Raw genomic sequence first — 72,089 nt, forward strand, 5'->3', positions numbered from 1 at the left:
GCCTGTGTTTTATGAATGTACTTTAATACAGGAAACAATACCTAATCCAACTTACTGTATCCATTTTAAAACGGGAATTTTCTTTGAAAAGAAATAGAACAGGAATTAAAATTGATCTCATCTTGATTTAATCTTCTGAGGCGTCAAAACGTATCAAATTATTATTAATGTAAGGCTATACTGAGTCCTGGTTCATTCCTTGCTTCAGGGGGAAAGAAGTCTGCTCTTGCTCTATATGAATAGGAGATTAGTTCTCCATACTGGCTGAGCTCTACTGGCCAGTGCATTGGGAGTCAAAGAGCTCTCCATTTGCATGGTATAGGAGAGAACTGTTCCCCCCCACCCATATTTAGACTAGCAATGCACATGTTCTACCTAATGGAATAGGGGATTAATATATTTCCCCATCAATCCCTTTTGAGGATGCAGAGGGTAAGTACTAACCTTGCTCATATTTAACTCTTATGTGGTCTACTGTAACTAGCAAGATTCTTTCATTATTGTTTCTCCTTACATTTCAGAGTGAAGATGTTTTTGCAATTTCCTAAGACTGATCAGCAAGTCTGCCACTGCTGGTCCAGACCATTTCTCTGCCAGAGATGACACTACTTTGGAACCTTCCAGGCACAATTGCCATAACATCATTTTTCTCAGAATGTCCTTGTCATGGACTCACCAAATATAAGGTGATATCTCTGACCTATGGATTTCCTGCTTCAGTTCTTTTGTGCTATCAAGGACAGCCAGAGATATATTTTAGATAAATAGGATTTATTAATCAGTCATGAAATAATGGATAGAAAGGGCAATTAGACATGGATCCCTTAGATCAGGGCTGGGCAAAATACAATCTAGCCCGCCAAGCCACCGGACCCAGCCCACAGACCCTCAGGCACATGCAGCTGCTGTGGTTTAAAACACAGTCCCTGGAAAGGGAGGGGAGGGCAGACGAGGGAAGAGGAGGTTTCGTGCGATCTCCCCACCCCCAGCCCAAGCTTCAGCTCCTATTGGCCAGAAATTACTGGCCAATAAGAACTCAGACAATCTCCCAGCTGGAAACAGCCAACCAATCGGAGCTGAGAGATTGACTTGAGAGACTGGGGCAGCCGGAGTTGAGAGCCACATGGAGGTAGCAGCCTGTATTTGCAAGCAGACTAGGGCTGGGACAGGCAAGGAGCTCAGCCTGCCTTGGTGGTGATACAGCCTGCTGGCCAGGAGACACTTAGGTAAACTCCTCCCAGCCAGCATCTGCCTCTGGCACCCCAACCCCTCCTGCATCCCAACTCTCTCCCCCCAGATCACCATCCAAACCCTCAGCACCCCCTGCTACAAGTGCAACTCCCTCCCAGATGCTGTACCGCCTCCTACACCCCTCCCCTAGATCAGAATCCTCTCCTGTACCCTCACTCCCTCTCTGACCCTACACCTCAATCCCCTGACCTAGGTCACAACCCGCTCCTTCACCCAAACATGGTCTCAGACCCTACGCTGTGTCCTGCACCTCACTCCCTTACCATGTGTGACCTTCAGCACCCAACCTCCAAACTAAACCCTGTACCCCCTCCTCAGAAAAGTGCAGCCCTTGACCACTTACCAAAATCTTGGAGTGGCCTCCTTACCAAAAATTATTGCCCACACCTGCCTTAGATCAAAGATCAAGAAGTGGCCAGCCCTGCGAGATGCTGAGTATATTAAATGGAGTGATGAGTGTCCTCATCTCCTATTGCAATCCAGGTGCTCATTATCTTTCAGACTTGAGCTCTTAGTCCCTAAAGAAATAGATAAGTTCATGAAGGATAGGTCTGTCAATGGTTACTAGCCAGGATGGGCAAGGAGGACATTCCCATATTTTGTTTGCCAGAAGCTGGGATTGGGTGACAGAGGATGGGTTACTTGACGATTACCTGTTCTGTTCATTTTCTGTTGGCCATTGCCAGAAGACAGCTTACTGGGCTAGACGGACCTTTGGTCTGATCCAGTATGTCCATTCTTATACAGGCAGTCCCCGAGTTATATGGATCCGACTTACGTCAGATCTGCAGTTATGAACGGGGTTTGCTCCGCATCTCCCTGGTCTGCTGGAGACCAGCAGACCAGGGAGACGGGGGACACCGGCAGCGGGACAGCCGCGGCGCATCTGGGCTGTCCCACTGCCCGCGTGCTCCGCGGCTTTGCTCCGCGTCTCCCTGGTCTGCTGGTCTTCAGCAGACCAGCAGACCAGGGAGACGGGGAGCAAAGCCTCTGAGGACGCTGGCAGCGGGACAGCCCAGACGCGCCGCGGCTGTCCCACTGCCGGTGTCCTCAGAGGCTTTGCTCCCCGGACTCCAGTTCCGACTTACATACAGATTCAACTTAAGAACAAACCTATAGTCCCTATCTTGTACGTAACCCGGGGACTGCCTGTATTCTTATATTGATTTGGAGTAAAAAAACCTAAATGGAACTCAAGTCTCATTCCTAAATTCCTTTTATAAATGGGACTTAAGCTCCTAAATTAATTAGGCACTTCTGAAAATTGTATCCTCAAGGCAAATCTACACTACAGTCCTTCATCAGTGAAGCTTCACTAATGAAGCTGTCCAGCTGTAGCACCTCTGGTGAAGACACACTGTGCCAATAGGAGAGTGCTCATCTATTGGCATAATTACTCCACCTCAGCTAGAAGCATCTCCTGACAACATAGCACTAATGTGCATAGTTGGGTGGGGGTGCTTGGGTGAGGGGTGCTCTTTTCACACCTTTGAGCATGGTAAGTTAGATCAAATTAATGAGTGGTGCTGTATTCCCCTTTGTCTTTTTACAGCATAATGTGAGACGTGTCTCCTTTTTCAGACTTTTTCTACTAATTAAAGGAGTTGGAATCCTTTAGCAATTAGTCTCTTGGCTACTATTCCTCTGATTCACAGATTTAAGGGACTATCATACAGCAATCATAGAATTTCACCAGAAAATTTTACATTAAGCCATAATTTCTGGTTAAAAGTTTACATAACTAACACTGGGAACTTAACTAAGGATCTCCAGTAATAAAAGGATCAATTCAGCCTATACAACTAAAGCTGAAAAGCCAGATTCTGATGATGGCCTTCTTTAAGAAACAATGAGGAGCTTTCTAGCACCTTAGGGAATGTCTACATTAGGAAATTATTTTGAAATAACTCCCGAAATAACTATTTTGAAAGAGCTCATCCATATTACAAGGCAAGATCGAAATAGCCTAGCCGCTTCCTGAGGCTAGATGAGACGTGCTTAAAAGGGCTCCTCTCTGCAGCCATGTCTCACACGCCACTTCCCCACTGTCTCCCCCCTCGTGGGACACCAAACTCATGCCATGTGCTCTGGTTGCTCTTGCGGATGCCACAGTACTGACATCATGGACCTGGAGCAGTACCAGGCTCACGGGCCTGGTGCTGCACTTCATGGCGCAGTTGATCCACACTGCCTGCATGGTGATCCAGGACCACAATGACCAGCTGGTACTGGGGGACCTCTTCAGCCAGGCCCTGGCACTCCTGATGCACCAAATAATCTATAATCCTCTGAACACTGTGGAACATCGCTTCTGGTGGAGGAAGACCAGTTCCGTGGGACAGCATCATCCTGCAGTGATGGGATGACCAGCAGTGACTCCAGAACGTCTGCACATGGAAGGCCACCTTCCTGGATCTCTGCAAGTGGCTTTCCCCTGCCCTTAGGCGATGGGACACCTGTATGTGATCCGCTATCCCCCTGTAGAAGAACATTGATATCGCCCTGTGGAAGCTCGCCATGCTGGACAGTTACTATTCCACATGGAACCAGTTTTGTATGGGGAAATCCATGGTCAAGGTCATACTCATGCAGGTAGCCAAGGCTATCAACACTATATTGCTGTGTAGAGTCATCCCGCTGGGTAACGCTGACCCAATCATCTCTGGCTCTGCTGCTATTGGCTTCCCCTACTGCACGGGAGCCATAGACAGCACCCAGATCCTGGCCTCTGACCCCCATGCCTTGGACTACATCAGTAGAAAAGGGTACTTTTCAATGGTGCTGCAGGCCATGGTGGACCTCAAGGGCCAATTCACAGACCTAAATGTTGGTTGGTCATGGAAGGTTCATGATGACCACATATTCTGAAACTTGAGCTTTTTCCAGAGGATGCACGCTGGCATTTTTTTCCCCTCAACCACACCATCAGGGTCAGAGACATGGACATGCCCATGTGCATCCTGGGCGATGCAGCTTATGCCTTGTTCCCCTGGCTGATGAAGCCTTATGCGGGCAGCCTAGACTCCACTAAAGAATACTTCAATACTAGGCTCAGCAGGTGCAGCATATTGGTTAGGTGTGGCTTCAGCTGCCTATAGGGGAGGTTCAGAAATCTCCTCACCTGCCTGGACCTCAGTGATTGGAATATCCCCTATGTGGTGGCAGCCTGCTGTGAGCTGAACAACATATATGAGAGGAAGGGGACACTTTCTGGCCAGCATGGGGGGCAGAGACTGACTGGCTGGCTAGGGCTTATGAGCAGCCAGACAACAGTGCCATTGGGCAAGCACATCCAGAAGGCCTTGAGGGAGAGTTTCAGCCAAGGCCACCAGTGAGACTATCCCCTGGGCCTCTCCACAAGGGGCCCCTTCATTGCCTCTGTGTGCCTTTCCTCCCCTACCCCTTCTTTTCCCTGCCCTTCCTTCTCCCCATTCCCTGAAGATCAAACAAATAAGTCTTTTTGTTTAGAAGAAAAGGACTCTGTTTTTTTACTGGGGGTTATACAACAGGGGAGGGACTGGGGAAAGAACCCAGAATGGGGGAGCAGGGGAGAGGAATGGGAAGGGGGCCTCAGGGACAGAGCTGGGACTGGCACCTGCCTCAGGTATCTTGGGAGATTTCGGCTACCTGTGAGGGGCTAGGAGGAGAAACCAGGGAGCGGGCGTGGGTGCAGGGGAGTTGGGCAAGTAGTTGGAGGAAGGTAGTTGGGCAGGGAGTTGGTGGGGAAGGGGCAGGAAGGTGTCTGGTGGCCCACTCCATAAAAGAGGTCATGACTGATGTTACTAAGGAGTACATAGCATCATGCTGGCATGACAGCTGCTCCCACATGTCCTTCCTCTTCTCCTGGTCAGCCTGGTGCTCCTTGTGGTCAGCAGCCCGCTCTCAGGGTATGTCTACACTAGAAAGTTAGTTCGAACTAACGGACGTTAGTTCGAACTAACTTTCCTATGCGCTACACTAGCGCTCCGTTAGTTCGAACTTAATTCGAACTAACGGAGCGCTTAGTTCGAACTAGGTAAACCTCATTTTACGAGGACTAACGCCTAGTTCGAACTAGCTAGTTCGAACTAAGGGCTGTGTAGCCCTTTAGTTCGAACTAGTGGGAGGCTAAGGCTTCCCAGGTTTCCCTGGTGGCCACTCTGGCCAACACCAGGGAAACTCTATTGCCCCCCTCCCGGCCCCGGAGCCCTTAAAGGGCCACGGGCTGGCTACTCACTTTGTGCCAGTTGCAAGGCTGCCAGCACCCGTGCCTGCACAGCCTGCACCTGCCACAGGATGAGCCAGCCATCCGAGGGCTCCCAGCCCTCCACTGCTCCCCACGACCAGCCTGGCGGCTCCCGGGAGCCTGCCCGGGGGCGCAAAAGGCGGGCGCCCGCCTGGTCAAGTGCGGAGATCGTGGACCTCATCGAGGTTTGGGGGGAAGCCTCAAATGTCCACGATCTCCGCACTAGCCACCGGAACGCGGCCGTCTATGGACGCATGGCTGCCAGCCTGGCCGCCAGGGGCCACCAGCGCAGCCGGGAGCAGGTGCGCTGCAAGATTAAAGACTTGCGGCAGTCCTACTCCCGGGCCTGCCTGCCAGGGGCTGACCCGGAGGCCTGCCCCCACTTCCATGCCCTGGACCGCATCCTGGGGCCTCATGCCGTCCCTGCCCCCCGGGACGTGATTGACCCCGGGGCAGAGGGACCGCTCCTGGACACCGAGGAGGAGGAAGAGGGCTCTGAGAGCCAGGAGCCTGCCGCCAGCCTTCCCAGGACCCGGGACCCCCGAGGCACCCCACAGAGCCGCTCGCCTGCATCATCAGAGGCCGGGGAGGCATCCACCTGTGAGTACCCTCGTGTTCCCCTTATGTGTACGGGGGGCTGGGGCGAGAGGGAGCCCCGGGACCGTGCGCCTGGGCCTTGCCCACTACGGAGCAGCAGCTGGGGATCCTGCAGGGGCCCTGGCCTTGCAGAGGGGAGCTGGGTTTCACACACCTGGGCCCCTGGGGTAATTGACCGCTGGTCTTCTTGCACCACAGCTGCAGCACCGGGGACTGCAGGGCGCACCACACCGCCTGCAGCAGCCGCCCGTGCCCGGGCAAGCAGGACAGCCAGGAACCAGGAGGACTACCAGAGGCGGCACCTCCGGTTCCTGGACCGACAGCTCCGTCTCCAGGACCACTGGGTCCAGGAGGACCTCAGGCTGCGCCAGAGGAGTCTGGAGGCCCTGGAGGAGCAGGGCCGTGCCCTGCGAGGCCACCTCCAGAGCCTGCTAGACCGCTTTCCATTTCCTCCTCCCCCTGCTCCCCCTCTTGCTCCCCCTCTTGCTCCCCCTGCTCCCCCTCTTGCTCCCCCTCTTGCTCCCCCTGCTCCCCCTGCTCCTCCTGCTCCTCCTGCTTCCGCTCCTGCTTCCTCCACACCCCCTGTCCTCTCTGCCCCCCCCTCCACAACCATTCCCCACCGACGCCCCCGGACCCGCAGTGTGGCGAGACGGGAGAGGCACCCAGACTCCCACCCCTGAGCTTTCCTTTCCCTTCCTCCCTTCCCTCCCCTCCCCTTCCAGCTCCCTCGTCCCAGGTTTCCCCCTCCCTTCTCCCACCTTCATTCCTCCCTCCCCCACCCCAGTTCTCTGAAATAAACAGACGTTTTTGTTTGAAAAACAGGTGTCTTTATTGTACAGTAGATAGGGAGGGGAAAGGGGAAGGGGGGGGTAGGGTGGAAGAAGGCCCCGGTGGGGCATGCAGGGAGAGTTCAGTCCTCCTCCTCCTCCACCTGGAAGCTCTCCCGCAGGGCTTCCCGGATCCGGATGGCCCCCCGCTGGGCTTCCCGGACGGCGGCGGTGCGGGGCTGACCGTAGTGTCCAGCCATGCGGTCAGCCTCAGCCATCCAGGCTGGCAAGAAAGCCTCCCCCTTCCGCTCACACAAATTGTGGAGCACACAACATGCCGCCACCACGGGAGGGATGTTGTGCTCGGCCAGGTCCAGACGGGTGAGGAGGCATCGAAAGCGGGCTTTCAGTCGCCCGAAGGCCCCCTCCACCACGATGCGGGCCCTGCTCAGCCTGTTATTGAAGGCCTGGCGGGAGGGATTGAGGTGTCCCGTGTAGGGCTTCATGAGCCAGGGCTGCAGTGGGTAGGCGGCATCCCCCACCAGGCAGACGGGCATGTCCACGTCCCCGACCCTGATGTGGCGGTCGGGGAAGAAGGTCCCGTCCTGCAGCCGCTGGCACACGGAGGAGTTCCGGTACACCCGGGCGTCGTGTGCTTTGCCGGACCAGCCCACATTTATGTCCGTCAACTGTCCCCGGTGGTCACATACGGCCTGCAGGATGACGGAGAAGTACCCCTTGCGGTTCACGTACCGGGACGCCTGGTGTTCCGGGACACGGATGGGGATGTGCGTCCCGTCGATGGCCCCCCCGCAGTTGGGGAAGCCGAGGGCGCCGAATCCCCGGATGACGGCATCCGGGTTGGCGAGGCGGACCACCCTGCGGAGCAGCACCCGGTTGATGGCCTTGACCACCTGCGGAGAGAGACACAGCAAAGCGTCAATCAGTGGGGCGCCCGGGTGGCTGGGAGCGTGCGTGCCCTGGCAGTGCCCCGCGCCCCACTCCCGGAAGCAACCCCCCTGGCGGCGTGTAGTACGGCCGGGACAGCCCGACCCCTCCGGTGCGGGGCGCCTTCGCCTCCTCCCGCCCCCCCCTTTGTCCCTGGGGCGGCCCATCCCCTCCTCGCAGCCCCCCTCCCCCCCGGCTCGGTGGCCGACGAGCGCCGTACCTGCATGAGCACTGCTCCGACAGTGGATCTCCCCACGCCGAACTGGTTCCCGACGGATCGGTAGCTGTCCGGCGTGGAGAGCTTCCAGAGGGCGATGGCCACCCGCTTCTGGAGGGGGATGGCGGGCCTCATGCGAGTGTCCCTTCTTTGCAGGGCAGGGGCGAGCCACTCGCAGAGCTCCAGGAAGGTGTCCCTCCTCATCCTAAAGTTCTGGGTCCACTGTCGGTCGTCCCAGTGCTCCAGGACGATGCGGTCCCACCAGTCGCTGCTGGTGTCCAGACGCCAGATGCGGCGGGGCACGCCGGTGCCGGGGCGCCGCCGCGGCTCCTCCACGGCCCCCAGGGCGGCCAGGCGGAGAGGCAGGGGGCTGACGTTCCCCAGGTGGTGCCAGGCAGCCTCGAGCCATTGCTGGCAGGCTTGCAGCAGCAAGTCCAGAACGTGCACCAGAAGGTGCAGGGCGAGCCGTGGCTCCATGTTGCCACCTGCGGCGGCCCCCCCGAAGGGAAGCACCGACACAGACGGGCACAGAGACCGACGCTTTGCTGTCCCTCGGCGAGGTTGGCAAGCAAGCAGGAAAAGCTGAGAACCGGCTGTCCAGGGGGGGTCCCTTTAAGCACGAGCCTCAGATAGCCTCAGACAGCAGCCACACAAAGCAACTGCTGACCTGATGCCCTGCCAGAACCGGTTTCAGCTGCCCTTAAATGCCCCCCTGCGTCCAATCAGTGTGGACGCGCTAGTTCGAACTAGCAAAACGCTAGTTCGAACTAGTTTTTAGTTCTAGATGCGCTAGTTCGAACTAGCTTAGTTCGAATTAACTAATTCGAACTAAGTTAGTTCGAACTAGCGCTGTAGTGTAGACGTACCCTCAGTACTCCATATCGAAACCCTGGATGAGGAACTGTTCCTCTGGTGGATCTCACAGCATCAGGAAGATGGTGGTGGACTTGCCACACTCATAGCTGGCCCAGCTGTGAAGAAAAGTGACAAGGGCAGTCATCCCAGGAGACACTATGCATGAATCCTAGCCCTAATCTCTGAGCCAACACCAAAGGCCTCGGTTTAGACAATGGCAATGTGCTTCTAGTAAGGCCATCTGTTGCCTACATAGTGGGCACTTTCCTGCAGGGGCACGGATGTCTCAGGGGAGCATCACTACCCCCACATTCCAAGGACAAGAAGGCACGGGCGGGATGGGGACTAGCAACTTGGCTTCCTTCTGAAGGGTGCGTGTGTGTTGGGGGAGGTGTGTGTGAGTAGCAGAAGCCACTTGACAGAGACACTACTACTGAGTTCCCCTCCTCTTTGTCCAGAGTCCTGGTGTGCCCTTTCTCTGCCAGTCTAGCAGCCATCTGGCCATAGACATCGGCATTGTTCTTCTTGGTGCAGAGATCCTGGACGTTGGCCTCCTCCCCAGCCCTCAATGAGATCCAGGATCACCGCACCAGCCCAGGCTTGTGCTCTCTTTCACCCCTAGCTGGGGGCATCAGAGGGTGCTGGCAGCCGAGGGGGGCAGAGAGCAAGTGCTGGAGTCACTCATGGCTCCACTCCAGGGTGCTGTGTGGCATGGGCTAGCAGGGCTCTCCTAGTGCCACAAGCCCTTTCCCTTCTCCTTGCAGCTTTAAAGTCTGCAGGAGAAGGGGAGCAGTAGAGTTGTCAGGTGTGTGGCCAGAGCAGCCACAAGTGCAGCTATGAGAGGCCTCTGGAGGCCAATTATTTTGAAATTGCAGCAGCTGATCATCCACACTTACGCTATTTTGAAATAACAGTTTTGGAATAAGCGTTATTCCTCATGACAAACAGGAGTTACTATTTTGAAATGACAAGCCCATTATTTCAAAATAATGGGCTTGGTACTGTGCACACTTCACTTGTTTTTTTTCGAAATAAGGGGGAGTTATCTCAAAATATTATAGACCAGGGCTTATTAGACCATGAGCTTTTGTGGGTAAACCCCACTTCATTAGATTCCACTAAATTAGATGAAGTGAAGTTTACCCACAAAAGCCCATGGCCTAAAATATTTGTTAATTTCTAAGGTGGACTACTTGTTGTTTTTAAAGATACAAACTAACACGCTTACCCCTCTGAGACTTCCTTAAGAAAGTTCATTTGACCCTTTTGACAGAGTGCAGCATACAGCTTCCCTTTCTGAAAGCACTGTATTGCAGCAGTTCTAATCATATGTAGAGCACCCAGGTATTCTAGGGAAAGATACTTTATATGTACTTGCTGTAAAGCTCATAATGACACCAAAGCTAAGTTTCAAACTCAAATACCTAAAGCTAATCAGGTTAATGGGTGGCAGGTTTAATAAGCCAGGGGATACTAAGCCTCCCCCAAAAGTTGTTGATCTTTGAGATCACAGATGCCTGGGCCATGACCCTGCCTGCTTTCTGTCCTGAGGCCCCCTCTCACTCTTCCCCCATAGCCTGCCCACGTTGCTCTTCCCCCTGTCTTTGTTCCACCCCTGCTCTGAGGCCCCCACCTCCTGGCATTCACCAAATCCACCCCACGTCCCACTGCCCTTTACTTCCTGAGTGCTGGCAGCAAGCGATGGGCAGGGGACTGGAGTGGAACAAGGGCCTCAAGGGAAGGGGCTGATGGGGGGGGGGGGGGTAGGCCTCAGGGTGGAGGAGGGGGGTACACAATGTGCGTAGTTTTTTCTGGAAGAACAGTGTAGTGTAGTGTAGACGTAGCCTGGGTGGAGATGTAAGAGATGCGAATGTGCTTGATCTGCTTGAGCTAGTGTACTAGAAACAGTATGGCCAGGGATAACATGAGTCAAAACAGCACTGCTTCCACAGTTCCAAGTTCTGCATGTCTGCACATCTTCCCAGGAGCAGAAGCCTGGCTTCCACATAATTAATGACAAAGGAAAAACATTTCTCTCTCATATAATTGGGGTATTCCTTTTATGTAATCCATGGAACACCACTGTAACACTAGATACTTTCATGTGTAACTGTAAAGCTCTTAATGGTGACAAGTATGACTGTTCTGTGTAAAAAGGAGCATTTCCATATGCAGGCCTGTCATTCCATCATGTTTTCTACAAATCAACCAGTTTTTGTTTGGATGATACCTTGATTTTTTTAAAAAAAACCAACATGCCTTTTTTCTTTTATATGAATCCAAATAAATAATAGAAGCTTTTGTTCATATGCAATTTGCAGTTACTCAGAATTCATGTAGTCATAATATGCACATGTAGAATTTGGAGAATTCATTGTAATTATTCTGAAAGCTTATTATTAAAGTGATTATACACACTCACACACATGCACACACTCAGGAAAAAAAAGATGACATCTCATTCTCCAAGTTAAAGGTGGAAAATCCCAGCAGAAATACAGACACACAAATCTTGTTTGAGTGTACAAGGAATTATATTGCCATCCACACAATTCTATTCAACTGTACTAGGGGTATAGTTACAACAATGAGGAGTCCTATTGCACCTGAAAGACTAACAGCTTTCATAGGTAAAAACCACTTAGTTACATTTACTTACCAGATCAGTGTCTGGGATATAAATCACCATTTTTTGGCATTAAAATATATTTGCTGCAGTGTTTCCAAACATTTAAATTCATTTAGAGAGTCTATCAATGCAACTTATAAAGAATGTGTTTTACAAGTGTGCAGATAGATTTCACTATACAGAATTATACAGATTTGATCATTTTGAAAAGTGTTTATTTTTAAATTTGAATTTTAAGTACATATCTGTTGTTTTGCATAGATCCAGTCTCTCACTTGTAGGAACATAGTGTATTGGAAAATGTGTGATTTTTTTTAAAGCAGAGAACAATAATTTTCTACTCAGTTACAATAATCACTTTGCATCCACCACATGCATCAAACAATGGGCGATGCACTAGACTAACATATGCAGGAGCTTGCTTGCATATATTCACATTGTTTTCTGCCTGAAAAGAGTTAAATAGAGCGTATAAGTGGCAGAAGCAGAGCATCTTGAACTATATAACAACTAAATTGGGTTAATTAGTGCGGAACATCATCTGAGGATAAGATTCAGCTGTAAATTTTATTTTTTTAAGCCTATTATGTATAATGACTGTATGCAGGATTTGGGATACACGCTGAAGTAAAATATGTTAATTTTCCAAGACAAATTAAATAAGAGATTTTATTGCTAATGTTAGAAATATTAATTATCTGTACAATAATTGAAATGTATGCACATTAAACTTACATTAGTGAGTGCATTTCTTCTTCATAATCATGCATAAGCACAAAATATAACTCACTTAGATCACATCTATACTACACAGAAGAGGGATGCTGCCGTGGTCGATCTTCCAAAGTTTGATTTAGTGAGTCTAGTGAAGACTCGCTAATTTGAACTTACAGAGCACCCCTGTCAGCATGGGTACTCCTGCTCCTCATGAGGAGTAAGAGAAGCTGACAAGAGTGTTTGCTCCCATCAACCTCCCAACGTGTGGATGGTGATTTAAGATACATCAGCTCCAGATATGTAATTAATTTAGCTGGAGTTGCATCTCTTAAGTCCACCTTTCACTCTAGTGTAGACTAGGCCCTAGAAAGTACAGATACTACCACATAGTTAATGGGAAAACCATGTAGTTATTTTCTCAGGCTGAGTGTGTTGATCCATTACATACTACAGGGTATGTCTAGACTACAGGGTTTTGTCGACAGAAGTTTTGTCGACAGATACTGTCGACAAAGCTTCTGTCGACAAAGAGCATCTAGACAACATCCAGTTCTGTCGACAAAGCAAGCCGCTTTGTCGACATAACAGTGTGGATGCAAAGGACAGTGTAGATGCAATAATGCCTTCTATCGACAGAACTCTGTTGACAAAAGGCGTTATTCCTCGTAGAATGAGGTTTACATACGTCGACAAAACTGCTGAGTTTTGTCGATGTTATGTCGACATAACTCAAAGGCAGTGTGGACGCAGGTATAGATTTGTCGACAAAAGTCCATTTTTGTCGACAAAACTCTGTAGTCTAGACGCACCCTTAGTGAATATCAGAAAACTGTCATTTTGACAAGAATATTTGAGCTGTTGAAATCTGCAAGCAAGACCATCAAGCACAACTGTGTATGGCAGGATCATTGTCAACATTAAGATCAGGGGAAAGGGTATTCTTACTTAATAGCATTACATCCTCTCCCTACTTGGTAAGTCTTGTCTGATATTTTTCAATTAAAATCGCCTCAGGCTAAGACTATAGCTAACTTGCACGTTTCTGTTCAGAATTGACCTCACTCATTTAACAAACAATATTAATTTTTAAATAAAGTCTCCAATAGGTACAAGCCTCATACTGGCTACTGAAAGTCTAGTTCTTTCCTCTGTTCAAGCAATGGAAAGAGTCCTTGGAGTCCAAGCGTCCCCCCCCCATCCCATTTCTGTTCTTCCCTCTTCTTCCCTCACCCTGTCCCCACTATTTTAAAGGAACTTCAGGGGGTAGCCGAGTTAGTCTGTACAGGATAAACTTAAAAAAAATAACAAATGGTGTGGTAGCACTTCATAGACTAACAAAATATGTAGATGGGTATCATGAGCTTTCGTGGGCACAGCCCACTTCCAAAATAGCTATTTCAGAAGAGGCATTATTCCTCGTGGAATGAGGCTTACAAATGCCAGAATAAGCGGCCCATTATTTTAAAATAACGGGCTAGCTCTGTAGATGCTTGCATAATTATTTTGGAATAACGGATGTTATCATGAAATAACGCTGCCTAAATGACTAGCTTAAGACTACACTGAGTGAGTCAGGATCAGGATGAGGATTAGAATGTAGGAGTTGCTGGCTGTCAGACCTGCACTTGGACAACTGAATAATGCCTTTCTAATGGGCAGGATGGAGCAGGAGATTGTATTTAAAACTAAAAGAAGACCCAAACCCTGCCCTTTTTAATCATTTCATTTCTTTAGTACCAATTAGAGAATGTTTTTATATCCATTAGTTAAAAATCAGCATGGCAAATGATCACTTAACAACAACACTAACCAGCACATAAGAAAAAGAGTGTGTTTAGTCCACTATTCTTTCACACAATGGGGAGTTAGCCATTGCCAGGTATCGTGGGTAGCTCCATATGCACCAGGTACAATCCAGGCCAATTCCTGTAATTTGGGCAGCGAGTCTGTAATCAGCACACTGGGAGAGCTATCTTCTCTCAGTCTTCATCTAGATTGCAGCGCTTTTCCGGGATACTGGAGGTATCCTGGAAAAGCAATGCCACATTCAAGGAAAGCGTTTCCTTTTTTGGAAAAATTTTCAGAAAAGTGGCACACTCTTTCGCCATCCCTGTAAACCTCATTTTTATGAAGAAAAAGGGATATGCTGAAAGAGGACTTTTTTCCAAAATGTGGCACCGTGTAGACATGCCAAATTTCAGAAAAGCCTCTTTTGACAGTAAAGCGGAAAAAGACACGCAATTTGTGTACCGCAAATTGCATTTCTTTTTCTGATTTATCTTTGCAGTGTAGATCTAGCCTCAGACTTGGTTTAATCTTTGCTAAGGTGTCAAATTATGTTTGGTAAAAAATGGTAACAGAACTCACCCGCCATATTTTCCATGATGCCAACATTTACTTTTTACTGGTTTCTTGTAAAATGACCAGTACCCTGCTGGTGTGTTGGTAATGGAACATAGGAGCAGCTAATCAGAGGTTGAAGACATAGGAGCTCCCCGCTATTAGTGTTTTTTGGGTCAGAATTGATGATGCATGAAGATTAGCAGCACATTATTTTCTGATCACAGCATGTTCCATAGGAACAATATAGAGGACAAGAGAAGAAAGGTATATAAAAAGGAATGGATGTCCCTCAAGCAAGCTCATAGACTCCCAAACAAAATGTGCCTGCTCAGATCTGTGTTATTTATGTGACTATCATTTTCACTTGGCCAGGGTGCAAAATCTTTAAAACAAAACAAAAAATACAGATGAGGGGATTCTCTTTCCCCTGGAAAATGTTTAAACTGCTAGTGCAATTTTCTACCATTCTACAATGCTAGAGGAGGAAGAGTTTGTGCCAAAATATAATTGGACCTGACATTTAACTAACTTGCTGGAGGCAAGTTATGTTCTATTACAATATCAACAAAAGTGCATCAAGCCACCAGAATCTGTGTTCCCCAGCATGTGAAGCCAGAAGAAATGATCCCCTCTTCTATTCTGCTGCTTCTTCACTCTGAAAGGGGGGGGGGGAAGGGGGAACGTTGTACTCCCCAAGCCAGGGACAGGCAGGGAAGCTTTTTAGCAGACAAAAGGGAATTTTGCAACCCAGCTTCCTCTTACTTTAACCCCTCACACACATTTCAGATACTAACCACTGAATACATAGGGGAAAATGCAGAGTAGGAGGGCCTAGTCCATCCATGTCAATGAATCTCCTGTTTACATCGGGTCTCACTGTGACCCAGGGTCTATGAGCATATTGCAACTTAGTTTATGCACTATGTCGGTATCCCATTGTTCCATGCATGTTATTTTTGTCCATGTGACATTATAGGAGATTTAAATGTCAAATTGCAGAAGGGAAAATCATGGGGGAAGTACAGATCCCTTACTCCTGTACAGGGGAGCTCTATTGATTGATGGGGAAACAAGAGGGCAGAAATGGAAAATTTGGACAGAACCTCATAAAACATTTCTGGCAAGTTGGGATGACTCCGTGGGCTCTTCTTTGTCCCCCACCCTCATGTTACTAGGGAGGGAGAAAAGCTATCTACAGAACCTAATTAGCAAAGATCATCCATCACAGCAACCTTTAATGTGCTTACCCTGACAACACCCCATGAGGCAGGGCAATGCTGTTATCCCCATTTTACTGATGGGAAATGGAGGCATTGAGGGGCTAAGAGACTTGCCCAAGGTTACATGGGAAGCCTGTGGTGGAGGAGGAACTTGAAGCCTTCTCTCCCAAAATCCTAGGCTAGTGCCAAAACCAGCAGGCCATCCTTCCTTCTATCTTGGGGCCAGATTGAGCCCTGGTCATCCTTGACTTACAGCCCTATACTAGAGCCATTGTTAAGATCTGGCATTTCAGGGCAAGGCAAGGAGGTCTTTCATCTCCTCTAGAATCTCCATTCCTAAGACATGGCAGCAGGGAAATGGAGGAACATATTCCACCTTCAGAATAGGGAAACGAGTGGGGTGGCAGCAGAATACTCCCACAGCCATTGCTGAGAAGGCAGTTTTTCCTTGGGATCTGACTAGTGACCTTTGAGTGCAGATTCCTGCTCAACTGCAGAACCGTGCCTGAACTTTGAGCCTACAAAGCAGCAAGGTCAGGATTCAGCTCACTGTGATTAGTGTTTGAACTGGTCAATACAGCGGCTGACACTATAAACTGACAAGAAATCCAGAGGTGCGTGAGACAAACCAGTAATCTGCCTTTTAGCCCTGCAAGTGCACAGAAGTGGAGATCTCCCCCATTAACACAGTAAACTCCCCAGAAGTCTATAATAAGTAAAATTACCCTACAGAGGCCAATTGCATATTACAGTGGCTAGTGGCTACCACTGTAGAGTTTAACATTAGGTTAAACACCAGAGAGGGTACATCTGTGAAACAACTCTCCTCCCAGAAAAAAGCCTTTAAACAACTCACTGGGCCTTGGGATGGGGCCTGGGCTCCAAGAACCCTCTTCCCTCTAGCCCGAGCTTGAATATCTACACTGCTATTTTTAGCCCTGCTGCGTGAATCCTGTTAGCCTAAGTCCGTTGGCTCAAGCTCGTTGACTCATTGCTTCCAGAGTTGTAGGGCTTAGCTGTGCAGCTTTTTCCTCTGTGTAGACATACCCAGAATGACCCTTGTCAAAGGTATGGCTATAACATGTTTGATTTCTAAATACATGTGGCTTAAAACCTAAGGGCATGAAAAACATCTGACTTTCTGAATGAATGGCTTCTGTATTTTTCTGTTTCCTAGCGCTGTCAGTGTGGCTGGCCAGCCACCAACTTCCTCTTTGCAGGGTGCCCTATGCCTGCAAAGAATTAGGTCAGGCTCTTAGCCACCATAATGCATGTAGAAAGGTCCTTTTCTCATGACAAACAACCACCGTTCTTTCCCCCTGCAGTCACTGAACCTGAACAAACAACTTAAGCTACAAACTGTCACAGACATGCTTGGCTGCCCCTGGCAGTTACCCACCAGACTTCTGCAAGGGGAATCCTGCCTCTGCACATGTTAAGGTTTTGTAGGATGAACATAGCCTTAGCACTATCCTACTCTAGGGTCCTCCATGCACATACTTGGAATGCAGACTCTCTGTCTAGCAACCTCTAATAAGAACGATGACCATGTGACTCAGCTGCCAGTGTTCACTTATTTCTCAGACTCTCCCCCTCTAGTTTATACTCCCCTATTCCTGATTCCCATTGAAGTGTGGATGTAGGTGAAGTGTTTTTTTTTTGTTGTTTTTGCCCCCCCTCCCTCCCCCCCGAAAAAAAGGCAGGGTGTTTTTTTGTTTGTTTGGCTGGTTTTTTTCGAAAAAACCATGTAGTCTAAACATACCCTAGGTTACCATTTAACTTTCTCAGCAGGCTAGTAGTAGATGTCATAGATAACACACTGATATTTTGCACAGAGTGCCATGCCATTGCCCCTTTTCTCAATCACATGAGAAATATATAGATCATTACAAAAATAACCCTTATGCTTTCCCTGCCTCAGTTTACTCACCACTCCAGAGCATCCCTTGTAGAGGGTCAGACTCCCTTGGGTTATCCAGAGTCCATCTTCCCAGTGCATGGCTTGCCCTGGAACATGGAGACTTCTTCCCTAGCTGGGCAAATTCCCTCCCTTTCCCCGCCCGCTTTCTCTCTCACTAAGAGACTTCTCATGACCCAAACAATCTGTTTTCTTTCTAAACTAGTATGACCATCACAAGCTACAGCCACAAAGCAGTTTACAGCTGTTCAAATGTACCTACGCACTGCTGCTAGTGCGGGCAATAAGCCAACAGGAGAGAGCTTGTTGCTCAAGGGTGTGAATAAAGCCACCCCTGAGTGATGTAAGCTACATCAACTGAAGGACCAGTGGTGACAGAGCCATGTCAGCAGGAGAGTGTCTCCTACCAACATCGCTACTGCTGCTTTCTGGGGGCTGGAATAATTAAGCCTTAGTGTCTTCGTTCTGTATCTGGATATTTTGCACTACTCCAAACACCTGGCCTCTGCACAGAAGGTGGATAAAACCAGTTTGCCTGAAGACAGTTACTCTTTTGATCTTCCCAGGTATGACATATTCAGGTGCTGCTAGTCCATAACAATCGCCTATTGTCCCAGGCCTAGCAGACATGCTTTTGTGGCTAGAAAAGCCATAGTGGATGAACAGATCTTCTACAGAGCCCCCACCCCATTATGCAAGTGCACTCAAAAATGTGACAACCGTACTTTAAGTAGCTGAAAGCTAGGCATCCCAAGTTCAGAGTGTATTTTCCATACCTCCTTAGGAAGCTCAGATATAATTCAAGGTCAGAGAGAGAACCCACAAGCGAAGACTTCATGCTTAGGTGAGGTCCTCTAATCAGGCCACTTTGGATAAAAGGTGCTATATAAAGTACAAAATTAACTAACCACACAGCATAGCCTAAGGTAAGTGTCCATCAAAAATATTTTGATTAGATATTGTGACCTGAAATGACCCATATTATTGAAAAATAATAGTGAATTCTTTTTAAAGCTTAGACGGCAGGGGAAGAGGCTTACAGCCTACAACCACACGATCATTATCAACTTAGATATCTGGTTTTCACCACAAACCTTTTATTCCATTACAATATTTTATCATTAAAAGAAACTGATTAACTACCAACAAAAATTGAATGGCATGTACGTCTTTTGATATAACAATGCAAGGATCGGTTAAATACCACCAAAATATGATTACAAATAAAAGGAAATGAGATGAAATGTTAGTAGCCATCCAGTACTAGTTCTGGAGTATACAGTAAGATGTATCTAATCAGTATTCTTGCAATATAAATTGAAACACTATGGGTGTATCTAGACTAAAAGGTTTTTTCCAAAAAAGTGGCTTTTTTCAAAAAAACTTCCCCTGCATCTAGACTGCTGCCGTGTTCTTTTGAAAGTAAATCAAAAGAATGCGGCAGTTTTTCTGACCACGGAAAACCTCATTTTACGAGGAATAATGCCTTTTTTAAAAAGTGCTCTTTTGAAAAAAGACGCTATATAATGCAAACTGTGCTTTTTCGAAAGAGAACATCCAGACTGCCTTGGTGCTCTCTTTTGAAAAAGCAGCTTACTTTTTCGAAAGTACTGGTTGTAGTCTAGACGCTCTTTTTTGAAAGAGACTTTTTTGAAAGTATCTTTAGAAAAAGGCTTGCAGTCTAGACATAGCCAATGTGTCCAGCCACATGTTCCTTAACTGCTTAACTATGCTCTCTGCATATGGAGGATATCGGCAGGAGAAGGCAATTTTTGGGAATGCCATATTTTATAGTCTGATGCAAATGAGAGAAGCATTTTAAGTGGAGATGGATATGTAGTATTTGGGAATTCATATGGTCAACTATAATTAAAAGTATAGCCTGATGATGTGTGTTTTAATAAAGAAAAGAATTATAAAATCGGTCTTTAGATAAATGTAGCTATTCTCAGTTTTTATACTTAGTCAAGATTATACTTAAACATAAACTACAAGTCTAATAAAACACAATATTAAAAAAACAAACCAAAAGCCTCTTGTGCAAAAACGGACCCTAATTAATTATGCACATGGAATGCGGCAATATGCTAATCCATGCTTCATTTGCATAGGCTTTTGCGCAAGAGAGGTGCAATGTAGACGTAGTTTGTGTCATGTTCCTATAACTTAAAATTGGATTAATACATTTTGCTTGTAACTTTAGTATACCTGTGTTGGCTCAAGGGAACCAGTCAAGAGTTCTAAGAACTGAATGCCCCTCAACTTATGGTATGATCTTTACATCAAAGACATGTTAGTCAGGATATAAGTTTGAGAAGCTGATTCATCGTATTTGCATTGCAAAAGTATTCACATGGCACCAACTAAGTTTTCAAAGTCCTATCCCAGAGTCAGTGTATAAAGTAGGATGGACTTTCTCAGAACAATCTTATCTAGCCAAAAGATCAACAGTGATGAGGAAATAAGAGTTGCAATAATATAAGGCCTACATTTTCAAATGTATTTAGAGGTTTTTTTTTCCCCTTAGTAGTGCAAGGTCCAAGTGACTTGGCTGGCTAAGATCGATTTTCAAAAATGATCTAAGCATTAAATCTCGCCACTTAAACATATTAACAAAACTGTGTCGAATATAATTTCTTGATTATAATAAAGCTCTTTGATTAGGGTTAGAAAATAGGTGACTGCTATTATCACGTTAGCCTTCCCCATGCTAAATTAGCACTGATGTAAGAGCCTTGACTGTTAGAAACAGCTTCTGCCTCTGGAACTCAAAGGATTTGCAAAATTTAAATACTGTTTTTGGCACAGAGGAATTCATCACACCAGAAGACATATTTTAAATGGATAAAGTAGGAGGTCAAACTGGGTCAGCTCATAGTAAGTGAGTATCATTTTGAGCTTTGAACCTAGGTTGCTATTAAAATGAATAAGCCCCTGGCAAATAGGATGAAAAATAACCTTCAAAATTTGAATATGTAAACCAATGCCAGGTACCTTTCCTGAGTTTGCAGACTGACTTGAGAAATAGTTCACATGACACAGAAGCTTTATGACAATTTAAATGTCAGTGCTAACTGTTTCACAGCATTAAAAGCATGGGAAAAAAGAATGAGGGGTGATCCTATTATAAAGCTGAGTATTTGCTGGAGTTGTATCTCATTTTGGCATCATTAGTGGAAATTGGGAGAATAACATGTTCCCCCCAATCTGATTGCAAGATAAAATACTGAGCAGGACACTCAAAACTTAAGCACTGAGTTCAGGTATATAGATCAGGTGGTACCAGCTCATATAATCAAAACAGTTAAAAAGATGCCAGAACAGAAAAGAATATAGTAGCATATGACAAGATAAAATGAAAACTCTCAAATGTGAGGTTAAAGTTTCACACATTGGGCTTTGATATCCCTTTGGAAGCCACACATGAAATGGATTCTTTACATATCAGTCTTACCCATTATTGCCACAAGGGTGAGGAAGAATCAGACACCATTTCCCCAGCATTTGTAGAGCCTCATCTGTGGCTATGGAATCCATGTGTGGCCAAGATGTCAACCTAGGGCCAGAGGAGAGACAAGAGTGAGGCTGTGGTGTGTGGACATTCACAAAAACACCACAAAACCCAGCATAGCATCAAACTATATTACAGGGGCCTGGAGCCTCTTGCGTACATTGGAATTCTCAATGACAGGCACATTCTGAGGGCAATTAGCAGCACAGAAGTGCATCTATCATGGTTTTGATGTGATCCCATCACTGCAGAATCTATGAGTATGTCTACACAGCATTTCTAAGCGAGTGGGAACAAACCTGGTAGCGCAGGTTGATGGGCTAGGGCAGTGGTTTGCAGACTTTTGTTTGGGTGACCAGTTCATACCGCAAAGCTTTGAATCTAACCCCCCCTCAAAGTATAAATGCATTTTTTATATTTAACACTACTATTACTGCTGGAAGGAAAATGCAGTTGGGGGTAGAGACTGACAGCTTGTGATGCCTGTATAATAACCTTGTGGCCCCGAGCCCATAATTTAAGAACCCCTGGACTAGGACTACCATCCAGGGCTGGCCTTACCATGAGGCGAACTGAGGCTGCCACCTCACGTGCCAGACTGAGGGGGGGCGCCACTAAGACGTAGAATGTAGAAAATTGTGTCTGCTGCAGTTAGTTCTCCTTTATTGGGGTAGGTAGCAGAGCAGTACCATGAGAGGAGAAGAACAGGAAAAAAGCAGAATTGAGACCTTTCAAAGTTTTGGCCCAAGCGAAGGAGCATGGGGGAGTCATTTGAGCTCCCCGCTTCAGGTGCCAAAATGTTGTGGGCCGACCCTGCTAGCAATTCATGTGCTAGCACACTAAAAATAGTTGTATCAGCATGCTTTGAAACCATAACTCAGGCTGCAGCTGGGGCTCTGAAGAAGGGTGGTAGGGAGGCTGAGCCCCAAACTCAAGGCGCTGTCCATACAGTTATTGTTAGAGCATTTGTGTGAGCTCCACTAGTCCAAGTATATTGGCCTGGAGTGGGAGGCTCACTCCAATGCTGTTTAGACATCACATATCCTTAGCCTTTGGGAGCACAGCTCCAGTGGATTGTACCTATTCATAGGTCAAATTGTATTTCTCATCACTATTGCAGCAGTACATATCCATAAGCATTTTACAATATGAGAAACAACAGATAGAATGGTCACAAAGAAAAGAGATAAGTTGTAGAGGTAAATATTTTCACAAAGCCATTTTGTGAATTAAAGAGACATAACAAATGAATAAAATTAAAAATACCACATTTCTGTCCGAAAATATTGTATAGTGCTAAGTGATACCTATGACAACTATAATAAAAAAAAAGAATTAAAAGAAAAGCGGTTCTCTATATTTTTTTCCCCATTTGCTTTCTTTTTTGTATATTGTGTATTGCGGAACAGATCTGAGAACAAAATATTTGTTGTGTGAGAAATTTCAGAATTTGTTTTGGTTCCAAATAGAAACAAAAAGTTAAAACTTTGAAATTTTTTGCAGATTTGGAATTCTGAAAAATAGTTTTCAATAAAGCCAATCCATTATAATGCAAAATAATATTCATAATATGAACTCTAATTAATATATTAAAATATAAAAGTGGAAATAGTTTGGCATTAAACAAACAAAAGGAACAATTCTTTTCCACACTTTTCCATTGAAAATTTCACCAAAGTTGACACATTCCCATAACATGTTTTAGTTGAAACATAATATTCTAATGGAAAGCAATTTCATGGAATATTTTTTGACCGGTGCTTGAGTAGTCATTTTTGTTGGTGATTCACTTTTCTGGATAATTGTTTAGATCTTACATCTTTATTTCTATTTCCTTCCCACTGTGTGATTGATTGCTTGACTCATTATTAGATGGTGTCTCCTTCTGACCATTCTGGGAATTAGCTTTACAGGCTTGACACATCTTCCCAGAGTTGCATACCATTTCTTTATCCTTCTCCACCAGATACTACAACCTCTTCATGACTCTTTTCCCCTTCCAGTGTACCAAAATCCTCCTTTAGCAACCTTAGTCAATTCACTGCCCCATAGTTCCACTGGCAGGGAAAGCAGGCCCACCAACTGCTCTCGCTTTCCATCTCAATAACCTTTTAAGTAAGCAGCCAAGGTTTGCTGCATTCTAGACCTTACTGCTTTCCCTGCATCTTTTCCTTACCATTTGGCACTCTCCGATTTCCATTTTCCAGCCTCTCTTTTCCTAGGGAGCAATTGCAATCCATCTATACCTATGGCCTATAACACCATTTTCTCCCAGCTCCTTTTCAGTAGCCCCCTCGTCTGTATAAATCCAGACTGGCTGTTATACCTCAACTGAGCTTCCTCAGTCAGGGAATTATTTAGCCACCTGATGCCCCTCAGCCGTGACCTGTTGAGATAATTAGTCCCTTTCTCAGTCTACATTAATCCTTTCCAGGCAAGTATGGAGTGAACACCCTACCAAGCACTGTGAAAGGTATTCATAGATTCCAAGTCTGAATGGACAATCATGATCATCTGGTCTGACCTTCTATATAACAGGGAACCTTCCCCAGTAATTGCTGCAGTAAGCCCATAATTTCTGTTTGTGCTGCAGTATATTTTATAGAAATGAAATGTAGTTATGGTCTGAAGACTTCAGATGATGGAAGATACAACATGTCCCTAGGTAAGTTCTCTTAATGTTCAAATTATACAAAACTAAACAAGAACTGATATCTGTATATGAAAAGGTATCTTATGAATTAGTTTAAAATGTCAAACCAGTTTTAAATTGGATATGAAAATGTCATCATGTAAGTTACTAAAACTTAAAAATATATTGATTAGGAAATTGTTCAGAAAATATATTTCAGGCTTAGCCAAATTGCTAAATCTGTGTTTTAATAACCATTTGCATATTAAGAATGGGACAAGACATTACTGGAAGCTTGTATTTCAATATTTCATTCAGTTGCCACTGTGTTAAAACAGAAATCTGATTAAAACTATCAATAAGTAACCAATGAGAACACAAACTTTAATGTTAGGATTAGAGACTTTCTAAAAATGCACTGGACACAAAATCATAGAATGATGGAAGTTTAGGACCAGAAGAGACATGATTAAGTAAAAATCAAGACTCTCTGGGTATATCTACACTACCACCTTAGTTCAAACTAGTTACTCACGAGGAGTAACGGTAGTTCGGACTAGGAAGCCTAGTCTGAACTACCTAGTCTGTGCCGCGTGTAGCTGCGCGGCACGGAGTCTGCACTAGCGGACATTTTAAAATGGCGGCGCCCGGCTTTATGCAAATGAAGCCCGGGAAATTCAAATCCCGGGCTTCATTTGCAACTCCGGTTGTCTACATTACCACCCTAGTTCGAACTATTGTCTAACCTGTTCTTAACCTCCAGAGATGGAGATCCCACAACTTCCCTGGGCAATTTGTACCAATGAATAACTGTCTTGATAGTTAGGAAGTTTTTCCTAATGTACAACCTAAATCTCCCTTGCTACATTTTAATTCTGCCGTTTCTTGTCTTATCCTTAGAGGTAAACAAGAACCATTTTCACCTTCCTCCTTGTAATGTATGTACTTGAAAACTTTTATGTTTTAGTCTCCTCTTCTCCAGACTAAACACACAGGCTATGTCTAGACAGTGGCGCTATTTCAGGATACTAGAAGTATCCCAAAATAGCTATTCCACAACTTTGAACATGACCATTATTTAATTTCAAAATGTATTTTGAAATTACGGGTGTGCTATTCCAGCATCCCTGTAACTCTTATTTCACGAGGCTTAAGGGATGTGTCAGAATCACGCTTTATTTCAAAATTACCTTTAAATAAGCTATGCAATTTGCATAGAGCTGAGGCCTCATCAGTGCAGAATGGAGGCAGCAAAAGAATAGCTTTTTGTGTCTTGCTTACATCATTCCTGATAAAACATCCCAGAATGATGTTTGCCCCTTCATTTATTTATTTTTTGTGCAACCGTATTCCATTGATTCATGATTTCCTTGGGATCTATTATAACACCCAGACCAGCTTTCACAGAACTCCTTCCTAGGCAATCATTTCCCATTTTGTATGTGTGCAACTGATTGTTCCTTCCAAAGTGGAGTACTTTGCATTTGTCGGTATTGAATTTAATCCGTTTACCTCTGACCATTTCTTCAGTTTTGTCAAGAGAATTTTGAAAGAACAGATAAGCTGTGTAAAACCAGAAACATAAGTCATCAACAAAACCAAAAAGAAGTTACTCTAAGTATCACAGTTTTTAAACTTTCCTTGGCATTGGGCACGTACTGAACTCCTTCCATATTAGAGATGTTAAGTTTTTACAATTTTGGAAAGTTGTAACTTGCTGATTTTTTAGTTGAAAGAGAAGCAGTTTGTACAGAACCGTGATTGTAGTGTACTGGGCGTGTACTGTACTGCATGTGAATTGACAAGTAAATGACTAAGCTGAGATTGCCGGAAAGACTGACTGCCTCTGAACAAGTCACCAGGATTCAAACCTCTCAGAACAAGATTATAGAAAGCAAGATAAGAGCACTTGAGTGATTTGTACTAGAGACACTTGAATCAGAAGTGATGTTTGGTATAGAAATAATGCATTGGGTTGTAGAGCTTTACTTGCACTAAAGAAATCCTTAGTGTTACTCACAGTGTTAGAATTTAATTAATTGAATTTCATACTTGATAGAAGCTTACAGATACAAGGCTAATAAAACTGGTGATATCTTTAAAGACATAACATGTTTGGAAACGTACTGTTTCCACTGAAAAATAATATGGAAAATTGGAATTTCCTTAACACAAGCTTTTTGAAGCTTAATTTAATATTCAGTGATCTGGAATGCAACATTTTATTAGAACTTATAAATAAATAATCAACACAAAAATCTATGTGCAGTAAATGACCTAAAACAATGGAGCTCTGACCTAAAACAATGGAGCATTGTGAGTTGCACCAGTTTACACTAGCTGGAGGATTAAGCCAACAATGCCTGTTTGGAGTTAATAATTAAGATTGGCACTCAACTGCTCTTATCTGACAAGTGAAATAAGATGAGGCAGATGTCTCTCTAAGGCTAGGTCTAGACTACAGTCCTTTGTCGGAAAAAGCTACGCAAATTGTGCTCTGCAATTTGCATAGCTTTTTCCGATCACTTTTCCAGAAGAGGCTTTTCCGCCATTTCCCCATCTAGACAGGGCCAAATGATGGAAAAGACTCCTATTTCAAAGGAGCCCTTATTCCTCATAGAATGAAGTATACAGGGCTCCCCGAAAGAGAGCGTTTGCTCTTCCGCAAAAAAAAAGCAGAAGATCAAACGCGTTCTCTGGACGCGGTGGAGTTTCTGGTATCCCAGAAAAACACACCAGTCTAGACGTACCCTAAAGGTCTGATCATGAAGGGTCTAGGCTTGTGTATAACTGTATACATGCATAGAGTCTCAGTGATATCAAACTAGTCCTGTATGTAGTGGTGCAAATATTCACAGCATTAGAGCCAAGATGTGTGAGTCTGGGGAAATAGCCTACTCACTTGTACCATCTTTGGCATGCCAGAGGCTGATTCTATTCAATTTCAAAGCCTATTTATGCAGGCTTGTGCCACCTTCTCCCCCATCCTGCCCCGCTGCAAGAAAAGGCAGGTTAAGTAGGTAGCAGTTCTGTATTCGCCAGTCAGAAAAAGGGTAGGAGTGTTTTACTATTGTTGAAATGTCAGTCAAGATTAATTAATATGCATTTTAAAATGAGATTTTCCAAAGATGTGTAAGATAGCTAAGTGGCCAAATCCCCACTAAATTTTAATGGGATTTGGGTCTAATGCTCTTTGACTCCTTTGAAACTACCAGTCTAAATGTACATGCACATGATATGAATGACTCTTAGAATCACAGAATACCAGAACTGGAAGGGACCTCGAGAGGTCATCAAGTTTAGTCCCCTGCCTTCATAGCAGGACCAGGCACCATCCAGATCATCCCTGACAGATGTCAGTCTAACCTGTTATTAAATATTTCTAATGATGGAGATTCCACAACCTCTCTAGGCAATTTATTCCAGTGCTTTACCACCCTGACAATTAGGAAGCTTTTCCTAACGTCCACTCTAAATGTTTCTTTCAGCAATTTAAGCCCATTGCTTCTTGTCTTATCAGTGATTAAGGAGAATAATTTTTCTCCCTTCTCATTTTAACACCCTTTTAGGTACTTGAAATCTATTATCTCAGTCTTGTCTTTTACAAACTAAACAAACCCAATTCTTTTAGTTTTCCTTCATACGTCATGTTTTCTAGATCTTTCATCATTTTTGTTTCTCTTATCTGGACCTTCTCCAGTTTCTCCACGTCTTTTCTGGAATGTGGAGTCCAGCGCTGGATATAATACTCCAATTGAGGCCTAATCAGTGCAGAGTAGAGTGAAAGGATCACTTCTTGTGTCTTGCTTACAACCCACCTGTTAATGCCTCTCCGAATGATTGCCTTTTTTTCCCTCTCAATGGTGTCACACTCTTGATTCCTATTTATTTTTTGGTCCATTATGACCCCTAGTTCCCTAACGCATCCCAGAATCATGTTTGACACTGTTGCAAAAAAAAGCAAACTATTGACTCATGTTTAACTTGTGGTCCATTATGACCCCTAAATCTCTTTCAGCAGTACTCCTTCCTAGACAATCACTTCCCTTTCTGTATGTGTGAAACAGATTGCTCCTTTCTAAGAGGAGTACTTTGCATTTGTCGGTCTTGAATTTCAATCTGATCACCTCAGACCATTTCTCCAATTTGTGCAGATTATTTTGAATTATGACCCTAACCTCCAAAGCTCTTGCAACCCCTCTCAGCTTGGTATCCTTTGCAAACTTTATAAAGTGTATTCTCTATGCCATTTTCTAAATAATTGATGAAAACAAGTAAAGACACATTATATGATCACCCAGCAGTAGGATCAGAAAAGAAGAATCCTATTATGAATATGTTTGTATAGCAACACTTGTCTCTACTGCCAACAGGAACATACATTAAACTAGGTACTCCTGTTATCAATGGTTATAAACTTTCCAGAGAATTCTATTAACAAATGTTGTATTTTCTCAACTGCTGACTAAAAATAAAGCTGATACTTTTATTTTTAATAATTTTTCTTTAAGACTCTGCAATACACTAACCTCTATCTCCTCTCACACAACTTACACCACATCCCTAATCAAAGCACCTTGAATTGAAGGTAAAGAATCCCATTAATTCCAATGGTCTGTGGATCAGGCTCTCACCAAGGAAATTGTCACCTCCACCCTCAAGGGGCTGTTCAGTACTTTCTGATCTTGCTGAATCAGATAGCAGAAACATGGGCAAAATTGGTATTTTTCTTTCCTGTTTATGCAAATATTACTGTTATTGTTTAAGTTACACATTGGATACTTTCCCCAAAAGCTTCATAGTCAGAAGCAGAACTACAATACATATTTTTCTTTATTTCTCTTTACTGAATAATTTCATCCATTATAGCAATTTACTGAGTAATTCATTTTCAAGACACTTTCTCAAGTGATCAGACCCTTACCTGTACTTGGAATTAGTTTACATTTAGTACTGCATGTGTGCAGAACTGCTGGAAAACAGTAATAATGCACAATATTTCATGTGTCTTTCTCCACTTGCTTTGTGCAGAGCCTTTCTATCCTAAACTAGGCAGTAGATTTTTGATATTTCTTGTTTAGGGCACCGTACTAATGCCATGTACTGTGTGGGAAGTTTGTGCAGTAGAGAGATACCCCAGTCTAAAACTCTGTTTGCTTTGGAGCAATATTACAAAAACAGAGCCTGAAGAACAAGACAAGAAATGTCTAATATGAAACAACATCCCTTGTGCTATTTTTCTATCACGGTATTGCTTGCTTCCTTCTGATTGCATGATATTTTCAGCAGATATTGAGTCAATTATGTGATAGCCACTTTTCAATATTAGTGTAAATAATTCAAAGTGTTTTCTACTAATCATACATGTTTAGTGCCAAAAAAGGAACATTCATATTTATATTTTTGTGAGTGTTTTATTCTATAATATTCTTTTCCATGTTATAATAAAAAAAAAAGGGCCACACAGTTGTTTTCCAAATAACTCCATCCACAAGCACAGTTGTCAGATCATTCATATTATATACATCTTAACATTATTTGCACATATATGAAGATAACAAACATAGGATAACGTCATTAAATACATGTATTGCCACCAGCTTATTTCTATATATCTAATATATAAAGGAGAATGTTTGTATGTTTGTGCTCTAATAACTTGGACACTATAAGAGCTACCACAACCAAACTTTGCATGGGATAATCTTTTCTCCAGAAAAGGTTTTAAGGTACTTTTGGACCCAATCGGACCCAATCTCAATGTAAAAATAAAAAATAACCCACTGCGCTACGCTGCTTCAGAAGCCCCACCCACCCTAGGTCACGTGCCTACTGCCTGCAGCCCCCAGAGCCATCCAAGACTCAGCCCACCCCCCACATGCACAACAGCTCAGGCACCCGGCCCTGTCCCCTGTGGCTACAGTTACCAGGTAGTCTTAAAAAAAAAATGGACACTTGATCAGAGGCGAGGAAGAGGAACTGGCTGGGGGGAAGGAGGGCTGGCTGGAAGCGGGGGGAGGGCGGGAAACAGAGCAGGTGGGTGGGGGCAGTGGGGCTGGCCAGGGGAGATCGGGAGAGGGGCGGCCGTCAGGAAGCAGAGCTGGTCGCGGGGAGGGGTCGGGGCATTGGGACTGGCCGGGGGGAGGAAGGGGCTGCCCGCAGAGCTGGTCGGGGGAGATCGGGGTGGTGGGTGGCCGACGGGAGCAGGGATGGCCTGGGGAGATCGGGAGGAGGGGGACTGGCCAGCAGGAAGCAGGGCTGGCGAGGGGCAGGGAGATGAAGCAAATTGGCCAGTGGGGAGTGAGACCAAGCAACGCCGGATAACTCCAGCTAGTACAGGCAGTCCCCGACTTACGCGGATCCGACTTAGGTCGGATCCGCACTTACGAACGGAGCTTTCTCGCCCCGGAAGTCGGGGCGAGAAAGCCCCGTTCGTAAGCTGCTCCGGTGCCCCTGGTCTGCTGGAGACCGTCTCCAGCAGACCAGGGCCACCGGGCGGGTTCCCGCGCTTCTGAGGCTTTGCCAGAGCAAAGCCTCAGAAGCGCGGGAACCGCTGCTGCTGTCCCTTGAGACCCGGTGCCTGTGGTCTGCTGGGGACGGTCCCCAGCAGACCACAGGCGCCCGGACTGAAGCCGCAGCCGTGGGGAGTCCCGCGCCTCTGAGGCTTTGCCAGAGCAAAGCCTCAGAGGCGCGGGGAACCGCCGCTGCTGCCGCTCCAGTCTGGGTGCCTGTGGTCTGCTGGGGACGGTCCCCAGCAGACTACAGGCACCCTGACTGAAGCCGCAGCCGCGGGGGGGTCCCTCGCCTCTGAGGCTTTGCCAGAGCAAAGCCTCAGAGGCGCGGGGAACCGCCGCTGCTGCCGCTTTGACTGAAGCGGCAGCAGCGGCGGTTCCCCGCGCCTCTGAGGCTTTGCTCTGGCAAAGCCTCAGAGGCGCGGGACCCCCCCGCGGCTGCGGCTTCAGTCAGGGTGCCTGTGGTCTGCTGGGGACCGTCCCCAGCAGACCACAGGCACCCAGACTGGAGCGGCAGCAGCGGCGGTTCCCCGCGCCTCTGAGGCTTTGCTCTGGCAAAGCCTCAGAGGCGCGGGACCCCCCGCAGCTGCGGCTTCAGTCCGGGTGCCTGTGGTCTGCTGGGGCCCGTCCCCAGCAGACCACAGGCACCCAGACTGAAGCCGCAGCCGTGGCGGGGTCCCTCGCCTCTGAGGCTTTGCCAGAGCAAAGCCTCAGAGGCGCGGCACCCCGCTGCCGCTGTGGCTCTGCTCCCCGTGTCCCTGGTCTGCTGGGGGGGGGGGCGCAGCTAGTGTGCTCCCCCCCCCCCAGCAGACCAGGCTTTTGTTTTGGACTCTGGGGCAGAGCAGCTGGGGCGCTGCCGATTGGTCCTGCAGCGCCCGTGGGCACTACTGGACCAACCCGGCAGCACCCCAGCTGCTCTGCCCCAGGTTCTGATTCAGCCGCTGCTGGTCAGTTTCAGCAGCGGCTGAATCAGGACTTCTGGGGCAGAGCAGATGGGGTGCTGCTGGGTTGGTCCAGTAGCACCCCAGCTGCTCTGCCCCAGGCGTCCCCAAGTCAGCTTCTGCTGAAACTGACCAGCGCTGACTACAGGAAGCCCGAGGCAGAGTTGCTCTGCCCCGGGCTTCCTGGAATCAGCTGCTGATCAGTTTCAGCAGCAGCTGACTTGGGGACGCCTGGGGTTCTTAAGTTGATTCTGTATGTAAGTCAGAACTGGCGGTCAGTTTCAGCAGTGTCTGAATCTGGACGCCAGTTCCGACTTACATACAGATTCAACTTAAGAACAAACCTACAGTCCCTATCTTGTACGTAACCCGGGGACTGCCTGTAATCTAATATATAAAGGAGAATGTTTGTGTGCTAATAACTTGGACACTATAAGAGCTACCACAACCAAACTTTGCATGGGATAACCTTTTTATCCAGGTGAATATTTTAAGATACTGTGGGAGGGAAGAGATGAGAGACAGATGCCTCTCCCCAGGGCTGCATGGAGCTTGGCAGTGCAGGGAGAAGAGGCTTCCTGGGGGAAGTGGCGGGGACAGTCACTCACTAAGGCCAGCGAAGGGACAAGGAAGTGGAGGGCGGGCTCAGGCGCTGGCGGTAGGCACACAGCTCCCTTCCCCTGGCTCCTCACCTCAGTTATATCAACTGTCCCAAGTAACGCCGGGTAGTAGGATAATAGAACCATAAGGGGTAAAGTGTCCAGTCCAGAGAAAAGTAAATACATCTACAACTTCAAGGAAGGTCATGGTGTGTTTGACTTTATCACCCCAGCCCAAGAGATAACATCAGAGATTTAGGTAAGGAGGTTGTTGTTTTTTAGTCTCTTGAGGGATTACAGTTTTAGTTACTAAGGAACTTTTCCATTGCATTGTAGACTTGGGTAGACTGATGACTTAACTGTTAAGAGAACAGTATGGAGAAGGTAATAGCATGTTATTCTCATTATAGCTATTTTTGCAGATCTCTGGCTGGATTATTGCATGTATTGAACTTAAACTCTATAGTTCATCTATATCATTTTATCATCACTAGTGAGATGTAACTGCTATACCAAAAGCTAATTATAATAAAGTAAATTGGGACTAGAACAAGAATACTAATTCAAAATATTTTATGTGGCTTTTCATTCAGATAATATTGCTAGGATTTTTTTAAACTCTAATCTTATGTTTCATGCCAATTCCCTTTTTTACCTCTAATTTACTCCTACTGTGGAAATGCAGCAACTGAAAGGTACTTCATGAATTAGGTCGTATGTACTGTTTGTGACAGCTGTAGACTTGAATCATCCCCCACGTGAACAAAAAGTGTATTTCATAGACATGCCTCAAACTGCAAACAACTTAAATGAAAGTCTAACATGACTGCTAGACCTGGAACCTCCAAACGTTGGGAAAATTGAATGTTCATCATGCAAGTTTCAGAGTGGTTCTTAAAATGTGATCACCTGTTGAACAACTGCATTCTGATTTTATTCTGAACTAGAATTTTTGGTAGAAGACAATGTCAGCTTGGAAAAAAAAAGCTAACTGAATCAAGAGGAGCATCAAAGAAAGAGAGCACAAGAATTAAGGAATTATGGTGAATGAAAAAAAGCTTCCATATATACATATTTCCTTTTCTCCCCCCCCCAAAAAATCTAAGTGCAAATTAATTTCTGCTGTCACTCAGCCGACCTACCTTGCTTCTGAAGCTCTTAGTCCATGCCACATCAGATGGTTGAAGTAAGATAGAGGACCCGCTAAACTGAACCCCAGAAGATCGACTGTGGCAGCGTTGATCTTCCCTATAGTGTAGACCTGCCCTTATTGACTTAAGTAAAACTGTTGGTGTTACCACTTTTGAAGAATCAGCCCACAATGGAGTTAATTTGGTCCTAGTTTGTAAATGACCCCAGTGAACTCAAATAGGAAAATGGAGGCCCACAATTTGAATAAAACCTTTTAAAAACACCATAATAGAGGCAAACACTATGAACAACAGTAAGATGACAAACACAAAATAAAAGCCTCCATTCCACCATCATTAAACAGAGTAAATGCGAAGGTTGGAGACAAAAGACATCCTTTAAAAACTGGAAGTCAGATCCTACTTAGGAAAATAGAAGGGGGCATACACTCTGTCAAGTAAAGTGTAAAACTATTATTAGGCAGGCAAAAAAACAATTCAGAGAAACTAATAAAAGACATAACTAACAGGAAATATTTTTAAAGTACATTAGAAGCAAGAAGCCTGCCAAACAATCAGTGGATGATTGGGGTGCTAGAGGAACACTCAAGGAAATTAAGGCTGTATGAACTCTGCATCTATCTTCACTCATAGGATAGTGAGGGAGATTTCCACACCTGAGCTGTACTTTTTATGGTGATAAATATGAGGAACTGTCTTAGGCTGATGTGTTAACAGAGGGCATTTTGGGGGGAAAAATGAAGGTGACTGAGCTACAAAATGGCAGATGAAATTCCATGTTGATAAGTGTAAATTAATGCAGACTGGATAACATAATTCCAGTGATGCACACAAAAAGAATGGGTGCATAAATTTAGCTTTTTCCGCTCAAGAAAAAGATTGGGGAGTCATTGTGGATAGTGCTCTGGAAACCTCTTCTCAGTGTGCAATGGCAGGCAAAAAAGCTAATCAAATGAGTATCAATCGGGAAAGGGACAGATAATAAGGCAGAAGATATCATAATACAGAAATATAAATGCTCACACCTTGAATACTGTGTGCCGTTCTGGTCACCACCATCTCAGAAAGGGTACATTAGAACTGGAAAAGAAATAGAGAGAAAGGTAACAGAAATGATTGATTATGGAAAATTTCCATATACAGAGAGGTTAAATAAACTAGGACTCTTCAGCTTAGAAAGGAGATGACTATGGGGGATTATGACTGAGGTCTATAAAATCATGGTGTAGAGAAAGTGACAAAGGAAGTGTTCTTTACCACCTCACATCACACAAGAGCTAAGGGACACACAATGAATTTAATAGATGGTAAGTTTAAAATCAAACATCAGAACATATATTTCAAACAGTGTATGGTTAACTTACAATTTCAGAGAGGTAGCCGTGTTTGTCTGTTTCAGCAAAAACAACAAGGAGTTCTGCAGTGCCATAAAGACTAACAAAATTGTTGCCAGTGGATATTGTTAAGGCCAAAAGTAAAACTGGGTGCATAAAAGAATTGGATAATTTCATGGAGGATAGGCAATCTATGGATATTAGTTAAGTCAAGGACGCAGCTTCAAGCTCTGGGTTTCCCTAAATTCTGACAACCAAAAGCTGGGACTCAGCAACAAAGAATGAATCACTTGATAAATTGCTCTGCTTTGAAGCATCTGGCCTTGGTTACTGTCAGAAGACATGATGGTGGGCTAAATGGACCATTAGTCTGACTAAGTGGGGCCTCTCCTACTCTAGTAACAGACTTGCTCAGCACTTTTGAAATTTAAGTCCTAGCTGTATCAAAGCGAGGCATCCAAGAACTGATGCATCCAAAATTGGTGGGCAGTTTTGAAAGTTTGGCTTTAGTTCCACATGCACAGTATCTTGTAACAATCTATTTAAACAGCTCTTAAATACACATACAGGTATAATATGATTTGTCCCACAGTCGACACCTTTACAAACTGAATAAACCATTCCACAGAATTCATTTGTTGTTGTTTTTATGCATTTTGGATGGCATAGCTTCAATTAAGGATTTTGAAAAGTGTCCTTGCTTGATACATTGTTATAGACATGCTATAATTATGTCAAATCCAATTTTGTTTAATCACTACTCAGGAAGAATCATGCTTGGGAATTAGTTCTGAACATGCTTGCCAACTGGAGGTAAATTTAAAGTAGAACATCAGTCCAGATATCTTGGAAACTTTGGGAAAGCTCAGTTATGAATCCGTATTTGCCCTTAGCAGCTGGCCCCATCTATAAAGTAATAATCCAAAACTACTGTTGATGAACTCAAACATCATCACAAACTATGGGGAAACTTGGAATGAGAGCTGAACTGTGAGGGTGGAGTTTGCTCTAAAAAGGACAGAACCTAATAATATTTAACAGTAGCTCCAAGATGAAAATAGAAATGGCACCGTCTCCAACACCATTTAAATACTAATTGCTTGAGAAAGTGGCAAAAACTTCCATGTTTGAATATAAAACTGGTGTGCTATGTAACAACTCAAATGTGGGAGCTCACTGGAAATCTGGGAATTTCAGTGCTGCATTACATATCTATGTTGCTTGAACCTAACAGATCTCTCCATTTGGTTGGGAGTCAAAGGTTGTTGTCCTCTCATGGACAGCACAATACAGATGGATGAAACATACATCTTGTCAGTGTACTACAGCAACTTCCTGGATCTCTGAGAGACTGTCATTAAATTCAGCAATGTCTAATAAGTCAGACTAATATGAGGTTTTCCAGGTTGGAAAAGTCTTACACAGTTTTTAAGGCTAATCATTAAAAAGTTTCATTAGTTCTTCTGATTGGAAGTTACTCCAGTGTTGTTCCTGGTAGTTTTCAGGAAAGGTTAAATTAAGGGGATTGAATAAATATGTCCACTAGAAATTGAAACTGATCTGAAAAATCAGCACAACAGAAGAAGTCATTCTTAACATCTTAATGAGGCAGTGAAGGTGGTGGGTCATTGCAAATCAAAATAACAAGGAATGACTATTCAGTATTGAACTTATTTCTGCTTATGTCAGCTTATTTGGAACATCCCTGAGTGAGAAGCCAGTTATGGCAATGGATAACGGGCAGCTAAAGACAGGCATTCATCAAACACAAATCAATTGATAAACAAATAGATATCATTTTAGCAACTCATTAGAAGGGCAGGTTAAAATGTGAGGGGCAGGAGGGAGGGTTGAAATATCAGTTGAAATATAACATGTTTTTGTTTTTACTTGGACCAAAGAGACTAAAAATCATTGCATTTATTATAAACTTTATACTGGAATAGACCCTATGAAACAATCTATGAAGCGCACTATATTGGGGAAACTGCTTTTTTGTGTTAAAGCTTAATAGAAAATGAGACAAAATTAAAATAAAAAATGTCAGGTATATAAAAAAGCTGCTGAAGTTTAATGTTAATTCTTCCTAGGTGCAGGTAATAGAAGGAAGGTAAATATAATAACTTTAACATTGCATTAAACCTTATTGTGTATTAAAAAAATTAAAGCAGGCCTAGTATATGATCCAATAATAGTATCAGAAGAAAGGATGGCATCCACTTAGGAAGGAACAATCAGTTCCATACATACAAGATGGGAAGCGACTGTCTAGGAAGGAGCATGGTGGAAAGGGATCTAGGGGTCATAGTGGACCACAAGTTGAATATGAGTCAACAGTGTGATGCTGTTGCAAAAAAAGCAAATATGATTCTAGGTTGTATCAACAGGTGTGTTGTAAGCAAAACTTGTGAAGTCATTCTGCCGCTCTACTCTGCACTAGTTAGGCCTCAGCTGGAGTACTGTGTCCAGTTCTGGGCGCCACATTTCAAGAAAGATGTGGAGAAATTGGAAAGGGTACAGAGAAGAGCGACAAGAATGATTAAAGGTCTAGAGAACATGACCTATGAAGCCAGGCTGGGCTTGTTTAGTTTGGAAAAAAGAAGATTAAGGGGGGACATGATAGCGGTTTTCAAATATCTAAAAGGGTTCACAAGGAGGAAGGAGAAAATGTGTTCCTCTTGGTTTCTGAGGACAGGACAAGGAGTAATGGGCTTAAAGTGCAGCAAGGGAGGTTTAGATTGGACATTAGGAAAAAATTCCTAACTGTCAGGGTGGTCAAATATTGGAATAAATTGCCAAGGGAGGTGGTGGAATCTCCCTCTCTGGAGATATTTAAGAACAGGTTAGATAGACATCTGTCAGGGATGGTGTAGACGGAGCTTGGTCCTGCCTTGAGGGCGGGGGGCTGGATTCGATGACCTCTCGAGGTCCCTTCCAGTCCTATGATTCTATGATTTAAAATAAGCCTTCATTAGTAATACTTGCCAGGATAATAAAAAACTCCATCAGTTTTATCTGTTTTTATCAAACCTAATTATTTGGAAAGAAGCTGGCTTTAAAATATCCACAAAGATGAATTTTTAAAAAGTTGGTAATTGTAGTTAACATTTACTTTTGGCTTTTTACAGGGAGGTAAGTGCTTGAAAGGATACATGGACTGTTCACCTAACACTTCGGCTATGTCTAGACTGCAAGCCTCTTTCGAAAGAGAGTGTCTAGACTGCACGCGGAATTTCGAAAAAGCAAGCCACTTTTTCGAAAGAAAACACCCAGTGAGTCTGGATGCTCTCTTTCTAAAAAGCCTGTTTGCTTTCAAGAACGCCTTCTTCCGAAAGAGCACTTTCGAAAGAAGGCGTTCTTCCTCGTGGAATTAGGTTTACCACCGTCGAAAGAAAAGCCGCATTCTTTCGATTTAATTTCGAAAGAACGCGGCTGCAGTCTAGACGCAGGTGAAGTTTTTTTGAAAAAAGGCTACTTTTTTCGAAAAAACCCCTGAGTCTGGACACAGCCTTCATGTAATTACCATCTCAAAGAAACAAAACCAAACCATCACCAAGTTACTTGTGCACTTTGCTTTAAGCCCTTTTGCATCACATGCTTCATAGGCTGGAATCCTCTGTAGATGCAGAGGAATTCAGAAAAGCCTTCCCCAGCTAGGTTGCTTTCTGCTTTATTCTCCTACATAATATGTTGCCTTCTCTCATTTCCTGCTTGATGTCACATGGGGAACCTACACATTGTCCCTTCCTCAGATGTGCATCTTTGTGAAGCAAAACCATTAATTCCAATGCGTATAGTCCCTCAGACTCAATGCCTGTCAACCAGACATGATCCAAATCTGATTAAGCTCCATAGGAAGGACTCTATAGGGTGTGTCTAGACTACATGCCTCTGTTGACGGAGGCATGTAGATTAGACAGATCGGCAGAGGGAAATGAAGTCGCGATTTAAATAATCGCGGCTTCATTTAAATTTACATGGCTGCCGCGCTGAGCCGACAAACAGCTGATCAGCTGTTTGTCGGCTCAGTACGCTAGTCTGGACACTCCCCTGTCGACATGAAAGCCTTTTATCGACCTCCCCGGTAAACCTACGAGGCATAACAGGGAGGTCGATAAAGGGCTTTCAGGTCGGCGCGGGAGCGTCCATACTAGCGTGCTGAGCCAACAAACAGCTGATCAGCTGTTTGTCGGCTCAGCGCGGCAGCCATGTAAATTTAAATGAAGCCGTGATTATTTAAATCGAGACTTCATTTCCCTTTGCCAATCAGCCTAATCTACATGGCTTCATCAATGGAACCATGTAGTTTAGACACACCCAAAATAATGGGCACGTCTACACAGCAGCGCAAAAGTTGAATTAAGCCATGCAACTTCAGCTATGTCAATTGTGTAGCTGAAGTTGAAATAGGTTAATTCGGCTTTTGGTGCTGTCTACACAGCAAGAAATCAAAGGAAGAACATTCTTCCATCGATTTCCCTAACTCCTCGAGAAATGAGGGTTACAGAAGTTGGAGTAAGACCACCTCCATCTCAATTGATTTTGAAATAATGACTTGCTCTGTAGACATGCATTTTGTTATTTTGAAATAACGCGGCTATGTAGACGTAACCTATGGAGATAAGAATTGGCAGCTTAAAGAAGGACACCATCAACCTGTAAGTCACACTTCTCTCTGAAAATTATGAACCTGCCAGGGTTACTAGAATTGAAGAAAAGCTATTGGGAAAATATTTTTACTCTATTTACTCAGGGTGTTGGGTGTGGGGGGGTTGTTGGTTTTTTGTTTTGTTTGTTTTTTGCATTTGACAGCACTTTGTGTCAGTTCACTTTTTCCCCTGTGTAGTCAGTTTCTCCCTTCTTAAAAGACTCAGACAGGAACAGAAAAACCCTCAACATATTATTAAAGGCTTTTTTAAAAAGATTTTTCAGATCATTCAATTTAAAAGGGAGCCCTATTGGAAACTTTATTTAAAGATTAATCTTTTTGACCATTTCTGATAAGGAATGGATTTCATCATGTTATATATAACCTCCTTTTCAGAAAGTCATAGGAATAAGGCCTCCAATGTATTGCACTGGCAATTCCGTCCCGCTACAGTGTATTCTTACATGTGTGTCTGAGTTTACATAACATTCATTTTCACTGTTTTCTCAGGGAGATTTCTCAGGGAGATTTCATGACGTGACAGAGGTTAGACTATATATCAGGGGAAATTGAGTGCTAAGTTTTTCATTGTTCAAATCTAGTTTTTGGTTCCCAGATAACTAGGATTCTGAATTTTTGGTTTTATAATGACATTAATGTATATAAAATATCATTAGTTTTGTAGAGGCAGAATTGCACCATGGTTCAAAATTAGTAGTAGTGTAGAGAGATGACCTTATTACAAGAGATGGGAAAACACAAAGCAGACTGCAAAATTTTCCTGTTTGTGATAAAAAGACATACATCAGCAGTAGGCCAGAGTTGCAGTTTCCTGTTTTTTTCCCTTTAAGTGGACTAAGTGGTTGATAAATATTTAGACGTATGTCAATTGCCGTCTGTCCATTGATGACTTTCACGTTGTTTATTTCCATCACTGCCAGCATTTTAAGCTTTAAAATTTCAATATTCACCAATTAAAAAGATCAATCTGTGTTGAGTTGGATATTTCAGTAATAACTGAAAACTTTTGTGTATGTGTTGATTACATTTGTTCTGGGTCCATAATGCACACATTTCTATAGTGCAGGGATCACTTGAATAAAAAAACCTATATGGCCATACACTGAGCAGGACAGCAGCCACATGAATTCAATTTGTGTAGCACCATTACAAAAGATTAAACAACAGCTGTTAGTCTATGAAATTGTATATACAGGAACCTTTCTGAAAATCTCCTGAACTGAAGCCTTTTCAATCGTTAATGAGTGAAGAATTCATTCCTACTGTTAAGAACTGGCAATCTAGGAATGAAGACTAATTCACTTCCAGGTGGAAAAATATTACTTGGGTATATTCTTCTAGATCAAATTAATATTTGTATATATGCCACTGATAAACATGTACTATATGATTTATTATTTCAGCAACAGCGATGAACGTTACACATAGTGCAGGTTGAATCAAGGTTTTCATCCTAATCCTGTTTTCAACTACTCACTTTCATCTTTCAGATCACGTTTTCCAAGCAAGTTCTTTGCATGACTTTTACCTTGGGCTATATCTAGACTGCAAGATTCTTTTGGAAGAAGCTTTTCCGGAAGAGATCTTCTAAAAAAGCCTTTTCCGAAAGAGAGCATCTACACAGCAAAAGAATATTGAAAAAGTGATCTGCTTTTTCGACAGATAGCATCTGTTCAGTGTGGATGCTATCTCACATGTAAGAATGGCCACCAGAGCACTTGTGCTTTTTCCTTTCTCTCTTTCTTGTGAAATAACTCCCTCTTTCCCATCCACACAGGCCTTTTTCCGAAAGAGCTCTTTTACAAAAAGGCTTCTTCCTCGTAGAAAGAGGTTTATCAATGTCAGAAAAAACCCTCAGTTCTTTCGATTTTTTTTTTTCAAAAGAACACAACTGCAGTGTGGACTAAGTTAAGTTTTTTTGGGAAAATAGCCATTTTTCCAAAAAAACGCTGCAGTGTAGACATATCCTTAGAGCAAAAGTAGTGCATATTTTTTTTAAATATGAGGAACATTTTAAAATCCCACATATATTCCATTTTTTAAAATGAGAGCTTGCGCTATTTTTGAGCATATCTACATCTGAACAGGCTAAGCACCGGGCGTTTAAACAGAATATGGAAAGAGCTTTCATTTGTTGACCTCTTCCCCTCATTTCCTTAAGAGCCCTGTTAGACTCCCATCTCATTCAGGTTCCTTTATTTGGCATGCAGTGAAGCAGCATTGAATCAGACTCAACCATAGAAGGTGGAGAACAGGGCATAGAACACACCCGAAGTTACAGCAAACCTCTTCCGTTATCTACATTTGACCATTAAGTTGCATTTACTACACATTGAATTACACATTTTGGAACTGGCTTGGTCACCCTGTAGGAACCAATCTGTGTCCAGCATGCTTTGTCCATGCACAACTTACTCATTACCTCATCTTTATGTTCCTGACACATCTTCTCCCTTATCTTGTCTGTTGTAAATGGTTCCCTGTGTGTTCTCTCTTATCTTAACCAAAACGTACATTCTCTTTCCAGCTTGCGGATTCATTTACCTTTCTAATCCTGTCTCCCAAGAAAGAAAACTTCACCCATGTCCTATAACTCATGTCAAGCCAGCTCTACATTATGGAGAAGCATTTTGCTTTCTGCAACAAAATTATAGGTTTGATTGACTGAGTTACAAAACTTCTAAAATGTACATACTGACCATATGCAGCAGATGCATTTTTAACTAGGCTTGTAAAATGAACAGTTAAGGGATGATTCCCTCTTCATGCCAATGTGGCTAAATAAACTATGCAAAGGAACAAATGTAGAGAACAGAGCTGGGAGGGGGAAAACTATGGCCTACAGGCCAAATCTAGCCTATCAGTCATTTTAATCCAGACCTTGAGCTCCTGCTGAGGGGTGGGGCTTGCCTGGCTCTGCACATGCTCCGGATCCCAAAAGCAGGAGCAGTATGTGCCAATTCCAGCCAGTTCCTATGCTCAGGGGCAGCCAGAGGGCTCTGTGTGCTGCCCATGGGGGCCAACAGTCACTGCAGGTGCTGGGGAAAGGTGTCTGTATGTGGGGGAGGGGGGGAGGAGGGGAGCTTCATGCCCCTCAAAGGGGTGGGGCCTCAGGCAGAAGGGGCACCACCCAGACCATGGCACTGAACCAGCCCAGCTTTCAGAGCCATGCAAAGCACCTGGTGTGGCACTCTGGTGGCAATGTAAAGGGCTCAAGGCTGCATCTGCTGCAGTGGTGGTGGTCAGAAGCCCTAGATTCCTTCACATCTCCAGGCCCCAGGGCAACTGTGCCCTTTGTCTCCCCATTGGGAGACCTAGTGCTGCACCCTACATCAAGCCTCATCCCCTCAGCTCCCATTGGCCAATGGAAGCTGCAAAGGTGGCACGTACAGACAGGGAGGGGGACGCCTGGACACACCTCCACATAGCAGCTGGAAGTGGAACCTGCACCCCTGATTCCCTTCCCCCAGACCCCAACCCTCTCCTCCAGCCCTGAACCCCCTCTAAACCCCTCACTCCCAGCCCAGAGCTCCCTCCTGCACCTCAACCCCCTTATCCCAAGGTCCACAACAAAGTCTGCACTCCCAGCTGGAGCCCCCAATACCCTACCCATTCCAACCCCCTGCTCACCAAAATCCTTAGTTCCAGCCTGGAGTATCCTCCTGCACCTCAAATTCCTCACCCCAGGCCCACCCCAGAGCCCACCCTCTCAGCTGGAGACCTCAACCCCCATATCCCAACCCCAATTTCATAAGCATTCATTGCCCTCCGTACAATTTCCATACACTGATGTGATCCCCCAAGGCCAAAAAGTTTTATGAGCATTCATGGCCCTCTCTTCAATTTCCATATGCAGATATGACCCACAGCCCACCCCTGGAATAGGGGGCTGAGAAAGGGTTATTGACTTTGTAGAGTATGAAGAGTTAAAAGAGGACTGCTAAGCATGTGATTTAGGGTTCTCTCATTTGGACACACTACATATTTCATATTACACCGATTTTCTTTCCAGAATCACAAATCCAATGGGCCAGAAATTTGGGGGTGAACAATGTAAACCTGGGATTCTCTTGGTTAACAGTGAAGGGCTAGTGTCTGGCTGGCCTGTGTCATGAAGGGGAGAATGCCATACAGAACTGATACAAGGCCTAGGAAAACAACACTTTCCTAAGTTAAAAGGGGACCCTTCTCCTGCTTAGAGGCAGTCAGGATCCAATATTTACATAGTTGAGATCAATGGGAGCTGAAGGGTATCTGCACCTTGCAGACTCAGGCCCTGAAAAGGTAAGGTTAAGGTCAGCACTCCCTCTGGTCACACACTGATAAAGCAGTAATAGAGGTCTGGATATGCCTTTCTATTGGTATAGCTAGTGTCACTGACCTGAGCTCTGCAAGAATTATCTCTTACCAGGGAGCCTTACATCCCTCCACACCTCTCAGGAACCAAAGATGCTCTCTTCCATTCCGTTTCTCAGGTTCACAAGGGCCAATTGTACTGTGATTTGTCCTTGTTTGTCCAAGTGCTAACAGTAGTGGCATGGAAAGTATAAGTGAAACTGTAAGTAGCATTTAGAGTCCTTCACAGATTGTTCTCATGATTGTTGCCATGAAGTAGAAGGTAATATTTGCTTAAGAGACTCTCATGAAGATTAGGGAAAGTGACACTTTAGCTCATGTAACAGATTTGTGTTAATTAACTTCCTAATTCACAGCTCCAATAAGGATGCTCAAATATCTTCTGTAAGCCACCAGAAACCTATTACTTTAAAAAATCCATCAAGTTAAGAAGGGAGAATAAACTCACAAGTGACATATGGTATTCTATGAGTATTTATAATTTAAAACTCTTTTTCATATATATCTCTTTAAAAAATGTGGTTCTAGCAATCTGGAACACAAAACTATCAGAAAAACCAAGTATGCTACATAATCAGCGCTCCACTGAAACTAAATTTACCATGCTGAACATGGTTTTATACAGTAAGACAAACTTGTGACCAAATGGGACTAAAGAAAATCCCTTGTGGGGATTCAGCTCTGATCAAGAGAGCTTTCCTTGCCAGAAAAGACATTTTTAACATGGCAGTTAGGGGTTTTCTGGCTAGAGAGAAAATTGCATTGGACAATCAATTCTGCTAGAATTGTATATATTATATTGTTATGACAGAGACTTTACTTTATTTTGTGCTAAAGCTATAGCACATGTTTATATAACAAAAGAAGATATTATAGACTATATCTATATTCTAGTACTGAAAGGAAATGACATCTTTAAATGAGAAGCTTTTCAAGTTAAATTCATTATGTATTTTGATTTCTCTTTGATAATCCAGTACTATAAATTATCTTTTTATTGGAAAAAAAAACTTTTATTCTTTCCTGTTAAAATAATGGGTTTAAATAGATCCAGACACAAACATTCTAAATAACAGATGGCTTATTCCGAAATCTGTAAACCTCATTGTACGAGGAATAATGCCTACTCCGAAATAGCTATTTTGAAATATGGTGTGTGTAGACGCTCCACTTCTGCTATTTCAAAATAGCCCCTCACCAGGGCCATTCTAAGTTATTCCTCCCCAGTGCCTCCTGGGGCTCTAAACTGAGATATCACGTCTACACTAGGGAAGCCTGCCTCAGACTAATTGTGAGGCTTCCCTGCCGTATAGACGTACTATTTCAAAATAAGCTATTTTGGAATAACTATTCCAGAATATCTTATTTAGAAATAAATGTGCCATGTAGATGTACCCTTAGTAACCATCCCTGGTTTCCCCTCCATGCAAATGTATCTTACTCCCAGAAAGCACTGTGGGCTCAGTGCTTATTTATGCATTGAAATTCTCTGCACTTCAGTATAAGTGGAGATGTTTGCTCTTATAGCCTTTCAGAAGGACTGAATTAAAGATCAGTTCATGCTTTGGAGAGAACTGAGAGCTGCTGTCCTCTTAGCCTGCCAGCCAGCACAAACACTCCTGGGAAAGAAAGCCAAGATGGTGAAGGGTTCTTCTGCAGCATAAGCTATCTGCAATGCCCTGAAAGGGACCCACACATCCAGTCCACAGAAGCATTGCTAGGTTTGCTGACAGATGCATTTGCTCAGATAGCGAGCATTGTTCATTTCTATGGGAAGGTTAATTTGCACTGCCCTGCTGCAGTCTGACCAGCATTCTCCTGTTCCTGATACACTCAGCTGACCTGTATTTGTATTGTGAGATTCCCTTGTAACAACTATAATTAGGTCCAGAGAATTCCCAGAGAAGATAGAGCCTTTGAACAAACCTCAGAGATGTCTGTAATTAGAAAAACATCCAGATTAGTGTTACTATTTTATGTAGGTTTCTCTCTCAACACACACACACACAGAGCGAGAGCGAGAGTGAGAGCGAGAGAGAGATGTTCACTGATCCTACTTTCCATCCATAGCCATCTGCCACGATTGGTCCAAAAGGAAGTAGAGCTCTCAATAGTTAGCCATACATTCTTGTTTTAATAAGATTGATAGGGTCACATGAGATCTTGGGGCTATGGCAAAGGAAGGCCTGGGATGTAGGTGGTGATGATTACTTATACGTTGTTTTACAAAGCACGGTCATAGAATCATAGAATCCTAGGGCTGGAAGAGACCTCAGGAGGTCGAGTGCAGCCCCTTGCCCATAACGAGCCTTGTGGATAAGGGAGAAGCGGTGGATGTCATATACCTAGACTTTAGTAAGACATTTGATACGGTCTCGCATGATATTCTTATTGATAAACTAGGCAAATATAACTTAGATAGGGCCACGATAAGGTGGGTGCATAATTGGCTGGATAACCGTAGTCAGAGAGTTGTTGTTAACGGTTCTAAATCCTGCTGGAAAGGGATAACAAGTGGAGTTCCTCAAGGGTCTGTTTTGGGACCCGTACTATTCAATATCTTCATCAATGATGTAGATATTGGGATAGAGAGTACTCTTATTAAGTTTGCAGATGATACCAAACTGGGTGGGGTTGCGACTTCTTTGGAGGATAGGGACATAATTCAAAATGACCTTAGCAAGTTAGAGAAATGGTCAGAGGTAAACAGGATGAGGTTTAATAAAGAGAAATGCAAAGTGCTCCACTTAGGAAGGAACAATCAGTTCCATACATACAAGATGGGAAGCGACTGTCTAGGAAGGAGCATGGCGGAAAGGGATCTAGGGGTCATAGTGGACCACAAGTTGAATATGAGCCAACAGTGTGATGCTGTTGCAAAAAAAGCAAATATGATTCTAGGTTGTATCAACAGGTGTGTTGTAAGCAAAACTCGTGAAGTCATTCTGCCGCTCTATTCTGCACTAGTTAGGCCTCAGCTGGAGTACTGTGTCCAGTTCTGGGCGCCACATTTCAAGAAAGATGTGGAGAAATTGGAAAGGGTACAGAGAAGAGCGACAAGAATGATTAAAGGTCTAGAGAACATGACCTATGAAGCCAGGCTTCATGAACTGGGCTTGTTTAGTTTGGAAAAAAGAAGATTAAGGGGGGACATGATAGCGGTTTTCAAATATCTAAAAGGGTGTCACAAGGAGGAAGGCGAAAATGTGTTCCTCTTGGTTTCTGAGGACAGGACAAGGAGTAATGGGCTTAAAGTGCAGCAGGGGAGGTTTAGATTGGACATTAGGAAAAAATTCCTAACTGTCAGGGTGGTCAAATATTGGAATAAATTGCCAAGGGAGGTGGTGGAATCTCCCTCTCTGGAGATATTTAAGAACAGGTTAGATAGACATCTGTCAGGGATGGTGTAGACGGAGCTTGATCCTGCCTTGAGGGCGGGGGGCTGGACTCGATGACCTCTCGAGGTCCCTTCCAGTCCTATTATTCTATGATTCTATGATTCTATGAAAGCAGAACCAATCCCTTTATGCTTTTGTCCTCTCACCAGTAAACATTTGTAAACTCACCTCCCCCCCCCACCTCCACCCCAGGGAGGAGTAGTCCAGGGAGGCTCTTGGAAAGTTGCACCACCACCCCGCACATCCAGCAATTTCTCTTCAGTCTTAAACCCTCGGCTCTCCACATATGACCGTAGGACCTAACTGTAGCACTTCAGCACTCAACACCCCTCTCACTGGTGCAGCATGTCCTAGAGGCCAGAGTCATGAATAAACAGCTCTCTCGCTGGGGCAGTGCAGCCGAGTAGCTGGAGTCACTAATAAACCGCACTCATTGGGGCAGTACAGCCTAATAGCCGGAGTCACTGATTAAACCCTTCTCACAGGGGCAGTACAGCCTAGTAGCCAGAGGCAGTCACAAATACCCCTCTCATTGGGGCAGTATGGCCTAGTAGCCACAGGCAGTAACAAACACCCCTCTCACTGGGGCAGTGGAGTCATTGATAACCCCCTAGTAGCTGGAGTCATTGATAAACCCCTCTCACTGGGGCAGCGTGGCCTAGTAGCTGGAGTCAGTAACAAACACCCCTCTCACTGGGACAGTGCAGTCTGGTAGATAGAGTCAGTATAAAGCAGGTGCAGGCCCCACTGGTTAGAGCAGTGAGGCAAAGAAGGGCAGAGGGATCCCCTGGGTCCCAAGCCCAAAGCCCTAATAGCAGAGGCGCCAGCCACTTCTTGCTCAGCAAGGAATCCCACACAACATGCTGAGCTTCTCAACTCAATCTCCTGCCCAGAGCTACTTCCTATCGTACTCAGCTGAATTCCCTCCAGGGTCCTTTCTCCAGTCCTTCTATAGCACTGGTGTCCTGCTGGCTGGATTCCATGGCTAGTCTCTCTGGTGGTTCGCCTGCAGGAGTTCTAGCAGCACCTCCTTCCTCCCCAACTTTGCCTGGGGCATGTGTGTCCCTCTGGTGGTTCACCTGTCAGCACTCCAGCAGTGCCTCCTGCCTCCTCAGAAGCCAGCCCTGATCAAGCCTCTCTCCAGGCTTTTATACATGGGCTGAAGTCTGAGCATGCCCTGCAAGGCTGTGGGGGCAGGACTTCTTCAGCCAGGTGAGCCTATTTAAGCCTAGCGTTCCCCATGTGGGGCTGGTGCACTCCATCACACTCTTAGCTCTCAACATGGAAATCTGGGCTTTTAAGTTGAAGAGCCAATGCTTATCCCTATTGAAAATTGGGTTGGGTGAGGGATGCATGTTGGGAAGGAAGGGGATTCATTTACAAGTATAGTTTACAAACCATTAAAAGATGACCCAAGAATTTTTATTCAGTTTACAGAAGGGGAATAATTCCCAAGTTAAGTACACACTTTTTCCTCTGCAGAAAAGTGAGCCTTTGAAGTGGAACTTTGTGTACTTTTTCAGTGACAAGCTGTCTAAATGATTATGTTAAAGAATGTACAAATGCTAAATCAGTGTCTGATTGTCACACAAACACTTGTGCTTTTCCTGAAAACTACTCACCTTAAATGTGATAGTACATAGCTTTATTTCTCTCAGAAATAATCTTGAAAAAGCTGTGTTTAACGTGTGTGTTTTTCATTTTTGCTAAGTTATTTTTAAAAGCATCTTCTTTGGAAAACACAGTTAAACAGGACATGTTATACTGCAAAGGCAGTCCACCATAGGGAGGGAGAGACTATGTGATGTTGGGGCAGCGAGTGGCAGAATAACTGGAAACCACATGCCACCAGAAGCCCGCCTCCACAATAAAGCTCCAATGGAGTCACTTATGCACTCTGCAAGGAGGAGGGCGCTGTTGCTGCTACACTGCACCATGAGCAACAGCAGTGCATGGACTTGGTCACTTCTTCCTGCAAGCTGGTGACCCATCAAGTAGTAGAATGTCTGGCAGGGGTTTCCAGGACATTGCTCTACTTGATGGGGCACTGGCCCAGAGTATTTAAAATCAGGACAGTCCCGGATTTTCCAGGACGTACGGTCAGCATAAATATAGACGATTTTCATCTTCTTCCTTAGCATATGGATCATCCAAATGCCAAAAGAGAAAAAATGTTCACCCTTGTTATTGAAACTCTTCCAATAAGTTGGTGCTAACTTTGGTATAAACTGTTTACTAAAACATCTCTCTATATGTACACTTTTTACCGCTGTTGTTAACAATAAAACAATAAATTGCATCTTCTGTTAAAAAATTCTAATTACAGTGTACCTGATTTTCCCAGATGCTAAACACCTTCAGATCCCATTGATGCCAATGAAATTGCAGTTTTGTTTAATTGTAACTTCTCCCAAGTTTGGGGGCATGTCTTAAATGCATAGTTATTGGTGGTGGAACATCCCCACCACAAAATTCTATACCCATGAGGAGGAGTCTTATGGGTTGGATTCTTACAGAATATCCTATAGAACAGATTTGCTCCATACTCTGAGATCGCATCCATTCAACCTCCTCCACTGGAAGGCTTTCAGAGGGTGCAGTCCCTAAAGTATGACACTAATCTTACATCACACCTTTGCCAGAAGGCTAGTGTCAGCTTCTGGCCACCAGGCAATGATCTAGGAAGAGGATTTCTTGGACAGCATCTGTGTTCAAATGCTATGAAATTCAGTATAAATACAGCAGGTAAATTTCGGGTTAAAATGGTGATTTCCAGTGCAAAATAAGCAGGGCAAGAGCTGAAAAACAAATACAGTTCTCTTAGAACTGGAGGACTGGACAGAAAAAAAACAACAGCGTGAGTTCTCACTGAAAAAAAAGTAGGCAAGTTGCCAGTCTGGGATAAAATGAAATTTGAACATAAAGCTATGTCCTCAGCTGGTCTGCTAGTCTGGGCTTAAAGGGTTAACTTATTAGAAGTTTTTCTGTTTGGATGGATGTGTGGTGAGTAGCAATACCTGGGCCATAGCCTGAAGTGAAGTCACACCCACAGGAAAAGTTACTACATCCTCTCAACTTTCAAGACTAGTTATATGGTGCTTAATTACATTTAACTTCAATCAGTGAAGTACTTTAAGTAAATAAAAGTTACTAGTTTCCAGTTTACTGAGCAAGAATTACTAAAAGCTAAAGCAAGACAATGGGCACCAGCAAGGGATTTCCTGATATTTTATATATAAGGGAGTGGAAGTTCAAGGAAACTATACAAAGCTTTCCCAAATTCTTACTTGCATCCCACATCTCCTTCTGAATATAAGGATACAAAGGTGCTTTAGTTCAAGATAGACTAGATTGTAATAAACTCTGGTAAGAGTATTATATTAATTATTAGGTTTTTTAGGTGATACAGTAACAAGATTAATATATTTATATCTAACAGTCTCAATCTCCTATTGACTGATATACTGATTTCAGTACACACACAAGAAGGAAAGAACGAAAGAATGAAGTGGACTGAAAAGGACATCACTTAACACATGCACAAGTTAATAAAAATTTGGCCATTATAATTTGATACCTTTACTCATAACTCATGCTGTAGAACACCTTATTCCACTAATTATCCCATTGATTTTAGCATGATTATCTGTGGAGTAAGCTATTATTCAATATCTGTATCAGAATCTGGCCATTAAAATAGGCTGTTGGAGAATGGAGCTTAAAGCTAGTGATAAATTATTAGCTGGTGGAGTAGGTTATGATATCATAGTAACAATGTAGCCTAAACAAATGTTTTGAGAAAACCTTGGAAAGTTGAGGAGAGCTGATCAAATGAAAATAAAGATTAATTAATATATTCACAAGACAAATAACTCACATATGATTCACTGATATTCTTGGGGTCATATTCCATTGCAACCATCATTATTCATTAAAGTATTTACAAATTATAAAAACGTCACAAACTTGTACTGGAAATAAAGTAATCATTATTTATCATTCACTTTCACTATTCAGCCTGTTTTTCCTCCTGTTTCATTCATCCAATCAAAGAGCAGAAAACCAATTTCACTCCAAAAATAGCAAATAGTTTCTGAAGAGTTGACGAACAATTCAGAATATAAAAGCTATTTGCTTGATACGCTGAGGAAAAAACCCCACAAATAACTAATACAATCACAGAAACCAGACCAACCATACCGCTCCAAAACATTTAAATCAATTTTTTTTGTTCAATGACTAGCACTGCTGATACCACTTGAAGTCAGCAAATACCAAAAAGTGGAAATTGAATCATCTGACTGAGACGCAAACTATAGTGCTGACTTTGGGATACAAGTATGAGCTGTTTGATAAAATTAAGGTCCAACCACTTATTTTCCCCCTTTCAGATGACAAATTAGTGGGAAGGAATTCAAGATAATTACCACATACGTTAGCCAGATGGTTTGCTTGGATTGCCAACAAACAAAAGCATCAAATTTCTGATTAAACTTGGGTTCAATATTGTATGTACTTATGATAGCAAAAAAAAAAAAAAAAAAAAAAATGCAAGAAATGCTGTGTATTGTTCTTGCTTCTATTTTAGCAAAAAAAAAAAAAAGATGCATATGTATACCTCCAGGGACAATGACTGAAGTAGCATTTGTAGGAACAGCGGTAGCTACAGGAGGATGAAGCAAATGTACTACTGTCATTCTTAGAAAGAAAGCTCCAAATGGCCAAAGTCCAGTATGAACTTTTCCACTGTCAAGAACAAGATTAGGAATATTAAATCAAGATTCCAACAAAATGGCAAGACGTGCTTTTAATCCTGAAAGATGAAATTGAGGTTTTTGAGATTTTTTTTTCCTCAAATGGTTTTGGCAACAAATGAGATTTCTTTTTTTGGATGTCTTCTTTTCTGCTGGAAGTCATCCATCAATCAGCACAAAACAGGAACTGGGCCTGTGACTTGGCTAAGCCATCTTGTTTCAGCACTTAGCTCTCTAGTGGTCTGTTCAAACAGTCTGAGCACACTCATAAGGCTTTCCATTAGCATCTGCTCCAGAAGTGAGAATGATCTATCAATTTCATTTTCAGAATGACATAGTGTGTAATGACTGTCTTTTTTTTTTCCAAACCATTTCTCTAACCCAGAGAATGTAGAAATCCATCTGGTAACCTGCATCCTGAATAAGTTTGTCTTGGGATACAAGTCATTATTCTTGGAAGAATTTCAGAAATTTTCTTGCTTTTACAGCCTGCCAGAACTGTGGACTGTTATCATTTCCTTTTAGAAGGATGCTCATTTCTACAGTATCATCTTTTCCAAGGCTAAGGCACAGATGTTTGAGGGTAATGTTGCTGGTAGCTCTTACCACACTGCCATTGTGGAAGGGACAACAAGAACCTTGTGCTCTGAGTAGTGCTATAATTCACCTATATTTCTTAGTACTGGATTAAGAACCTCCTAAATGAAGTGTTGCATGGTGCTGTTGGTGAATTTTCACACCATCTGGCAGTTTGGGAGCAGTTTTAGCACATGCAGCGGACTTCTAAATGCCATAGCAACAGCAACCCCAATGCATTTCCTCACACCCCAGAAACTTCTGTTCTCCACAATCACAATGACTGTGCACTGCTGTCCAGCACAGTAGAGAGTAGGTATTTATATGAGCTCCTCACAACTTTTAATGTATTTCTCCTCAGAACATTTCCATGAGGTATGGCAGTGCTCATTTCCCAGTTTTACAGATCGGGAAATGAAGCACAGAGAGGCTAAGTGACCCACCCAAGATCACACAGGAAGGCTGTGCTGGAACAGGAAATCACACCTGAATCTCTATAGTTCTAGGGCTAAGGCCCTCATCTTAGGACCACCCCTGCTGTGGGCTTATCAGAATTATCCACCAAATTTGTTAGTCCTATTGCCTGGACAATCATTTTTCCTGCAAGTTACTGACAGGTATCCACATATTAATATTATGTTATTTATGCTGTTAGAATGTTAACTCTCTAGAATCATGTGGCATCTGATGTTTGCTCTCAGAAGTCATTCTGACTGCTTGCTTTCTGAACCAATATGCAGTGAGATGATGAGTTTTCAAAACTATGAAAATGTAGGGAGTTGTTAGTGCTCATACATGCATTTCATAAAATAGCATTAGTCCAGCTATCTGCTCTACCCTTTCTGCACTGGTTGTTTAACTAAAACTAGGATGTATAGTTTTACTGAAAATTGAAAGAATATTGAGTCTGTTATATATATTTCTGTCATATGTTCAGTCACCTTAATAGGGCTTACAAACAAGGGGACATTTTTCAAATGTGTTCATGGGATTTTGGATATGGTCCGTTTTCAAAAGCGACTTAGGCATTTTCAATGAGACTCCTAAAGTACCAAAGTCATTTTTGAAAATAGGATTTAGATGCCATTGAAAAATTTCCCCACAAGGATTATCACACAGAGTATCAATGTCACTAGCAGGAAAGAATTTGACAACTGAGATAGCCACAGAAGGAACACAGCTGGCACAGGAAGTAACAGCAAATAGCAAGAGTGATAATTGTAGTCAGTTTACCAGAAGCTTTATACTTAACATAAAATTGAGCTCTCTGGACAGGGGGCTACATTTTTTTGGGTACTACATAAACAAAGAAAGAAAAAGATGCATCATGTAAAACTTTGGTGGTCTGAAATTATCCAGCTTCTGCTGATGCCAGTGCACTAGATAAAAGTTGATGCTCATAGCATTACTTTTACTGTTAGGGTACGTCTACACTACAGCGCTAGTTCGAACTAACTTAGTTCGAATTAGTTAATTCGAACTAAGCTAGTTCGAACTAACGCATCTAGAACTAAAAACTAGTTCGAACTAGCGTTTTGCTAGTTCGAACTAGTAAGTCCACATTGAGTGGACTCTGAACAGGGCTTAAGGATGGCCGGAAGCAGTGCCGGCAGGGCATCAGAGGAGGACTTAGAGCATGGAGATACTGTCTCAGGCTAGCCGAGGGCTGCGCTTAAAGGGTCCCGACCCCCACCCCGAACACACAGTTCTAAGGGGTGCCCCGCTTGCAAAGAAGTTCTGGCTTGGAGTGCCCTGAGTGCCCACACTGGGCACATCACAGCACTCGGCCATCAGCCCGGCTGCACTTGCCGCAGGCTGCCATCTGGGGAGAGGGAGTAATTGGGGGGCTGCAGGAGAGCTTCCACCCCCAGAAGCCCGCAGAGCCAGCCCAGTCCTCCCCATCGGGGGCTCGTACCCCATTCCTCCCTCACCTCCTTCCACTTGCCCTTCCCTATCCCCCCTTCTTATTGATGTACAAAATAAAGATAACGTTTCTTCCAACATTGACTCTGTCTTTATTGAAAAAAACTGGGGGAGACTGGGAAAAGGAGGTGGGAGAGGGGAAGAGAAAGGCTGGGAGAGGGGAGGGCAACTAACATGATCAGGGGTTGGGAACAGGTCCCAGATGAAGAGAGGCTACAGAGACTGGGACTGTTCAGCTTAGAAAAGAGGAGACGGAGGGGGGACAGGATAGAGGTCTCTCAAAGCAGGGGTTGGGTGGAGAGGGTGCATTCAGAAAAGTTCTTCATGAGTTCCCATAAAGAAGGACTAGAGGACACCAAAGGAAAGGAATGGGTAGCAGGCTTGAAACTAGTAAGAGAAAGTTGTTCTTCTTCTGAAAGCTAATAGTTAACCTGTGGAACTCCTTGCTGCAGGAGGCTGTGAAGGCTACAACTAGAACAGAGTTTAAAGAGAAGTGAGATAAAGTGATGGAGGTTGGGTCCATGGAGTCCTATTAGCCAGAGGGTAGGAGTGGTGTCCCTGCCCAAAGTTTGTGGAAGGCTGGAGAGGGATGGCACGAGACAAATGGCTTGGTCATTGTCTTCGGTCCATCCCCTCCAGGGTCCCTAGGGTTGGCCTCTGTCGGCAGACAGGCTACTGGGCTAGATGGACCTTTGGTCTGACCCAGGACGGCCATTGTAAGCTCAGGGCTCAGTGTCGGGGGTCTCAGTGGACCCCCTTGATTTTCATGCACACCTGGTCCTGGGTGGCCAGGCTGGCAGCTCTCCTGCCCTAGCCGGCCACTTTCCTGTGCCTAGTGCGGAGATCGTGGACGAGGTCCACGATGTCCGCACTAGCCCAGGAAGGTGCCCGCCTCTTGCGGTCCAGGGCAAGCTCCCGGGAGCCGCCAGCCTGGTCCCGGCAAGAGGGGGTGGGCTGGGGGGCATCGGGTGGGTGGCTCTGTGCCGTGCCAGGTGCAGGGTCTGCTAGCTGGGTGCTGGCAGGCTTGCACCTGGCACGGGCACCGTAGCCAGCCCGTGCCCCTTTAAGGGGTCCGGGGCCGGGAGGGGGGCATAGAGTTTCCCTGGTGTTGGCCAGAGTGGCCACCAGGGAAACCTGGGGAGGGCTAGCCTCCCACTAGTTCGAACTAAAGGGCTACACAGCCCTTAGTTCGAACTAGCTAGTTCGAACTAGGCGTTAGTCCTCGTAAAATGAGGTTTACCTAGTTCGAACTAAGCGCTCCGCTAGTTCGATTCAAATTCGAACTAGCGGAGCGCTAGTGTAGCGCATAGGAAAGTTAGTTCGAACTAACGTCCGTTAGTTCGAACTAACTTTCTAGTGTAGACATACCCTTAGATACTATGGAAAATAGCTATGAAATTATTTTGCCCTCTCTCCCATGTTAACGTTGGATTATTTGCTACTGTTCTTGTTATAGTGCTTTGTCTATCCCAGTAATATAAAGAAGTTCAAGAGATTTTTTTTAAAACAAATAAGATATTAAAAGGTTCCCACCACTTGTCTTTCAGAAACTATTCCATAGTCTAATACAGTGTTTTTCAACCAATGGTACAAGTACCCTTAGGGGTACTTGAGAGAAGTCTCAGGGTGTACATCAACACAACTGAAATTTGGAGAAAAACTGAATTTTTGTTTTAAGTTTTACAGCGCTTTATTATTTTTGTACTTTTAACACCCAAAAATTTCATTGCCCACCTGGCTACGATTAAGTTATTTAAATAAATTTTTTGCAATGGTACAAAAATAATTTTAAGGGATATTTTATAAAGAAGGTTGAAAAACACAGATCTAATATATTTCACTGGCAAAGATTATCCTAATATGGGTCCTCAATTTTCCCTTCCTTAATTATATTCTGGGTACACCCCTGGGCACACCCAAAATGAAATTTTTCCATTTTTGGTATTTGTACCTTTCAGACAGATGAATTACTTGCCATGTCTCTCCCAATCTCTTTTGTTCCCTTTTAGCTCTTTAGCTGGCAGAGATTGGAAGCATGATCAACTTATAGGTCTGGGGAACAAGTGCCATAAGTCACTCAACCACAACCCTTCCAGACAATAGAATGACTCAGATCAAAGGAGAATCTTGTCCAGTCCTCTGCCAATAATATGGTAACTAAAACCCTGAAGGAGAGTGTTAAAGCATGGGGGGAAGAAAATTTACTTAGTGGTCACAAAGTATTTTCAATAGCTATTCTATGGTGATTTGAGTTGCTACTACTTTTTGTAAGGGGATTAACAATATGCTGATGCCATGTGTTTTAATATAAAACCAAATTGAAATCATACTATTTTTATATGAAGGTTTGTAACATTTTATTGCAAAACATGAAGCTCATTTGGTTTATCAGAAGTGCATACGTACACATCACTTATTGTTTCCACGCTCTTAAACCAGTCTTTTCCGTGAAGACGCTATGTGTTTTTCTGAAAGCTGTTAAATGACTGCAGCTAATCAGCCTTTCTTTTCTGGAAGGATGCTCTCAGATAGAAATGAAGTAGAAGATCTGTGACTTTCAAGTTCTGCTGTGTAAATTGTTCTTCCGCCACAGCTGGAGAAATGCTTTCAAGAGTTTTATGCTGCTTCCTGTGTGGCGATGCAGCTTTCCCCTAACGACTATTTCCCATCAATACCCACAGACACCTACCTTTTTAACCACTGGTTTAACGGTTTCTTACCACTTCCACCTTTCTGAAAAACACTTCATTTGGAAGGAGGTTTACAAATATTTGTTCACCAAGCTGTTGAAGGAGATAACATCTCAAGGGACTTAAAATTAGGTGTACAATAATGCCTGAAAAAAAAAAACTATTCTTGAACATGTGCAGGCAACAGATGTGACCAACAAGTTTAGTATATATAATGAATTTTTGCATATGAAATCTATAATGAAATAGGTCACTACTGCACATTTTACTGTAGCAAACCCAGAAATCTCTCTTTTCCAAGAAACATAATAATCAAATCCTATGAATTAATTACAGTATACAATTAATATTATACAATAGAAAATATTGTTCTAAATGATGGACAAAATCAGCAAAATTTTATGATGCAGTAGGTCACTAAAGCTGGAATTTTAGAGTTAATATTCATATACACACACACACACACACACACACACACACACACACATAAACAGACTTAAAATGTTTGTCTCCTTTGCAGGGATCTTCTATGGGTTTAACATAAACAACTGGAATATTTTAAACCTCAAATACTGCTTCTACATAAATAGAAAAGATTATATATATATAATCTACCTACACACACATTTTACAATTTAGTTATACTGCTTACAACACTAAAAGTTTGTCTGACCAAAAGTTAGACTAATTTCTTTTAACAGACATTTCAGATACTTAAACTCATTGATTCAGAAAGCATAATTCAGTTTGCAATATGCTTGCCTAGTCAATCTATAAACACATTTTAAATGTTGCAAAAGCATCTATTTTAATGTCTATTTTTCAGACTCATACTTAAAGTTTGTTAATTGTGTTTTATTCTCTTCAACCAAAGGGAGGAGCAGAGACAATTACAGCAAAATGATTTGAAAGATTTAATGGCATACATTTAATTGTTCAAGAATAATTCCTATGATTTATACATATAAATGCAAAAATGAATAAAAACTAGTAAATACATTTTTATTTGAAATGTGTGTTGTTAACAATGACAAAAAGGATAAACTGCAAAACTAAGTACTTGGTAGACATGCTACTGAATTTATTATTTCTTCAGTTGCCAGTACTGAAGCTATTTATGCTTTCTTTTTTCGTTCTTAAGCATATAATCACCTTTATTTGGCTTTTAAGCATCCTTAATTTCACCAAATACTTGACATTCTTTTAATAAACATAGTTTGGATGGGTTGGAAAGAAATGCAATTTGGTATCATGAGTTGTGTTTTATTAATTTGAAAACCCCAACCTATTACTGTAAATTGAAAGGTAATTTATTTATTATAAATACCAGGCTATCTGTATCTAAGGTGTGGGAACTTTTGGCAAATGTGGAGTATGTCCAAAGGTGTTTAAACTGAGCAGCACAGACTCTGGAAACCTCAGAATACAAAACAGACAGATTCTGCAGGTTTCTAAAGAAGACAAGAAACTGAAAGATTTTTCCTTGCTGTCTATGGAAACACTGTAAAACGACCTGAATTCTGATTGTCAGAAGGTGTTGAACACCCAGCATTCTGAAAAGTCAGATTCCTCCAAGGTTTCTCATATCGTACACCCAAAAATCATTAGTCATTTTTTAAAATCTTGGCTACACGAGAGAGCAATTTTTGATGTCCCCTTGATACTCCAGTAAACATGCCCATTTGTTGATATCTTCACTGGGAGAATGATAGTTCCATCACTTAAAGGTGCTCCCCCATGACCAAAGAAAAGATTTAAAAATAATTATCAATGAACAAGCATGTTATTTTAACTTATTTTTTTCCTTTGAATTGCAAACATATTTTACCATATTTTGCTGAGTGGAAATCATATCCCATTTCATCAAATTAATCATACAGAGAAGTGCATTAGCTTCAGGGTGGGTTTTAAGCATCTTGTTGTCCAGGAGGGTCAGTTTGCGGCCATTCAGCAAGCTGACTAGGATTTGGAGACTCATTTGAACAAAAACTCCACTTTTTTTTGTCTGTATGGCCCAGTGCTCACAAATAAAAAGATTTTTATAACCCAGATCTCTTGGCTTCTGTGAGTAAGTTAAGCAGGTGTAGAGCCAAGATGTGCAATCTTCTGAAGCTTTGGCAGAGTTGAAGGTGGTGGATCATTTAAATGAATAAAGCCAAAAGAAGATCACTGAAGTGTCTCCTCAACAAAACAGTGCAGTTTCATCATCATCCCTTGCTTGCTGAATATTTGTGTCATTGTTAAAACAGTATTGCCCAGTTTCCCATCACCTGCATCTCCAAATACAAAGTAATATAATGTTGTTTCCCTAGTATCATTTTACAACATTCCTTATGTGAACAACAGATTAAAAGTAATATTTCATGGCAAAGTGAGGAGGAAGCTGAAAGTTCATATTAATCCAGCTGCATCACCTTTCTCTTGTATGCATAAACCCTCAGACTCAGCAATGCTTACATGCAACAAGGAAACTATGGAGAGGCCAGGAAAAGAAGTCGCAAAGGAAATGGGCTTGCAATAATGCAAGAGAGACAGGAGGTTAGAAAGAAAGATTTAGAATTTTCACCAAGCTAAGCATAAATCCCTAATTTAATTAGTTTAGTTTAATTTAATCTAATTTAATTCTGCAAATGTAGGCCAAAAATGACAAGGTCTTGTTCAGATAGGACAACATAGTGTTGTGGATCTTGACAGAGAAGTGCTAAGAAGAGATAAAGGGATAATAAACTCATTGCAGAAGCAGAAAAGAACAGCACTGACTAACTTCCATAATAAAATCTACCCAACCATCTTTTGGTGAAAGGTCAGAGGTGACAACAGATCCAATAATAGTAGTTAAGATTATCAGTATTTATATTTCCCTGGGTGGTTACAAACTTGTCCAGTGCTGAAAATTGACAGTTATTTGAGAGTCATATTTTTTCTAGTAAAATAGTATGTGATAACCCAAAACCACTTTACCGTGATCTTTTGCCTAACTCTCAATACAAATAGCTTTTACTCTTAATTTGATTGAATTGTTGCTTAATCTGACATGTCTACCTTTTGGTTTATAGCAGGGATGGGGAACCTAAGTACCAGGGGGCTGGATGTGGCTCCCAACATGCCTGGATCTGTCCCCGAGGCTCATGGCTCCTGCCCCTCAGGGACTGGGGAGCCTGCACTGGTTCTCCAAGCTCCCCACTGCTCCATCGCAGGACTGGAGCACACAAAAGGTAATAGGCGGAGCCCGTCTAGGCTGTAGTGTGGGAGGGAACATGGGGAGCATCTTTCTCCTTCTCAGTCAGGGGCCATGTCAGTGAGGGTTTGTTTGGGTTGTTTTGCTTCTCCCTTGTGTGTGGCACCCAACTGATTTTTCTGTGGATCAGTGATCCCCACCCTAAAAAGGTTCCCCACTCCTGGATTATAGAGCTGGTTGAAACTCAGAAACATTTCTTGCAAAGTGGAAATACTGTTTTAAAATTATATTTTACCTTCATGTAAATTAAAACAAATATATATTTTTAAATTCCTATGAAATGGGAATTCCGTTTTTTTCTTTGCTGGGAAATTGTTAAAATCTATTGAACATCATGAAAAAATTCTGCTTAATTGAAATAGCTTTTTCCAGTATTCTGACCAGCATATATAAAGTGAAAAAGAGAGAGAGAGTGTCTGTGAGAACACGCCCCAGGCAAGCTGAGAGGGTGTCCTGTAGTAGGGGGGGAGGGTAAGAGAACAGGCCTTGGGTGGGCTGAGGAGGTGGAGGAAGACAAAAGGCTCTGGGTGGGCTGAGCTGAGAGAACAGGCCCTAGGTTGGCTAGGGGTGAGCGGGGGAGAGGGGGGGAGGGAGGGAGGAAGGGGGCAGGGAAACAGTCCCTGGGTGCTCTTGGGGGAAGCATGGTGGAGAACAAGAGGTCCATGGGGGGGGGGGGGGGAGGACATGGCAGAGAATAAGAGGCAGGTCAGGGGATTGTCTGGGGGAGAGAACAGACCTCAGGTATGCTGGTGGGTGGCCCTGAGTGGAGAGAACAGGCCCTGGGTGGTTGGGGGTGGTGCTGTGCGTGTGAGGGAGGAGAACAGCACCAGGTGGGTGGGGGGGAGCATGCCCATGGCTCTCACCTCCTGCACCCCCCACTCCCCAAAGACCCGGAAAATGTTGGATGACTGTGCTAGTCTACCTATATTCTTGTATTATACCCGTTGCTATGGCATCTGACTTCCTTAAAGTAATCTTAAGGTTGATTTTTTTTAAAAACATAAAAATTTTCTGTCTGGTAACTGAAGGGGTTAGGTCATTCTTATGCACAAAATTCTCAGTCTAAATGCTATAATAAAGTATTAATGAACTTTTTACCCTCAAAAAACAAGTTCATTCTCCAGTATTTACAGTGGAACAGTGCAGTGGATTAATGTGTTTTTGCACTCTTAATGTCCTTTTGAAACACTGCTATGTGTCTTCAGCTGTTTTTCTTCTTAGTTTTGTTTTGAATGGGATCTTACCTACCAGCTTCCTGAGTTTGCTAAAGTCTGCCTTCTTGAATTCCATTGTCTTTATTTTGCCATTCTCCCTTCTACATTCCTTAAAATCATCAACTCTTATCATTTCATGATCACTTTCACCCAAGCTGCCTTCCATTTTCAAATTCTCAACCAGTTCCTCCCCATTTCTTACAATCAAATCTAGAACAGCCTCCCCTTTAGTAACTTTCTCCACTTTCTGAAGTAAAAAATTGTCTCCAATACATTCCAAGAACTTGTTGGATAATCTGTGGAATCTCCATCCCTAGAGGTTTTTAAGTCTCAGCTTGACAAAGCCATGGATGGGATGATTTAGTTGGGATTGGTCCTGCTTCAGGCAGGGGTCTGGACCCGATAACTCCTGAGGTCTCTTTCAGCCCTAGGATTATATGATTCCATGATCTGTGCCCTGCTGTGTTATTTTCCCAAGAGATGAGTCTGCCGAAACCAATCCTGTACTTAGATGTGATGCTCTGTGTACTTTTTCCAGAAGAATAGCTCTCTGCAGCTCAAAAGCTCATCGCTTAGTCCAAAAAAGTATTACCTCACCCACCTTGTCTCTGTCATATCTCAAGCAATTCACCTAATCTCTTGTAATTAGAAAAGAGCACTTTCATATTGAACTGAATATAAAGGATATGAACACAGAACAAACTCCCCTGGAATCCAAGCCTTCATCTGTGCCTGTGCCTCCTGCAGGGAATAGCTGGTGCCAAGACTGATAGCCTGTCTTTGCTCCAGCTCTCCACAGAAACCTCAATGGCAAAGTTGCCACTAAAGAAAATTGGGCAATACCCTAATGTTCATCATCCACTTGTTTGCTCTATACAACCTGAAGGTGGCTCCAGATCTCCAAGATCACTACGATGTGTGTTCTTCTTTTAAATGCCATTTTAAATCCTTATATTGTCCTGTGATGGTTTAGCAGACATATTTAAGTATTCTCTGTACCTAATTCTGTTCAATGAATGCATGTCCTCCATCTTTGTGTGTCAGACCAAAGACAAATGGATCCAAACCAGGCCTACAGCATTTGAAAGATTACTCACTCCACTACTTGCTGGAGCCCTGAAATTAAGCACCACCGCGAAATTTACGCGACTTTAGTATTTTTGTTCCTTCTGTAACAAAATATGCTTGTGTGGTGCATATGGGCTGGGGAACACACCTGTACATCATTTCCCAGCTTGCTAAGGAATGTCACAAAATTGAATTGGAGCAATAAGGCAGAGCCTATAATGTAATTTAGATACACAAATACAGTTCTTACCCGATATGACCCATACATACTATGAAGCTGCATTGATCTTTACCACATTTCAATGATCTTGAGTGTGCAGAGTTAATTAGAGCTATGTACTCCCAACGAAGCCTCTCTTTTCATTCACAAAAGCACTTTCCATGTTATTTCCAACTGTTCTGATCTATGTTTTCTTTTGTATTTACTACAACTCCTTTGACAAAAACATCAGTAAAAAGACATCAAAAACTTCAGTCTCTCTATACAATAAAAAGTACACTGTATTACAACAACATAACCAGGATACCACTATTTCCCCCCAAAAAAGATCAATTTTTTTTTCAATTAAGTAATGTTTGTAACTTCTGGAAAAAAAATGGTTACCATTTGCAACTTTATAATGGCGACTGTAATGTCAGATCATGGTAATTCCATGGTACTGAATCAACTGCCTTTCAAAAATATACATTCATTAAATCATTCAAAAGTCTTCCATTTAGACAGGCCATTAATTTAGCTCTCTTTGGATTTGTGTTATTTATTTATTTCTTTTGACAATGTAATGAAATACTGCCAGGCAAACACAAAATCATGATTCAAGGCAAATCAGTAAATACATGGATGAAAGAATAAGCTGAAAACAATATAACATCCTGTACACCTAAATATACTTTAGGAATTGTATAGAATTAACATTAATCATCCTTCATTTGCCAGTTTGATGGTGAACAATTGAGATGAGTAAATGCAGCAAGCCTGTTATTTCGAAAAAATGGGCTCCGAAGTGTGAACCCTCCACTTGTTATTTCGAAATAAGGGAAGCTATTTCAAAATAACTGCCTAGTGTAGACCAGGGCTTAGAGACTTGCACATTTTCATATTCTGTGCCATTCATAGTCAAAAGGCAAAATTACAGCAAGTGTACTTAGGTAACTACACATTACAGATGGGCAAACTAATTCTTAAATAATGAAACAAAACAAAAACCTCTCAGAACTCTTCTGAATCTCCTGTGTTTCTAAACTTGAGACAATCCATTCCTGGGATCTGGTTATTTTTTTTTTCCAATTTCTTTCTAATTCATGCTCATGCACTTCTCAACTCCAGTTGGTGCTAAAATGCAAAAATACTGTGAAGGAAGCAGCTCCTGTGATAATGTCTTTGGGCCAAAGATAGAAGCAAGAAGTGCTGAAGAGTCTGTACTTGTGATTATTACTATTTAAATGTTTGTGGAAGTTCAGGTAGTTTGGGTGAACATTAGAAAAACATCTAAACCAGAATCCTGACTAGCCCATCTAAACCTAAATTCTGACCCATTTTGAGACTTGCTTGTCCTTACTGTACATATAAGGAGTATAAAGTTTCAACTTTCACTTCTCCAAGTCTGCTTTTAACAAGAGATTTTCAAAGAAATTGTCAATTTCAATTTGACCCTTGTGTAATACTGGAACTAAGCACTCACTGATCTGCATAGGGCCACTATTGGTTTGTACTCTGTTTGTAAATGACAAGTGTTAACAAGCAGAAAATAAACTTGGCATTTAATTGAAAAGCAGCTGAATAAAGTGCACTTTGAGGCACTATATTGAGCCTGATTTCAACAACCAAACAGTAGCTCAATATGAGAAGATAGATCCTTTAGCATGTGTGTTGCATTAGAAGTTTCCCTTATAAATATATATAAATATAAACTGACAGACATTTATGTTTGTGCAGTCTTTTTGTGACTGTAAAGTGCTAAGCAATATTATATATGATTTTAGAGGCTGTCGAACTTGTGTTTATTGACACAACTATTCTTCATTAAACACAAGGGTTTAAGCATCTTCAATGTAAAGAAGCCCTTGATTTCACATAATAAACAGTAAAGCTCAAACAGTGTGGGCTTTCTTCTCAGCCTACCATAGGTTTTTTTCCCTAAAATAACAAATGTAAGTTTAAAAGATGTGTATGGCATAAAAGAGTCAGTCAACTGGTAGTTTGTCTTGCTTTTTATAGTCACATTACTCTATATTTTCACTAAATGAGGCTACATAAGCTATTTTTAGAGTCTGATGACTTGAACCTTTTTAATGTAGCCTCTCCCTGCCTCCTCCCAAATCCTTAGACTGTCTGGTGACAGTCTTGTTGCTTTTTCTGTGTAAGTATCTCTGTCTTAAGTCAACATTTGAACACCCATCTAGCCACCACAGCACGGCCTGTCCTCTGGTGAATGCAGCATGTATTTTCCTGTCACAGGATCCCCTGGTAAACTACCTTCTCTGAAAAAATCAGCAAATCATATTTCAAGAAATGGGTATTCTTGCTTCCTTTCGGATTTAAGATGTTAAAAATAATCATCAACCATTCTCCTCGCTAAATCAGATGAGCATATAATGTATAAAAGCCTGACTGAGCAAAATATTTTTTATCTCCGAATGCAACAACTTCAGTTTAATTTTTATCTATTATTTTTTTCTTTTAAAACAATAGCTGATATAGAAAGACTTTGATAGACACAGACAATGAGCAAGCTCTCCATTTTAAGCTGTTCTGCTAGAACATACTTTCTTTATTAATCAAAAATAAAGTTACAAGGAATGTTTAATGCACATTAGATTTAAACTAATTTTAACTGATTTTTTTTTTTTTTACTTTCAACAATTTCCAGATAATTAAAGGGGTTCAGAAAAAGTTGCTTTACGGAGAAATCAGAACTTTCCATGGTTGCCACACAATTTCTACAAATCAGGAATGAGGAAAGTTCATCTTCTAATTCTAGCCAGCCAGATCAGGCTGCCTCTCAGCCCACATTGCTAATAGTTGTCCAGCTATATCGAAAGAAGCACAGAAGACACTTTATATGGATTTATTCAAGTCATAACTTTATTATTAGATGTTTAGGACTATACAATAGGTAATTGTGTACAGTACAAATAATCCATTGTCTATTCTATAATTACTCATGGGGATGCCACCAGCTCCCCCCTCTTTTCCATCCAGTACATCCATTGCCAGGCCCTTATCATCCACTCTCCCTCATAGGAGGGGTAAAGGTGTGATGTAAGAAAGGGGTATCGGCCCCCCACATTACAAGCAGAGAAGCCCCAAAGCCCACACTTTTCTGTTCTTTTAACGAGCACCTTCTTTTTAAGTCTTTACCAGGCTATTTATCTGGTCGCTGGCACATGAACAAACCATTCCAATGTGCAGTAAGAAAAGCAAATATGGTAGGTGACCAGCTTGGCTTAGCAGTGAAATCTTTGGCGAGTTTAAACACAAAAGGGAAGCTCGCAAGAAGTGGAAATTTAGACAGACGACTAGGGAGGAGTATAAATATATGGCTCAAGTATGCAGGGGTGTAATCAGGAAGGCGAAAATGCAGCTGGAACTACAGCTAGCAAAGGATGCGATAGGTAACAGGAAAAGTTTTGACAGGAATGTTAGCTATAAGAAGTTGGTCAGGGAAGGTGTTGCACCCTTACTGAAGGAGGGAGAAGATGTGGAAAAAGCTGAAGTACTCAATGATTTTTTTTTTTTTTTTGCCTCTGTCTTCATAGACAAGGTCAGCTCCCAGACTACGGCACTAGGCAGCATAGTATGGGAAGGAGACGGGCATCCCTCAGTGGAGAAAGAACAGGTTAAAAACTATTGTTGGAAGACAGGATATTGTGCTAGACTGACCTTTGGTCTGACCCAATATGGGCATTTTTATGTTCTATACAAAAATGGCATTGCAGAGTAGTTTTGCATTGGGTTACTGAAAATGTAACTCTAAAGTTATGCAGTTCAAACAGTTTCATATACATTCGTTAACCTAAAATTATGTGGGTTTCAGTTCTCTAATTACATACTTTAAAAAAAAAGTATAATTTGAGCTGTGACAGAATTGAATGGTATTTTCCATGCAATCTGAAGCTGAAGGAGACAGAGCATAAATTGCAAGAGGAAGAGTCAATACCAATCAGAATGCATTTGGGTATTATGGGGAAAGAAAATGCAGGATTCAAGAACTGGATGATTCCAGGCTTAGGATAAAATGTACTGGCTGCTGATTTATCATAGGTGAGAGAACTGCATTTCTTGAAAAGAGGAGATGCACACAGTATTTTGGAACCAACTTCTCTTCCACTCACCCCCATCCTGCCCTCCAGTGCTCCTACATATATTAGACTTTGAGACTTCGTCCCTGGTTTTACTACACAAAACTCGTAACAGGCTAGAACAGGACTTAGGATCAGGCTCTAATATTCCAAAACCCATTGAAACCAGTGGAAATATTACAGCCAACTTGAATCAAGTTTGGACCAGACCTTAGTTGGTGGCAGGTGGATGTTTAGAATAGATGTGTTCAATGAAGCTGGGAGCACTTTGGAGTTATACTGGAATGGCTCAACATTAATGAAGACACCCAAGGATCTGGGACACAATGATTCATGTAAGGAATGGCACTAAACAGTTTAATACATTGGTTAATTGCTGGGGAATTTAAGTTCTCATTGATTTGATTTGGCGAGATGCTACATTTTTAAAACTCAGAGAAAGTCCAGATGCAATTTGGGTTTATAAACACTGAACATTAAAATAAGTATAGTTGCAGGTACAGAGAGACTTCTCTACCACTTACATACTAGTATTTGCCGTCAAAGTCTTGGGGCAGAGGCTGTAGACTAACAATTCACTTTGCACTAAAACCTAATTTGTTGCATGACCAGCACATCTGATAATTGATAAATAATCAATTTAGAGCAGGGCTACTCAACTTTGGAAGCCCTAGGGGCCACAATGATACTCACGGCACATGCCAAGGGCCACAACTTAAGTCTGGTTACATATACCTGCAAATATATATTCAAATATATGCAAATAGCTTCTTTCACACTGATGGGCATGAATACAAAGATGAGGGCAAGACTACACAACACACAGGCCCCATTTAAGTCCCTTCTGCAGATATTAATAAAATGCAATATTTACCCCATTTCCACCTTATGACAGCACTTTTAATGAGCAATGACAGTTTAGGAATTTAACTACTGAAATGTCTCTAAATATAAAACCATTACATTGACTCCATCTTAATTTTAGCTCCCCCCGGTGGCCCACGTGTTGAGCCTCGCGTAAACCCAAACTGCATCACGGGCCACAAACAAATGGGTCATGGGTTGCATGCGGCCCGTGGGCCACGTATTGAGTAGCCCTGTTTTAGAGCTAAGAGAATGGTTGGAATAATACCGGTACTTCAAGTTTCCTCAGGTGACAGTTCCAAAAGGAAATGTGTCAGAAATAGATTCTTATCCAGCAAAACACTGAAGAGAGTGCTTAACTTTAGCACATGAATAGCCCATTGACTTTAATTAAACTACTTGTGTTTAAAAAACGAAGCATCCACTTAATTTTCAACTGTACTAACAGTATAGATACAACATTGAGGAGTCTTTAGGGCACCTTAGGGCATGTCTATATTGCATGCGTATTCTGAAATAAGCTGTTTTGAAATTTATATTTTGAAATTGTTTATTTCAAAATAGAGCATCTACACAGCAAATGTCCATTGAAATGGAGCCGTGTTCTTTTGAAATAGAGTGTCCAAACTCATTGGATGCTGAATTGCATTTAAGGCCACCCAGAGCCACTTCAGGACAGCCCTCTTTTCCTGGAGTTGCTGCCTGAAGCTCGAGCTTAGGGGGGCATGTCTCAGGTTCTACTCCTTTTCCTATCTCCTTGAAGGACAGCAAAAGCCTTTTCTTTGCCTGCTGTGGTTGCCCTTGCGGACACCTCAGCACTCTAGACATGGAGCCGGACCTGCAACCTAGAAGATGATGGCTTGTATATGTCTTAGTGTACTTCCTGCTGCAGTTTCTGCGGGCTGCCTTCCAGGCCCTGCAGGAACAAGACCCCCAGCTCCTTGTGGGGCAATTTCTCTTGGCTCTCCAGGTGCTACTCATGCCCTCCCCAGCACATCACGCACCACTGCTTCTGGCGACTGGACACCATTTCTGACTGCTGGAACTGGATGATCCTGGATACATCCAGTGGGATGACCAGCAGTGGCTCCAGAATTTCCACATGTGGAAGAACACCTTTTTTGGAGCTTTGTGAGTGGCTCTCCCCCGCCCTCTGGTGACAGGACACTCAGATGAGACTCACCATCACCATCCAGAAGTAGGTTGCCATTGCCATAAGAAAGCTCACCATGCCGGACAGCTACCAATCTGTTGGGAACCAGTTCAGCATGAGGAGATCAACTGTCAGGGCCATGGTCATGCAGGTATGGTGCTCTCATGCTGTTGACCCGGGGCGGGAGGATGAGGGGGTGAAATGAACTGCTGGAGTGGGGTTTCCTAGGCAAGGTGTGGTGGTGGTGGTGGTGGAAACCCCCTCCCTGGAAGTTTTTTCAGTCCTGCCTTCACAAAGCCCTAATGGGTGATAGGGCATGTCGGGGTTGATTCTGGAGTGTGTGTGGGAGAGATGGAGCTTGGGGAACTCCCAAGGGTCTCAGCACCACTGTGATTCTCTGTCTTCTTCTACAAGGCTGTGAGGGCCATCCATGCCATCCTGCTGCACAGAGTCATCAAGTTGGGTGATGTAGACCCTATCATCATCAGCTTTACCAGCATGGGCTTCCCCAACTGCGGGGCAGAGGGAGAGCTATTGACAGCACCCACATCCCCATCGATGCCCCCGATCACCGGAGATCTAAATACATCAACCGGAAGAAGTACTTTTCAATGGTCCTGAAGGCCCTCATCAACCACCACAGCCAGTTCACCCACATCTACATCGGGTGGTTGGGGAAGGTGCACAATGCACGTGTCTTCCAATACTCCAGCCTGTTCCAGAAGCTGCCCGATGGCACCTTTTTCCTGTACCACACCATCAGGGTTAGGGATGTAGAAATGCCAGTCTGTGTTGTGGGGGACGCAGCCTACCCTCTGCTCATGAAGCCTTACACCAGACAACTTGACCCCATCAAGAAACTTTTTAATGCCAGGGTGAGGAGGACCCATATTGTGGAGGAGGGTGCCTTCGGGTATCTCAAGGGGAGATACCATTTTGTCTCATCTCCTGTCTGGACCTCGTTGACCAGAATGTCTCCCAGGTGATGGTAGCGTGCTGTGTCCTCCACAACCTTTGTGAAAGGAAGGGGGAGACATTCTTGCCAGTGTGGGGGGCAGAGGCTGACCAGATCGGCAGGGCCTTTGAGTTATCCAGCAGGCCTATCAGGAGACTGTGCAAATCTGTGAGGCCCTTAGGGAGAGTTTCTCACAAGGAGCCCAGTGACACTTTCCCCTGGGCCGCCCCATAAGGGGTCTGTGCATTAACCCTCTTTGCCTTTCTTCCTCCATCTTTCTTTTCCATTGACCTCCCTTTCATCCTTCCCCTCCCCTTCCCTGTAGAGATAATAAAGTACACTTTTTGTTTGTAAACAATCAACTCTTATTTTTATTGGGGTGAACATAACTGGGAAGGGACTGGGGAAAGGATCTGAGGGGAAGGTGAGGTGGAAGGGAGAAGAAGGTGGGAGGAGAAGCTTAGGGCTGGAGCTGGAAGTGGCACTTGTGTCGGGTGAAGGGCCATCGTTGACCATTGAGGGGGGTAGGTTCAGAAGCTGGAGGGATGGGAGACAGCATAGGAGCGGCCACCACGTGCCCGAGGACTATATAGAACACCATAAAAATGGATCGGCCCTGCTGCAGCAGCTCCCACCAGGAGTCGCGGTGCATCTGCAGATCCGCCTTCAGTCCCTGTTCCTGCCAATCCAGAGAGTGCTACAGAGTGCTGAGGGTAGCAATATGCTCTCTCTGGAAGTCCTTGTGGGCTCTCCAACTCTGGCAGATCTCGCAGGGTTGGGACAATGGCATGGGAGGTTTCTACTGCTCCCCTCTTGCAGCTGGTCCAGATGTGGAGAACAAAGAGAAGGGCAGTCATCCCAGGAGACACCATGCATGAAGCCTAGCCCAATCTCTGAGCCGAGACCAAAAGACCTCAGGTCAGATGAAGGTGTTGTGCTTCCATCAAGGCCACCTGAGGCCTAGACAGTGGGGTGTGTGTGTGTGTGCGTGCGCACGCGCACGTCTGGGTGTCTCCATGTCCACAGCCCAGTGTCAAGAGTGAGGCAGGCCTCTCCAGGCACTGTGTGAACCAGAACACAAGGGCCCTCTGTTGCAGCCTCCTGGGTCTGTGTGCCCTGGACTGGCACTCCACATGCACAGGCTGCTGCAGAAACCCCAGATCAAGAAGGCCGAGCGAGGAGCATTCAGCAGCTCCTGGCCGCTCACCACCTCCACCCATGTGTATCTATGGAAACTAATGACACTCACCTGATGGGCCTTCCACAGCATCAGACAATGCTTGGGAGACATCCAGGGTGGGGGCAACCAACTCCAGAGAGAGCAAGGCCTTCTCGCTGGCGGGCATTATTGCCCTGCTGGCCTCGTCCATTGCTCCTCCTCTTTCTCCTGCCCATCTCTGCCATCTGGGAGGGTGACGACAGGCATCTCCAGCTGTGAGTCAACTACCAGGGTGGGAGGAAGGACTGACCTGCCCTCTAGGATATGGTGAAGCTCATTATAGTCAGGGGAAGTTGGCATGCTGCCCTGGAGCAGGAGCTGCGCTCTCTGACCTTGGCATAGACCTGCCTGACCTATTTCATCTTCATGCGCATCTGCTCCTGGGTGCGCATGTGGCCCTTGGTGTCCAGGCTCTTGGCCATCCAGCCACAGACATCTCATTCCTGTGCCTGGTGCGGAGATCCTGGAGGTTTGCCTTCTCACCGCAGACCTCAGTGAGGTCCAGGATCTCTGCACCAGACCAGGAAGATGCAAAACTCTTTTATCCCCTGACAGAGTCCTGGGAACTGGCTGCAGCTGTGGAGGGCTCGGACGGAGCACAAGGGTGGCTCACGGCCACAGGGACAGCTGTGCAGGCTGCTGCAATGTGGCTCAGGGCGGTCAGGGCCTGCCTTGTGCCACAAGCCCTTTCCACTGAGTCTGCGCCTTTAAAGCCTGCAGGTCCCCTGTGGGAAGGGCAGAAGACCAATTATTTTGAAATAACTCCAGCTGTTCTGTCTACACACACTCTATTCCGAACGAGCTATAGGTGTTATTCCTCGTAGAATGAGAGTTAGGGTATGTCTACACTACCCTCCTAGTTCGAACTAGGAGGGTAATGTAGGCATACCGCACTTGCAAATGAAGCCCAGGATTTGAATTTCCCGGGCTTCATTTGCATAAGCGGGGAGCCGCCATTTTTAAATCCCCGCTGGTTCGAACCCCGTGCAGCGCGGCTACACGGGGCTCGAACTAGGTAGCTCGGACTAGGTTCCTATTCCGAACTACCGTTACTCCTTGTGAAACGAGGTGTACCGGTAGTTCGGAATAGGCACCCTAGTCCGAACTACCTAGTTCGAGCCCCGTGTAGCCGCGCTGCACGGGGTTCGAACCAGCGGGGATTTAAAAATGGCGGCTCCCCGCTTATGCAAATGAAGCCTGGGAAATTCAAATCCCGGGCTTCATTTGCAAGTGCGGTATGCCTACATTACCCCGCTAGTTCAAACTAGCGGGGTAGTGTAGACATACCCTTACAGTCTCCAAAATAAGCCACTCATTATTTCAAAACTGTTTCAAAATAACGG

General features: G+C 43.6%; 1 long non-coding RNA gene across 1 annotated transcript; it reads right to left on the reverse strand.

The window, feature by feature from the left end:
* Positions 1-8,872: 8,872 nt before the first annotated feature.
* On the reverse strand, positions 8,873-34,115 carry LOC112544211 (uncharacterized). The gene is made up of 3 exons (XR_003087533.3): positions 34,059-34,115; positions 21,142-21,243; positions 8,873-8,976 (listed from the first exon to the last, which is right to left on the reverse strand). It is a non-coding gene; the product is annotated as an uncharacterized LOC112544211 (long non-coding RNA).
* Positions 34,116-72,089: the final 37,974 nt, after the last annotated feature.

Source organism: Pelodiscus sinensis, chromosome 9 (assembly GCF_052426305.1).
Source record: "Pelodiscus sinensis isolate ZL-2025 chromosome 9, ASM5242630v1, whole genome shotgun sequence".
Taxonomy (NCBI): Eukaryota; Metazoa; Chordata; order Testudines; family Trionychidae; genus Pelodiscus; species Pelodiscus sinensis.